General features: G+C 37.1%; 3 protein-coding genes across 3 annotated transcripts; 2 read left to right on the top strand and 1 right to left on the bottom strand.

Annotated features, from left to right (window-relative positions):
• Positions 1-12,661: 12,661 nt before the first annotated feature.
• Positions 12,662-34,373, top strand: Smp_168940 (putative nad dependent epimerase/dehydratase; the record flags this gene model as incomplete). Its single annotated transcript, XM_018794559.1, has 6 exons — positions 12,662-12,791; positions 18,792-19,221; positions 27,171-27,283; positions 27,318-27,470; positions 30,928-31,054; positions 34,241-34,373. 6 exons carry the CDS (start codon positions 12,662-12,664, stop codon positions 34,371-34,373), a joined length of 1,086 nt encoding a protein of 361 aa, XP_018648960.1.
• Smp_114430 (hypothetical protein) lies at positions 16,271-16,606 on the top strand (the record flags this gene model as incomplete). The annotated part of the gene is made up of 1 exon (XM_018794560.1): positions 16,271-16,606. The coding sequence occupies one exon, from the start codon at positions 16,271-16,273 to the stop codon at positions 16,604-16,606; it is 336 nt and encodes a 111-aa protein (XP_018648961.1).
• Positions 34,374-45,377: 11,004 nt separating the features above from the next.
• Smp_086060 (hypothetical protein) lies at positions 45,378-52,951 on the bottom strand (the record flags this gene model as incomplete). The annotated part of the gene is made up of 2 exons (XM_018794558.1): positions 45,378-45,430; positions 52,645-52,951. The coding sequence occupies 2 exons, from the start codon at positions 52,949-52,951 to the stop codon at positions 45,378-45,380; spliced, it is 360 nt and encodes a 119-aa protein (XP_018648959.1).
• Positions 52,952-69,810: the final 16,859 nt, after the last annotated feature.

Genomic DNA, 69,810 nt, shown 5'->3' with positions numbered 1-69,810 from the left:
TATAATGTCTATCGTGAATTGATTGTTTGAGTTAGTCATAAATGAGCAGTTCACACATCAAATTCGATTATTAGGTGTTCTCATTTCAATGATGTTGCTACTGTTGTTGATAATGATGAATTCTTTTTCGTCGTTTTATGAAAAATGAAGTTTTGGTCGAATTGTTATCAAGTAATCAAATCATCAAAGTGATATGTCTACCATTAATGGAACATTTATTATTTGACTTTCTTACCACTTCATATCACCTCAGACTTCTTGTATACTTCAACTTGAAAAAAAGGGGGGAAGTCGTGAAATGCATGAATTTCACTTTACAACTAATTATGTACTAGTAATCGAGTATATTTATAGAGTTCTGTGTGATAATGGCTTTTGTAGAGACTTGCTGTAACATACTAAATATAGCAACTGTATAAGTTATTATTCAATCAAAATGTGACAGATATTTCATCATCATTTTCTATGTATTTCTGAGAAGTATCTATTTGATGATGATTGGATTCACAATTTTCATTCGTCTTCAGTGTTTTACAAAATTTGACGAGGAATACTCTTGGAATCGTCGACATAAGATAGTGAATTGAATGGACATTCAGAATATCACGATGATGTTGTTGTGAGGTGACAAGTGATTAATTGACGGAAATTTTAGATGGGGTGATTTATCAACATCTTATGTCATCAAGAATGTAATTCATTGATTATTTTTATTGTACAGTGATGTGTAGGTTTTAAATTTCAAAATGTACTTTATTTAGTGTGTGTCTGATCACAATTCGCAACATCAGAAGATTAGAGTGATATAATTGACAAATGTAATTAATTTGCTGAATTGTGTAATCACTCGTCAAAATATTAGTTAGATTTCAGTGTTGTATGTGACTCGTACTGTAATAAGTTATTATCTTATTCGTTATTAATTTGTTGAAAACAGTTAGGGAAAATGAAGAATGTCAGAACGACGAGTGATCAGTCTATTGTCATAGCGTTTGTAATTTGCATATTTTGTTCTTTTATTACGTCCGCTTCTGGTTTATTTCATCCATGCTGCGTAGTATTCCTAAACATGGTCAATTTACTGAACTCTTCAGCAATAAATTGTGTCATCAATAGGTCTGGACTTGATCTAAGCTTACAGCTTATTATTCAGATTATTGATAAACACAGGTTTACTGTAGGTCATCATCAAAGTGATTCAAAGAAAGCAGTTTTTGGTGTGCTTTTTTAAAATTTCTGCAATCTTTGAATCCAATATTCCTTTTAATCGTCATTTTTTTGGTGGGGATGGATTTCAGTTACTCCTTGGGTAGTATTGAATATATTTTTCATTCTTTGATTGTCGTAGTTTTCTGGTTTTGCTCAGCATTGTTTTTATGGAACTTATTTGTTCTTCTGTAACAAAACATATCAACACTGAATATCATTCATTAATAGCTCATCTTACACATACATACATACATACACAATTCATCCAGTCTCCTTTAATTCACATCGTTGAACTTTTCACTTGATTCTCATTCACCTGACTCATATTATCCTGTTTACAAAAACTTCGACATCCAAATATGATTGGATTAAAAAGTAGTAGAGATTTTGATATGGTTGTTAAAGAAAAACACTATGTACATTTCTTTGATGATTTTGATTTTGATTATTTCCCTGAAGAAGTCCAGACAAGTTAGCTGGACGAAACGTTAGAATTATTTAAATTTCAATCACTGAGACTATTTCAAATATAATTTTTTCACATATAATGACTTCTCTATACTCGGCGCTCAATTATTGTCAAACTATTCGTTCTAGCCTTGACGAATATTCATATAAAACTACTTAGTGTTGGAAGTGTTTAGATGTAAGATTGTTCCGGCATACACACTAGTTATTAAGTTTGATTCCCAGTTAATGTGTGTGTTTCTACAATATTATTATCATAGGATTATTGTTATGATTAGGCTTATTGAATTGGTATTATTTATTTTACGATATCTTCATACTGTTTTACGTGACTAAATATTCCTTGATATCGATCACATACTGATTATTTGAAGATATACCTACTTTCACAGGGTCATTTAAATATCGCTGATGGTCGTCGTTATGTTATAGTTAGGCTGAATAATTATTATTCATATTATTATTATTATTATTATCGATTTGAAGCATAAGTTGAAAATGTAGAATACTGTTGTTCAATGGAGTAATTAAGTTCTACTATGAATTGATTAAAATCGACATTTTAGTAAGAACAGGAGAGATATAGTTTCCGAATTATTGAAATTATATGTAATTTAATAGTTGAGTTCATGAATCAATTGAAGGTAGACCACTATGGAAAACCTGGAAGTACTGAACGTCCGTTTCGTCCTAATATGGGACTCTTCATCAGTGTTCATCCATCTTTAGTTGTTGATATTTTCTAATTAACTGCTCACTGATGACTTAAAGATATTCCTCAAATCATAAATGTTGAAGTTCAGATTTATCAATAGCAAAACATTTATCACTAAAAGTATTAAATGATTGTCACACTGTAGCTCAAATCGAAGTTGTACTGCTGGACTCCAACCCGAAAGTTCTAATGCTTAAGTGTTTGTCAAGAGACCTGAAGGCCCTATTTTCGGTCGTCGGCAGAGTCATATATGTAGTGTCGTCCACTGTTAAAACGTAAGAGCTATTGAGTTGTCTCTGCGTTTTAATGGTGTCCAAACCATTATTGGTTCATAATTATCTAATAACCAATGTAATTTACATAAGTCTCCAACTAGATGTCTTTCATTATTTCTGTTGAGAACTATTCATCCTTTTATTGCCAATCTGGTCTTGTTAACTAACTTTGCCTACGTTTTTTTATGAAACTTTCTATAACTTTAACCTTTTTTATACGTTCACTTTGTTGAATCACGGCATCACATTAATCAGATCATTGCCCTTCACTCTATCAAATAACACAAAGATACAACATTACAACCGTAAATCACAAAATTCTATTGATCTACCACAAATTCTTCCATTCACAATAATCACATAGAAGAATAACATAACGCCGCCTCTACAATAATTTTATTAGTATGATTTATAAACCGTAAAATTATGTAGACTAATTTAATGATGACATCTTATTACAATTTCTGAAATTATAAATTGAACAAGCCTAAATAATAAGCGGTAAAGAAAACAAACAAACATCAACTCTGAGATGCAGGAATCCAGCCCTGAATGAGTCCGAACTCGGACGAATCGCGCGGCCTGAATTCCACTGCTAGTCACTATCCATCTCTGCTTACAACTGTCTGGTGTTTCTTGTATTGGCTGTGTTAACTATGATGAATACGTTCAAGATCTTGATCATGAAGCCATAGAATATAAGTTACCTGAATGATATATATAGATATGTCATCAAAAAAAAATATATATGATTATAAGTCAAATTTATTTACTCACCGTTTATTAAGCAAAAATGGATAATGGCTGGCAGTGGAATCCAGGACGCACGTTTCGTCCTATTTGGGACTCATCAGCTGGATGTATCTACATCTCAGAGTTGATATTCACTCTGGGACTTGAACTTAGTACCATTCGCTTCAAATGCCATCGTATTATTCACTTAGCTACTAAGTTCTGATAGCCATTCGCTTGTGGAAATTAGATAAAGTTTCAAGTAAACAATATCAAATGAATTCATCATTATGTAATAATTTTGAAAATTTCCATTTTTCACTAAATACTTCCTCCTATAATAATCAACATAATTATGTTGATATACTTTTTATTTTCATTATTTTTGTTACGTCCTTGAATCTGTCTACCCACTTTAGTGCCGAGTATGACTTGTCTAATGTAGATTAAGACCTTGATCCGATAGACTGACTGGCTTAACCTTGAGGCTAGTATGCGTGAGTTTGAAGTGGGGGTAGAGAGACGAAAACTACTATATCCCTGATTGACTGGCAAGCACGTGAGAGAGAAAGAGAGGAGACAAAGACAGCTGGAACACTAATCACTTTATTCCAACCCCGATCTAGCACTCGAATTCCCAATTCAGATTAGGGTGAAAAGTTACATGAATAACCTGACCACGACGTACAATAATTAGGAAAATACAATTATGTCTAAAACTGTGGGATTGTAGTAGAAAATAGAGTACAAAAGATTACGTCTAAATGACAATAGCTTTAGAACAGAAAATGCTATGGCAGTGAATTATACATCAAACGAAAGCTCATGATCTGTAGAATAGACTAGGGGCAAAAGTAAATGTTATCGTTTTACAAGCTTTGAATGAAATGAAATAACGTCCCGAAAAATAGCTTCCGTAATTTGTTAGGGCTTCTTGTTTCGCGGTTCACATCAATTTTACTTTGATATTGAATCATTATGAGTAAACTGTTGTAAATATTTATTCTTTTTTTCATTTTTTTTCTCGATAAGTCTTTTTTCAGAGGGGGTTTTGTGGAGAATTTAGTATTTTCACAGTTGAAATCATGAGTCAATTGAAGCTAGACCACCATCGAAAACCTGGAAGTACTGGACGGCCGTTTCGTCCTATAATGGGACTCCTCAGTGGCAGTACGCATCAACGATCCCGCACCGGCGAGATTCGAACCCAGAACCTACCAGTCTTGAGCCGAAGCCCTTAACCGATAGACCACTGAACTGGCCGGCATCCAATGGTGTTAATGTCTAACTTCAACCAATCCACGATTTTGAGCGTTCGTTCACCAATTGTCTTCAGTGAGTTGATATCTCTACAACAGACTTGGTTGAACTCCACTGGTCACTGCTTCCCACTAGAACTCAAGGAAATATCTTTTGAAGTCAGTCACTAGTGAGCATATGATTATAGATCAGAGGGGGTTTTGTGTAGAATTTAGTATTTTCACAGTTTCGTTTCGTAAATTAGATCAAACACATACACACACATACACACACACATACAGACACACACAACTGTATGTATCTTATATTCAGTTGTCATATGAATTAATAATTTGATTAAACACCATGACTTTTTTTGTTTGAATTACTTGTATACATGATTCGATGTGATGATGATGATGATTTAGTCCCCCGAAGAAAAAAATTAAAAATAAAGAAACATGCGATAAATGTCAGGTGCCAGTTTTTTTTTTATTGAATAAAATAAATTTTTATTCAAGAAATATGACACAGTTTTAGACCAATTTGGCTAGTTTCATTATGTCTTATATCTAGATTAGTTACTTAAATTGGAAATAATTTTAGTAACTAAGCGACTTCATCATTAATCTTCCTGATTTTTTTTTATTGTTCTGTTGTTTTTACGTTTAATAATCATTTTTATTCATCATTGATAATTGACATCATACATTATTCAGTGAGACAAAAGAACCGACTGAGTTTTACATTCAGTTGATTCGAGTCATTTAATTTTTTCTTAAAAAAATAGACTCATCTTTTTAAATTAAAAAAAAATGTATCATAGAAATGATGTGTAATTTGTTTATGAAGTAAATCTGATGATGATGATGATGATGATTTGGATGATGATGATTTGGATGATGATGATGATGATTTGGATGGTGATGATGATGATGATTTGGACGATGATGATGATTATGATGATTTTAAATTAAGGCGACAATCCATTCGGAATTCCCTTAGATTGTTTTGGTCTTTTTTATTTTACTATGTAATTTATTGAAATAAAATTTATTTGTTGTACGATTACCAAAGTGATCATTTCAGATCAACTGGATCATTTATTGAAATATTAAATCAAAAGAAGTGAATAATTGAGTATTAAGTATTTTGTATACATCTTGTCTTAATATTAGATAGTTGGATGCCATCGCTAGAATATTTTGAATATGAGTTTCATGTTAGTTGGCACTTATTAGTATGAAGTACCTAGGAGTTTTAAAGTTTATGTTATTTGTTAGATTCAAACTTTCATTAACTTAACTAAAATAATATCACTGAGCTATTTCAGTTGTGACTAACTTTCTGTAGAATAAAAATCTTCACAATTGTTGATTATTGAGCAGTGATCACAAAACTAGTTTCACATTGAAACCTGATCTGTAAAATTTGGTCAAAAATAAGAACTATTCAAATTTGATGTTGGTGATTACTCATTGATAAATTAATAATGATCTTTCCTTTAAGGAAAGAGTTTCTAATGACTGTTTAACAATGGGATGGAAACATAAACTAGAAGAACAATTAAATACATATGTCATCGGTTTTGGAGCAGTAACATGAAGAATATAAATTTTCAGGTTTTCATTCAATTCTATAGTCTACTGTAGCTTGAATGATGTGACAATATTTTGTATTATATTACATGTATGTTCTTTGAAAATCATGGAACATTCTGGAATTCAACGAAATCTATATTTCAATGAAGACTTCCACCAATTTCACTCAATACCACTATCAATCAAATTAATTTTAAACTAATTTTATTATAGTAAGCAGAGATGGATAGTGGCTAGCAGTGGAATACAAGATAAAGCGCGTTTCGTCCTATTCGGGACTCGTCAGCTGGATGTACCTGCATCTCAGAGTTGATGTTCAATACTGAATGAATTTAATTGGATTATAATTTAATTCTTATAGGATCGAAACGTTTACACAATGTTATGAATTTTCGTAAATACCAATATCATGTTATAATACATGAAAGTTATCTGACTAGTATTCATTTCATTCAAGTACCAAATAAAGTGACGTTAAATCTAGTTTGTTGGTTAATAATGTAGTATTGATATCATCTTTATCTAAAGTAGTATCTTGATGGGGGTATATTTATCGATTAAATTATGATATCAGTTACAAACATTGTTTGTTTAAATCAGTCAATCTAAAGTAGAAAATAACATTCACAATAACATGTACTTTATAAAACATCTTTCTTACATGGAAGTTATTGAACAATGGGCATAGTAAGTTTTTTTTATAAGAGCTATAATCGATTCTACACCAGTCTAACATTTTAATTATTTGTTTTGTATACTTCATTCAAGCGGATTAAAACATTTTTTACGTTCTAAACTTGTACCAATAGGTGATTTACATAAGGAATCTGATCTAATAAAGTTTTTCAGTTGAACGCCACCTTATTTATTGCCTACTGACCAACTTCCTAAATGATTCCTTAAGCTTTAGTGATAATCTGTAGTTACTAGGATATCGGAGAATTGAATAGTTAATCACTGGTTCATAGGTTCCAAGTTTATTCTTTTTCTCATAAGGTTTGAAAATCATGAATTTGATTTCTGTTGTGGTAGTGAGTGGACACTAATGAAACCTCCAGTATTGTGAAGTAACAATGATTCAATTTTCTCAGATTTTCAATGGTTTTCTAGGTAAACCCAACGATTGATTTATACTCCATTTGTTCCGGGTGTGGTCCCATAGGAAAACCACCTGCTTCAGTTTAGGTACCTGAGCAGTATCACAGCCCTCACACAAATCAAATGAGATTTATGCTGTGCATATGTATCTGATGCTTCTTTGTACCAATATTTATGTGTTCAAATAAATAAATAAAATAATCTTATCACCAACTAGTGTATTAACTAGAAAAGAAAAAAGAACGTGATTACGTATACTTGAACACGTTGAAGTTGTTTTTCTTTTATTAATTAAATATTTGAATGATACAATCATTTTTTTAATATTCAAAACATTTAAACATAACTGGTAGGTCCTGGGTTCGAATCTCGTGAGTGCGGGATCGTGGATGCGCACTGCTGAGGAGTCCCATAATAGGACGAAACGGTCATCCAGTGCTTCCAGGTTTTCGATGGTGGTCTAGTTTCAATTGACTCATGATTTCAACAGTGAAAATACTAAATTCTCCACAAAACCCCCTCTGATCCATAACAGTTTTGTTGATATCTTTATGATAAATGTGATCGGTCATTTATTGATTATAGCGACAAGTTCTAAACTCTTATAAAACGCCGATTTATCTAGATTGATAAGAAAGAAAGGAAGAAAGAAACAAAGATGTGATTAATTGTTATCAGACTTATACTTTTATAATGAATTGATGTCAGTAACGAAACATATTCACAATCGTAAGAAAAATGAAAAAAATAAATGGGCACCCAAACCCGAGTTACGTAGTGTCATATTGTAAGATATTAAACAGAATTATTATTTATTTATTTATTTAAACACATAAATATTGGTACAAAGAGGCACCAGATACATATGCACAGCACAAATCTCATTTGATTTGTGTGAGGGCTGTGATACTGCCCAGGTGCCCAAACTGAAACAGGTGGTTTTCTTAGGGGACCACACCCCGAGCCTTCGACCTGAAGGTCTAGTCCACAAGACAGTGGAGCATCGTGAGGAGATGCAGTCCCATAATAGCCGGTGACCAACAATTGGTTCATACGCCATTTGTTCCTTCAGGATATTGGAGCCCATGTGCACCATTGGTTTGGAATCAGGGTTTTCCAACTCCCTTAGGTGGACTCGCCGTGTTCACCAACCCGGTTAAAGCTCCTGCCGGACATTCGCTTTTCGTCCTCTGAATTTCGTAAACAACAGTAATGCCACGAGAAGGCAGTGAGTAGGACTTCCCTGGCAGAGGCTATATATTAGCGTGGCCATGTGAGAGTATTTCGAGAGGGATAGCGGAATCTTCCCACTCTCGGCCGTACCAGGGCATTTGGGGGCTGTAAACGATTAGACAACACATTTAATATTACTGTAATATTTAAATTTACAGGGAATACAATGAATTTCTCTCATACAAATAACCCATTTATGATAGAAAACTTATCCATGATCTTTTTTTCTCCTCAGGAAATCTAATTCCCTAGAATTAGATTTTCTTATTCATTCCCAACAGATAAAGTACTTGTACACTGAATACGACTAATCTTTTACAAAAAGATATAGTCTCAAATGTTATTATTGATTAATTGATTAATTAATTAATCAGCTGAGTGTCTGTGAATTCACTTTCTCATGACTCATATTTTCACCAGGATGGATATGATTGGCTTAAAATATTAACCAATCAAAATACAGAATTGAAGAATAATGTTTTCAAAATGTTTCAATAAAGTATTAAATAATTTCTGAATAAGTCAGTTATGTATCATTTTTATAACTACGTACCAAATAAGATCACTTCAAATTTGTTTAACTGTTTTAAAATATTTTCATAGTTGAAATCATGAGTCAATTGAAGCTAGACCACCATCGAAAACCTGAAAGCACTGGACGGTGGTCTAGCTTCAATTGGCTCATGATTTCAACTATAAAAATATTGAAATATCCACAAAACCTCTTCTGATCTATAATCATATGCTCACTAGTGACTGACTTCAAGAGATATTTCCTTGAGTTCTAGTGGAAAGCAGTGACCAGTGGAGTTCAACCAAGTCTGTTGTAGAGATATCAACTCACTGAAGACAATGGTGAAATGGTTGCTCAACTTCGTGGATTGGTTGAAGTTAGACATTAACACCATTGGATGCCGGCCAGTTCAGTGGTCTATCGGTTAAGGGCTCTGGCTCGAAACTGGTAGGTTCTGGGTTCGAATCTCACGGGTGCGGGATCGTTGATGCGCACTGCCACTGAGGAGTCCCATAATAGGACGAAACGGTCATCCAGTGCTTCCAGGTTTTCGATGGTGGTCTAGCTTCAATTGACTCATGATTTCAATCATAAAAATATTGAAATATCCACAAAACCCCTTCTGTTTTAAAATAGATTAATATTCTTTCTAAATCACAGATATAAGATAGTTATTTCGCATAGCTCTGGAGTAAATTAATTAAATATACTCACTAAAGATTAATCTTTTTAATGAAAGTTTCTCAAAGAAAGTTCTGTACACTAAAATCATACTCCATCTAGTTACCCTAAAAATGTTGACCTCTTCAAGACAGTATATACCCAAAACTGTACAATAGATTACAAAATTTTCTTAAAAATCAACTTGTTTGGAGGTATTTTCTCTGAGAACGAGATTTGAAAAGTCAATCACTAAGTAGTTCACCATTTTATTAAATCATTTGATCATTATTAGGAGAATATACAAATACAACTTCAATGTTATTTCGATATTACGTGAGAAGTTAACATTGTGAATCGATAAATTTATTAATCATTTAAGGTATTGTATTTTTTAACAATTGAAATCTCGCCTCAGTTTTAATTTTTATTGAGAAACTGCTTGTTGTATCCCGTGGAGAATTATGAATGGTAACTCTGAGGACTGTTTATGAACCAATATGATGCGTATATTTCCTATTGTATAATTGTTAAGTAACTAAACTAATCGTATTCGTGTTCTTCTGATTATTAGCTTTATTTTGACCCATAAACTATTATTATACGATTTACCATCCTTGAGTTATCCCTAGTCCATAAATTACTGTTCCCCCTATTCACAGTCACATTTGGCTAAATCTTGTACAAATGTTGTTTCTAAATTTATGGTACGATGTGGTCAGTTTGTTTGGTATATAAACCCAGTATGTTTGAGAATAATGATTCATATTGCAGAGGCTGTTCTGGTGTTCTGGGCTTAACTGGCTGGGCTAGGCAGAAAGCAGGAGTGATAAGTACTCAAGACTGCTTATACGGCTTTGGTATATTATTGATCCGATCGATAAATCACTACTCTTCAATTGGCGGTCTTAATACTGATATATAAAAGAGGGCACGTACTCAATCGATATAACACTGCTTTTAAACAGTAATTGAATCATTGTATTTATACGAAAACTTGTACTACGAGCTCACATGTTGATGATTTTAGAATTGATTATTAAAGATTATATTTTTTAGTTATCAAATGATTGAACCTAATTATTTCCTTCCTTAGTAAACTTACTGGATTATGTAATAGCATCTTAATGTCTATTCCATGTAATCAAATCATTATATAGTACATGGTACACACTAGTTGCATTTACTTCAATACTAGTCATCTATTGTACAGACATACTTTTTAAAAGAGTTTCGAACTTATCACAAAGAAAATTACGATTCGATTCATATTGCGGCATTGTGATGGTTAATATAATTTTCTTATTGTATGTCCTCAAGAAAAACAAACGGTGAATTCTTCAGGATTTATACAGTGAACATATGTGTAAGACGATGGAAAAAAGATATCATAATATTAGCAAACTTTTTGTCAATTGATGTTCCAGGATGAGGTTGAATAATACCTAAAAAATGATTAAAAACATTTTAAAAATTTATTTTGGAGACTGTCTTGTAAAATGGATAGTAAACTGGGATTCATTGCAACATTTTATATTGATGCTGGAAATATGTCATTATAATCAAACGCGTTCTATTAGTAAGACAATTCACAAGGCAAGCCCTCACTTGGGATCCCCAAGGTCAAAGGAGAAGAGGAAGACCAAAGAATACATTACACCGAGAAATGTAGACAGATATGAGGAGAATAAACAACAAATTAATAGAACTAGAAAGGAACGCTCAGGACAGAATGGGTTGGAAAACGCTGGTCGAAAGCTTATGATCTTTTGGGGGTTACAGGCGTAAAGTTGACATTAATCGGTCAATTACTAAAAGCCATAAACCTACAGATAGAATAACCATTCTAGTTTCAGTATCCAATAATCAATACTATTTCTGACTCCTAGGAGATACACATAAGATGTTCAATGAATATATCACCAATTACTGTTATTTCACAATGAGATTACTTCCAAATGATAGAAATTTATCAACATCATCATCTCAGAAACATAAGATTATTGTTGAATATTATAATTTTTTTAAAATATAAAATGAAATTATTTGTAAAGGTTTACATTTACGTGTACATTGAATAAGTTAGTATCCATTTGAATTTAGTCGCTTAATGGATAATCAAAATTAATATTATGAAATGATAGGTACTGGGGATTCGAGTCTTCATTTTTAATATCAACACTAGAATGTATATACATCCATCTAATGAGTAATGAATTGAAAGAAGTATATATCCTGTGAATTTCACTGTTATTGATGGAACCTTTTGAAGAATGAATGATTGCTAACAGCTATTGTTCAATTACAGTCATAGATATATGTGACTTGAAATACGATCATACAATATGAACATTTTTTGATTCTTATTTCATATATTCAGTGTATATATGTGATTGATCTCCAAATTATTCATTTACATAGAAACAATGAACAAACTGGTTATTATCTTCCACCACCACCACCACAACAACAACAACAAAAGAAAAAAATTATTCTTAGAATATGATTTGCTGATTCCTATTTGATTCACTTCATCTAATTGACCAATCAATCAGATTTCAAAATTACAAAAATAGAAAAAAAGAAAAAGACATAGCAACCAAAAAAAATAATCACAATTTTTCATTATGAAACTATGGATGATTCATTTTAGAATTATTTAAAAAAAAAAGGAAATTTCATTAGACTATCAATATGATGATACTACATTCAATCAGTATATAAATGAGATGAAAACAATAAATTGACAAAAAACATTTTATAATCAGTAGACTTAATCAGTAGTATATTACTGATATATCATTCTCAAATTTGTTTTAATCAACCTCGTTTCTCTTTTATTTTTCTTCTTTATTTTAACGGTGGGATATTCAAACAGTGAATCAAGTTGTATTTTTTTTCTTTTCTTCAATTTTCAATGAATGTTTTACAACCATTAATGAATGAAAAAGAAATTCAAACAGATGATGAAAATATACATAATCAATTAGTTAATTTAATTAATTCAATGTTATTTAATCAACGTTGGTTGAATAAGAATAGAAAAGGTAATTATTTTCATTGAATAAATGTTTTCTATTTCATGTCATTGAATATAACTGTATCAATCCATTTGATATTGTTTACTTGAATCTTTCCATTGATGTTTAGGACTGTGATGATCAGTGATTTATTAACATATGTCCATACTGTGTATATGAAGAAGGAGATTGATTATGAATCCCGACCGTTGATGCTACCTTGACGTGATGGTAAATCAGTTGATGAGGTCATGAATGTTCATCGACTGAGATGGTTGGGCCACGTGTTACGTATTCCTGAACATCAATTACCACGACGCGCTATGCTGACTAGTGTAAGGGATGGTTGGAAAAGAGTTAGGGGCGGCAAAACCAAAACATGGCATCAGTGCTTGAAGTTAATAACTGCTTGTCTGAGCCATGTTGGCAGATGCAGACTACCTGGTTGGGGTCCGCGTGACTATCGTAACCAATGGTTGGAGACTCTAGGTGACATGGCTCAGAATCAATCACAATGGCGTAGGTGTATACACTCTTTATCTTCCCTTAAACCTTGAGATCGAAATTGCTTCATAACGTTCTTCCTTTCTATACTATATCCTTATATACAATCTTTCTTTTATATACTATCACCACTAAATTAACTACTTGTATGAATTAGGTGTTCATCTTGTTTTGCTAACGGGGTATGACAACTTGGACCGATGCATATACGTGCCTGGTCCTACGTTGTAGTTGACTGACTGACTGTGTATATTGCCTTCAGTCACAAGTATTATCAGCAAAGATGGATATTGGCTAGCCATGGAATCCAAAATGCACTTTACATCGTATCTTGGGACTCGTCAGCTGGATGTACCTTCATTTCAAAGTTCGTGTTCACTCCGGGACTCGAACACATTATCGTTCACTTACATACGTCATCACGTTGTCCACTTAGCTACTGAGTCCTGAGTCCACTGGACAACCATGTGGCTATAAGGCGATAGCGTTTGAAGCGAACGGTACTGGATTCGAGTCTCAGTGTGAACATCAACCCTGAGATGAAGGTACATCCAGCTGACGAGTCCCAATATAGGATGAAACGCGCGTCAGACTGGATTCGGATTCTAGTGATTACCCATTTTTGCATATAATGACTATTCAATGTTTTTTCTCTATAAATAATACTCATTTGAACTCATTAGCTAAACAATTACATAGATTATGTAATCGTTATGAAATGAACAAGCGTACAATCATTACATGTTGTTTTTAAAATTATTGTTTCCCACTAAACGATGATCAGTTTCGTTGTAATAAACTAATTCACATTAGACATTTGAATGAATGTTATATATGTTTCTCAAAAAAACTTCTGTGCAGTATTTAACTACGGTTTTTAGTTCATAGTAGCAAAGGTTAAAATATACTTAAATACTAAGTAGATTTACCATTAATCATTCAATCACTTAATAAGATACAATTCAATAGAGAGTGTGTGTGTGTGAGAGAGAGTGAAAGAACAGAGAACACGTTTATGGAATATTTTGAACTGACAGCTCATTCAAACTGTTTTATATGCATATGCACAAATATTTTGTCCGAAACACCAACTTTTGAAGTCAACAAACTCGAGACTAATTAAGTCAATTATTTTTAACGATAGCAGTAAATGGGGAAAAGTGTAACTCTAGAGTTCTAACATAATAATTGCTAAGTATCAGTGTGGTGTGGTCTACTTATATCCATATAAGTAGTATATGGTGATGGTCAGACATAGAATGTATTTTGGCAGAAGACCGATAAGGAAAGAACCGAAACGAAGCGCAATCGGTAGGAAAATGCACAAACAATGGAATTAGAGAAGAAACAGTGAAGATCGAGACTATTGGTTGTTAATTTGCAAATTAACTGTTCATTGTATGGTTATCAGAATCAACTGAGATAGTCTGTAATCTTTGCTTAAATACATTCGATTGTCCCAGGATTAACATGACAACTAAAATTTTAATTTACTTTACTTTTTTTTCAGTTTTGTAACTGTTCATAACACTAACAGACTTCAACATTACTTTAAAAGATTTTATCTGTATACTTAAAAAATTAATCACTAATTAACAGTATGTCATAGCAACTACTAAATTCAATTTAAACATCCTAGTTTATTAAATTTGTTTTTTTTTTTAAGAAAATTCCTTCAATTGAACATCATTTACTAATCATTTGTTTTAAATGTTTTCTTTTGAAGAAAAGAAACATTTTACGTCACATGAAATGTACCGCAAAAATGTTCAATATTTCAATTTAAAGTAATATAGATCATAAGATGGAGTCATCCAGAAAGAAAAAAATTGTTTAAATGCTAATTGTATATAAAATAACGTTTACTGATAAAATAATTGCTAAGGTAAAAGTGGACAGCCAGTTAATCCTAGTTCGATAACCTATAGAAGTACATTCTTTAATACTCCGTAAACATATGTAATTGAATTTATAATTTTTATATTTGAAAAATGTTTAGTACATTTAAACCCCCCTAAAAAAATTGATCTAATGATTCACTCTTCCAACGGTTTTCAGTAAGGCACAGTGCTAAAACGGTAACTAGATGAACTGTGAACTATCTCGAGTACATGAGTTATTGAATTATACATTTTTTAACAGTAATAAAGTGTTAAACTATTATAGATTCTTGGATCTGACACTAAACCACAGGTTTTTCAGATAAAGATTTATAATATTGTGATGAGGTTGTCTAGACTGGAATGAGAAGAATGGCATTCAAAATCTTACTCTCAATGAATGGAAAATGATTATAATCAGAAAAGGATTTCTGGAGATTTCAATATTTTTCAAAGTTGAAATCATAAGTCAATTGAAGCTAGACCACCATCGAAAACCTGGAAGCACTTAACGGCCGTTTCGTCCTATTATGGAGTTCAACCACGTCTGTTGTGAGATAACAAGTCACTGAAGGCAATTGGTGAATGGTCGCTCATAATTCGTCGATCGGTTGAAGTTAGACATTAACACTCAGTGGTCTATCAGTTAAGGGCTTTGGCTCGAGACTGGGAGGTCCTGGGTTCGAATCTTGCGAGTCGGGATCGTGGATGCACACTGCTGAGGAGTCCCATAATGAGACGAAACGGCTGTTCAGTGCTTCCAGGTTTTCGATGGTGGTCTAGCTTCAATTGACTCACGCTTTAAACTTTGGAAAATGATTACTTTAATTACTAAAACACTGTCCTACTTTATAAATAGTATTTATTTTCTAATGTGTCTTTTTATGATATTTCTGTTTGTTTTTTTTTTGGAGTTCAAGTGAACACTTTACGTAATCTATTGAAAAATTGCTGCTATATATCAATGTTCAACAGACTATTATTGACAATGATAGAAAGACCAAGAACATTATTATTACAATCGTTTACCTTATTATCATCATCTTCATCAGCTTTATATCATCATCATCATCATCATCATCATCTATATCAAATGATCTATTTATTATTGGAGCTGGTCAAATGAGAACTGGTACAACTAGTTTAAAATTTGCTCTACAATTATTATATAATCAATCATGTTATCATATGTATGATATAATCTATCATTATCAAGAATCTCATATTCAAAAATGGATAAATCTATTTAATATGAATAAGAAATTTATTAATATTGAAAAAATTCATTGGAATGATATTTTTAATGAGTGCAGATTTGCTGTTGATTATCCAACATGTGTATTTTATAAAGAATTAATGAAGATTTATCCAAATGCCAAGGTAATTATACTCAATTTACCCTTTTATGATCTGAAGATCTTTAATTTTATACCTAATGTGGTTGTTGATGTGCAGTAGTATCCTAAAATCCCATACTATGGTGAAACAGTTGTTCTATGCTTCTTGGCTTTTAATAATAGTCTAACTTAAGTCAATATGTAATATAAACTGAGAAATTCAACAGTCTCCCCAAATCTATTACATTAATACTTACTTACTTACTTACGCCTGTTACCCCTTGTCGAGGAGCATAGGCTGCTCACCAGCATTCTCCATCCAACTCTGTCTTGAGCCTTCCTTTCCAGTTCTTTCCAGTTGCTATTGATCCTTTTCATATCTGCTTCTATTTCCCGGCGTAGTGTGTTCTTTGGCCTTCCTCTTTTCCACTTTCCTTTCGGATTCCAAGTTACGGGATTGAGTCGTGATGTATATTGGTGATTTCCTTAATGTATGTCCGATCCACTTCCAACGTCTTTTCCTAATTTTCTCTTCAGCTGGAAGCTGGTTTGTCCTCTCCCATAAAACGCTGTAAGTAAGTTATTATTATTATTTAAATACATAGACATTGGTACAAGGAGGCACCAAATAGATATGCGTAACGTAAATCATTCGATTTACGTGAGGGCTGGAATAGTTTCCAGGTGCCCAGACCGAAGCAGGTGGTTTTTTAGAGATCCGCTCCCCCAGCCTTTGACCTTAAGGTCTAATCCACAAGGTAGTGGAGCAATGTAAGGAGATGCAGTCCGATGGTAGGCGGTAAACAACAACAGGTTCATATGCCGTTTGTTTCTTTAGAATCCTGGAGTCCATATGCACCACTGGTTTGGAAAGAGGGTTTTCTAACTCACCTAGGCGGATCATCCATATTCACTAATCTGATGAAAGCGCTGGACATTCTGTTTTCGTCCTTTGAATTTCGTAAACAACAATAATGCCGCGAGAAGGCAGTGAGTAGGGCTTCCTTGACAGTGGTTGTATGTACGTGGACATTTGAGAGCATTTAGAGAGGGAGATCTGACTCTTATCACTTTTGCCCATGCCAAGACGAACAAATTATTAACTTTCCAAATGTCTGAATCAATCATTGAGTGAACTACATTTAGTTCATGATGCAACTAGACATGTTTGATAAAGTGCCTAAATACTAAAAGCCACTTTACACATGATTATGTTTCTAATAAACTGAGTTCAATTAGATTCATTCAGTATTGTTTGTTTGATTCTAAATTTGTATTACAATTTCAGTAGACTAAACTAAAATAAGTGGCTATCAGGACTCAGTGGCCGAGTAGATAATGCGATGGCGTTTGAAGCGAGGGTACTGGGTTCGAGTCCCAGAGTGAACATCAACTTTGAGATGCAGGTACATCCAGCTAACGAGTCCCAAATAGGATGAAACGTGCGTCCTGGATTCCACTGCTAGCCACTATCCATCTCTGCCTACCATGAGTTCAATTAGGTTGAAAATGAAACAGTTATCATTGGGATACATGATCAAATTAATTGTATTTAACAAATGTGCATAAATAAACTCCAGTGATCTGTTTAAATGTTTAATACTCATTGTAAGATATGAAAATCTTCTATTCAATCAACTACATTATTATAGATTGTTCACTAAATGAAAAATTCAACTGATATTAATTCAATTATATAAACCATTCTGTTTGCCAAATACTTTTAATGGAAAACAAAATTTATCACCTACTATATTGATTATTTGACCTTAATGAATAACAAGAACAGTTTGTTTAGTGGTGATGTATTGATTTAATATGACTAAAAAGCAAGTGGCTATCAGGACTCAGTGGCCAAGTGGATAACGCGATGGCATTTGAGGCGAGAGTACTGGGTTCGAGTCCCAGAGTGAACATCAACTTTGAGATGCGGGTATATCCAGTTGACGAGTCCCAAATAGGATGAAACGCGCGTCAAACTGGATTCCACTGCTAGCCACTATCCATCTCTGCTTACTAAAAATTATTGTTTATTTATTATTCTATCCAAATTTTACAAAATTTGAGATTAATAGAGATCAAGTTGTAACCCCCATACTTATGAATATCTGTTAAGAATCCTCCGGTTTTTGTTCGTTTAATTGGTCAATCATCCTGCATTATTTATTAATTTTGTTCAGTAGTTAGACAGATAGATTGTTATTTATAACAATAATTGTAAGCCATCCCTTATTGTGTTCAATCAGAAAGATATCTGTATATTGAAGGAATGTTTTGCTGATTTTTTTTGTAGGTAATTTTAACAGTTCGTGATGCCGATTCATGGGTTTCAAGTTGTCGAGCAACAACTGCTTCCGATATGGTTATGACTAAACATACCACATTTACTGAGAATATTATTTACCGATTACGTGGACTTAAAAGTTTACCAATATTACATGATAACATGTACACTAAGGCGTTTGGTCCAAATTATGATCAAATGACAGATGATGAATTAAGAGATGCCTTTATTAAATGGAACCAAGAGATTATTGATTATGTTCCAAAAGATCGTTTATTAATATTTGATCCCAAAGATGGATGGACCCCGCTATGTGAATTTTTAAATATCCCTATTCCTGAAAATGTTCCCTTTCCTCATCTAAATAAACGAGTAGATTTAAGAAATAGATTACTAAAATATCGATTTTTAGCACAATTTTTAAATTTTTCATTAATGATTTCATTTTTATGGTTTGTTCATTATATCATTACATCTTAATCTATGGGCTACAGAGTGAAAACAATCTGTCTACTTATTTTTAATTAAGTAGCTTCGTAAAACGTAGTCATTTTTAAATTTACATATGTGAAAGTCGTAATTCAATTTACTTATTATTTTGTAAACAAACTCAATGTTCATCCAGTAAAAGACCTCTTTAACACTTTCACTAATAAATATATCTAACTTTTTATGTATTAACATTTAGAAGTTGTTTAACTAAACATCTCCACTATTGTCCCAAGGACCAAACGCACATCTGTTACTGACCATGGAAACAGTTGAGAGTGATATTTTTTTTAGTTCTGGTAACGGTTCTTGACTAGTGAAGTTTAGATATTTTAAAAATGCAGTCACCATTGTTGAACCATTTTTGTGCCATATTACAAATAAGTTGAGTTTAGAAATGTGTACAACTGAATATGAAACACTTTATCTTGCGGTAAAGCCCTTTACTTGAGACCTGAAAGTCCTGGACTCAATTTCTAGTTAGAATGTGGGAAACCCTGTTGATTACTTCCAACCACCATCTTAGTATAAACCGTACAGAGTAGTACAGTGGGATTAGGTGAGCTGATATAATAGATTACCTGTAAAATTGAAAAGTCATTTGGAAATTGATACGAAAATGTCATTTTTGTAAGACTGGGTAACCGTTATGAGTGTTTATTGGAGTTAAAGCTGCTCCATTATTTCATTTTGTAAGCTAAAAAATTATAATCATTCTTGAAATCATTTATTTAATGTTGAGCAACGGGATTAATCGACGAGCTATTTGTGATATCTTGATTTGCAGACGTCACTTGTACAGTTTTCTGTCCGTAATCATACTGTTTATTCAATTTATGCTGATATAATAATCGTTAATCTCTAGTCAAATTACATGTACAAGACAAAAAGAAAATCTCCGTTATATCGTCAAACAAGAATTCACTTTGACCATTGACTAATAACAGCTGAATGCCTTTAGGAATATTTGAGGGACTGGAACAATTTTCATACAACCTCACCCTAAACATAAACACATAAGGACAAATAAATTTGAGGTTTCGATACATGGAAGATACAAATGTATCTAGTGTCATTTAGCTTCAGATAGTCTCCAGTTGTTATCAGATCTGACTTCAGATTTGATAGTCTTTAAGAAAACTCTTATTTAAAACATTTTTCATAGTCTATAATCTTTCAGTTAATGGACTTCGAATTCGGTCTCAGCAAATCTGAGAATAAGAAATATTTTGGATACAGCAGTTGCATTCTGAGAAAATCACTATAATATGAGCTTCAAATTAAAGTTGATTAATTAGTGGATTAATTAGTGAATTTAAATTTTCAATCCTATAGTGTTAGCTATTTTCAGTAATTAATTCTGTGTGAGTTTATGACATGATCAAATCGAAAGAGACTTCAACAATTGTTCAAATTATGAGCATAGATGAATAGAGGCTAGCAGTGGAATCCAGGACAAGGCGCGTTTCGTCCCATTTCGGACTCGTCGGCTGGATGTACCTGCATCTCAGATTTGATGTTCACTTTGAGACTCGAACGCAGTACCGTTCAACTCAAACGTCTTCGTGTTGTCCACTTAGCTACTAAGTCCTGATAGCCACTTGATTGTGCAATAGGGTGAAGTTTAAAATCACTTGGTATTGTTTGGTTGAATCTTCCTATTGATGTTTAGGACTGCAATTGGTTAGTCTCCTATTGGCGTATGTACATCCTGTGCGTATTGCCTCGATAAGGCCTTAATTCACAAGCATTATAAGCAAAGATGGTTCACATTATGTATTGAATTATATTTCATGATAAATTAAACCGAGATTATATAAACTTAGCAATGAAATAAGAAAATCTAGAATCGCAACAGCCGATTATGACATTATATATATAATCCCTCTTTGTTCAATCAAATGATTAATTTTGTTAGCACATCCAACTGAAGAGTCTCAAAGAAGACGAAACTTACATCCTGAATTCGACTGCTAGCCATCATTCAACTCTATTTATAATACTTATGATTTAATAGCAACACTCAGGCAATGCTCACAGAATGCACATACATCTAAATAGATTGATCGATTCCGGTCCCAAACATCAATGGAAAGATCTATACTACCGAACAAATAAAGTATTGGTTATTATTTTTTAAAGTGATAGAAAAATAAATGTCTTTCGGTTTTTACCTTCTCTCCAAACTCTGAACGTAAATAATTTATCCAGCACTGACTATGTGAACTGTCAATCCTATTTGATGGGCGTAAGTTGATCAGTTTCATAATATTGTTTCCTGAAGGGTCGCTTTAAGTACTCAATTATATGTACAACGCCAAAAGCTACTACAAAAACCCACGAATGAAGAAACCTGCTGACGTAGAATCTGAAGGTGCCCGAAGTCAGCTTATTCCAGAGATTTTAGCTTCATATATCAGTCTTACAGTTAGCTTTGAAACAACTGGATGACTTGGACTCGCAGGTGACATAGCTCTTCTATCCCATACTCACGAACAAATACAGACGAAGACAACTAATGTATAGACAGCTTCTGCAGCAGCAGACCTCAACATATACAAGGGAAAAAGCAAGATCCTCAAGCACAACACAGAGAACACCAACTCAATCGCACTTGATGGAAAAACTCTGGAATATGTGAAAAGTTTCACTTATCTGAGACGCATCATCGATGAACGTGGAGGATCTGATACAGACGTAATGTCGAGGATTCGCAAATCAAGGACCACATTTATACAATCGAAGAACATATGGAATTCAAAACAACTCTCAACTAATTTCAAAGTGAGAATCTTCAATACGAACGTCAAGACATTTCTACTGTGTAGAGCTGAAACTTGGAGAACTATTACAACCATTATCGACCATAGTCTTTAAATGACCTGTAGATGGCATCGAGTCGCGATTGACTATGATCACCACTACAATAAGATTACGCGCCAGATATCGACTTGGATCCCTCGGTAGGCCAAAAACCAGAAGGCTGTTATTGGTCCAGATAAAATATATTTATTGGCGATCTCGTGGTATCGAAAGAATACCGAGACGTGCCAAAGAGTATAGGCAAAATGTCAGAGCGTAAGAAAGTTCTCACGAACAAGATGGACAATGGAACGAAAAGTGATTTTGATACAGTTAAACAAAACGAGTACAGTAAAACAATCACCGGTACAATTGGTTAAAATAATAATTGTTTCGCGTTCTCGTCGAGAAAAGTAGGTCACTACAGACCTTCACCACATATCACATTTCACTAACAATTGTATTGAGCCTTTATTTTAACATAAGGCTATTTGACTCACTTCTGAATGGTTGGATGATATAGACAGGCTTTTTTTGATACAAGAATGGGAGTAGATCTCACCATACTACGACCTTTACATCGATTTAAGAATTTCAGAGTATAGTCATTTTCCATCAATGCTTTATTGAATAGTTTGACTTCGCCTTCAATAGTATCACCTTATTAATTTTATTATATTTTTCTATTATTCTTGCCATATTGTATACATGTGAGTCATTTATTAAAATCTGGTTTTTCAAAACAACTTTGGTAATTGAGATGACAGCTATCAGCTATCAATTTCAATTATTTCTGGTACTTTCTTGTAATTGAAGCGTCAATGATACTTGAGATACCTAACGATTTCAGGTTCGCATAACTTACTGTCTATATTCCTTTTTATTTAACCATACCAATTTTTTCAGACAGTAGATAATTGGAGTCTTTCTGTGGCACAAACTAATGACTAAACAACGGAAGGATGAATGTGTATTTTTAAAAAAGCTTGATTCTTTTGAGAAACAATCATTAGGAACTCTTGAATAATGATTATTCACTCTAATGTATTTCATTTGTGCTTAGTAAAAACAATTCAGGGTGGTCTAGAATAATTGCTAAGAGTTAATGAAAGTTAAACTAGATAGTTGAAACTGAACATCAGCTGATTTGGGGTGCAATCTCTTTGTACGGTTTTTAAAACAGGCCAAAACTTCCGCTGATGTGACATATGATCAAAGTTAGGTAATAGTGTCAATAATTTGCAAAGGTAAACGGTTACATATATAAGGGATTTTTTTGCGGATACTGCAGTAATTTTAATAGTTGAGATCATGTGTCAGTTGAAGCTAGACCACAATGGAAAATCTGGAAGCACTGGACCGCCGTTTCGTCTTATTTTGGGACTCCTCAGCAGTGCGCATCCACGATTCCGCCTCGCGAGATTCGAACGCAGGACTTATCAGTCTTGCACGCGAGCGCTTAACCTCTAGACCACTGAGCTGGCCGGCATCCAACGGTGTTAATGTCTAACTTCAACCGATCCATAAAATTGAGTTACATATCCAACATTTGTCTTCAGTGAGTAACTATCACAACAGATCTGGCTGAACTCCACTGGTCACTGCTTCTCACTAGAACTCCAGAAAATACCTCTTGAAGCCAGTGATTAGTGAACGTATGATGATTATTATTAGAAGGGGGGTTTTGTGGATATTTTAGTAATTTCATAGTTGAATTCATGAGTCAATTGAAGAGAGACTAAATATATTCGAAATTAAAAAAACACTGGTTTTACTCCATTTCGTAAGGAGAATCCCTTTCAAAGGTTTCCGACCTGGCCGATATATATACAGAAAGAAAGTGTGAATAGCCTTTCCCTGACATTGTGGCTGGACGCCTACTTTTATAAATTTTTATTAGGACTTTCGTTTAGATATAGTCTCCGAGTCAATGTAATACAATAGGGTAGAAAATTATAATAACTTCCAAGTTTTTCTCATCTCTGTCCCTAACGTTTTATTTTCTCTTTCTTTCATCGCCTAACAATTATCTCTTAAAAACACGAAGTTCAACGAAGGGATCTCTTTTCAGCGAAATTTTTTTATTAAAGTACTAATTCCGTGAGGAAATGTGAACACTAATAACCAAGATCACGTAATAGAGAGATTATAATACTAGATTACGTAACACGAATGATAACAATAGATTTAGTGAATATAATGAGGCGATTAAAATTGATTAAAATGGTTTTACTTACAATAATTAAAGGTCATTACAGGTCACAGAGATATAAAAGTAAGGTGATATGATAAGTACTTATGAATAAATTGAGACATAAGTAAAGCAATAGTGATAATAATAATAATATTAATTAAGGCCAAGGTAACGATAACGACAGGACGTACTTCTTTTGTATGCATAGTTCTGATTTGAGCTCATGGATGGTAAGAGCTTCGACTATTTTTAGAAGTTGTATACAGAGAAATCTAGGTAGATTTGAACGAATCATATAAACAACCTTAAAATCAAACTGTAGATCCGTAGGATGATTATAGTCGATTAGGTGTTCAAATATAGAACTCCTAACTGCTTTCCTTTCACCCTTGTAGAACCAAACTCGGACATGTTCACGTATCTGAGTTGAAAGCGAGTGCTGGTTACGGCCAGTGTACCTTGCTCCACAAGAGCAAGTGAACTGGTAGATGCACATGGAGGCGATCAGATGCGGAAGCTTATCTTTTATAGATACAGAAAATAAGTTCTTACTAGTGAAGGTTATTCTCAGTTTTGTTGCATTAAATGTTCTTTTAATCGATGTCGTTAAACGATTTTTGATTAAAGGAGTTAGTCCCTTTGATAAATTTCGATAGTGTAATAAGAAGACGAAGATTATCAGAACTATGTGATATATTAGGGCAATACATTTCGAACAATCTGACCACACATATACTTTGTTAAGAACATTTATATATAAAAATAAAATATAAAGATATTCTATCACCTTTAAATTTCAGACTTATATAGAGGTTTTTCTTTGGGATGGAACAACTGGATTTCTTGTTATACCTACTTTTATTTATATTCTTCTCTATGAAACGGTCTGTGTAGCCATTTTCCGTCAAGGTTTTCCTGAGGACTGCGAGTTCTTCATCAATTCATTCCGTATTGCATATCGATGATATAAAGAGTGGATGAGATTTCTTTTTCTACTTAACGGAACCCAGCTATAGAAGTTGGTCAGCTGACCATTCCATGTACGTTTTCTAAAGGTGGATCTTTTTTAGGAACCATTACTCCTCATCAGACGTACATCGAGAAAAGAGACTGATTGGTCTCGCTCACTTTCTAAAATGAAATGTATGGAAGGGTGGCATGAGTTGAAGGTATGTAAGATATCCTCTTATTCAATATTATTGTTACAAACGACAAATGTGTCGTCCATGTATCTTACGTTTAGGTGAAATCGATTAATCATTGAACTGAGTTTATCGTTTTCTAGTTTTGCCATGAAACAGTCTACTAAAATTGGACCCAACGGTGACCACATTGTGATCCCATCCCTTTGTGTATATATTTGATTGTTGAAACTGAACTGGACATTAAAGGTACAACGTAACAAAAGTTTTTCAAGTATTCAGTCGGAAAACCTAGATCTATGTTGTTAGAATCAATATACTCACATATATAGCATGTCGTCTTGGTTAAAGGTACATTATTGTAACTAAAAGCATTTTAATCAATTTTAATCGCCTCATTATATTCACTAAATCTATTGTTATCATTCGTGTTACGTAATCTAGTATTATAATCTCTCTATTACGTCATCTTGGTTTTAGAAAGATTGTTTTCTACGGGATGGGGCTGCTGACCCCACTCTCGATTCTCATTCTTTACCAGGGTTTGGGACCAACAGTAACCTTAGAAGAGCTATAGGCAGTCTATGTTCCTCCACAAGAGGTAGCAGGCGTAAGTAAGTAACCAATATAAATACATATAGATTTTAAGCATGTTTATTCATACAATTTGTATTCCTATTCCTCTTATTATAATCATTTCAGTTGTGTTTCGAACTTTTATCTAAACTTCTCAATCTAAAGTATGTTAAAAATTTGTTAATAACTATAGTTAATAACTGTAGATTTAGGTTGTATGCAGCTGATGAGAAACTGTGAAATAGACTAATGAATTCATTTTATTCTGCAAATCTTGTTGTTCTTGCACTACTTAGTTTTTCAAGGGGTCTGGTCGTATTTAATTTGTAGTGATCGATATTCGATATAATCCTTAAACTTCGTAATTTGTTCGTCCTGATAACCGTTACTTGATAACACTCCAACGGTGTATCAATCAGAAGGCGAATACGAAGTGTTGATTGCGTTTATTATTGGACCACACACAGATATCCAAAATTACAGGCACGTTAAGCAAGCATGAAAGATTAGTGCCGTAAAGCAAGCGAGTGACCGTGAGAGTTGAGTGAGTGATCGAGTCAGTGAGTAAACGAGTCAGTGAACAGGATTAAGATGTACATAGTGAAATGAATGAATCATCTAATCAATTAAGCGATTAATAGTAAGGCTAGCAGAATGAATACATGAGTAGGCAGTAAGTAATGCTCAAGCGTACATAATGAAGGTACAATAGTATAGATAGATTGTTATTGTACGAATGACAAGTTAACGAAAGTGCTTAACCAAATTAGATATGAACAAACTCAATTGTGCGTGAGCTGCTATCAATCATTCGACTATTTACTTTTTTTTGTTTTAATGGTTAAGCTTGCTATTGGTCAAGTTGCTATTGGATACGACCTAAATTATCTGGGTTTTTTTTAATATTTCAAATATTTAACTAACAATTTAGAGTGCCATCATATTTCATCCATGCCACCATGTAAATAATCTCATTTTAACAAACAACAGTAATTTATTTAGTCCCAGGGAAACGACACTTTCTTGATTCAAATAAATGTAGTACAGAAGAGATTAAATATTTCCCATACAAACGAATTATTCCACATGGTTACTGTATAAAAGATGATTTAAATTGGAGACCACATAATTTAGCATTAAATCCGATTTACACAGAGTATGATCATTTTCTCTAAGTCAATCATGATATTGACTATAGTTATGGATTAGACTGGTCATCAAAATTGCGTTATATTGAAGCATATAAAGATGAAGATAGAAGAGATGAAAATATCTGGCCAGAACATTCAAGTCATTTAAGAACATTTCCAAGTAATCAATCTAGGAATCAAATTATTATTTACAGAATTAAAATGTCATGGAATGAGTCCAGAATGGTCAATCTATACGAATGGATATGCTACTGGAAAGAAATGTTTATTCGATGGAATACATCAACGTAGTGTTTATTGTACATCAGAATATATTTTACGCGATGGATTCACGCATAAAAGGCGAAGTAAGATTTAATCTTATACGCATTTAAATTGTATGAATTCTTGCATATGTGTTTTTTAAATGAGGGAGAATATTTGTGTTTCTAGTGAGTAGGTTTTAGTAGTGCTTTGTCATATGAGTAAAAGTTATTTTGTCGTCCTGTGTAACATCGACAGTGTTTCCTTCAAGCAAAAACGAATTTTAAAGCAATGACTACCTTTTATAAATTTCGTAAGAACAATGAGAACATGGAGTTGATCTGAAAAATGTGATTTATTTGCTCTATATATTTCGAACAATCTAGTCACATATGTACACTTGTCAAGTCATTTTATGTGAAAATTACTTACTTACTTACACCTGTTACCCCTCGTGGATGAGCGCATGCCACACACTAGCATTCTCTATCCAACCCTTTGCTGGGCAATCCTTTCAAGTTGTTTTCAGTTATTATTCATTCTTTTCATTTCTGCTCCCAATTCCCGACACAATGTGTTCTTCGGTCTTCCTCTTTTCTGTCTCCATTCAAGATTCCAAGTTAGTGCTCGCCTTATGATGCAGTCTCATGATCTTCTAACGTCTCCTAAATTCTTCCTCAGCTGAAAATTGGTTTGTTCTCTCTCACAGTAGGTTGTTGCTGGTGCATCTGCCAGCTGTCCTCCATGCACCACTTTGTAGTGTAGTACGTCGTATGAATTCGCATGATGTTGACGATTTTCTTAGGTATTCTATAATGTCGAAAGTGATTCCATAAGGTCCTCTTATCCATAATGTCAGCTTCCCTTCTGGTTCTCACGTCTTCCATTGTCCTTCTGAATTCATTATTCATACAAATATGATCTATTTGGTTCTCCGAGGTGTAGTCCGGTGAGACCCATGTAGCTTTGTATATGCGTTTGTGTGGAAATATTGTACCGTCTATAACCAATTTGTTGAATGCACATATATTTACAAATTTCTACCCATTTTCGTTTCCCTGTACATGTCCATGACGTCCCGTGAAATCTTCACATCCGGCATTTATCATTCTGACTTTGGCGTTTAGGTATCCCATCAGGATGGTGAGATGGTTTCTCAGGCACTTCGCTATGATTGATTACAGACTCTCATCGAACTGATCTTTATTGTCGTCGTTCCTATCATTGGAAGGTGCATAACATTGGATAGTATTCACCGAAATTCCCTCCTTCTTTGTATTGAAGGATACTTTGATGATCCTGGATCCATGAGATCTCCATTCTATAAGTGCATTTTGTCCTTCTTTGGACAGCATTAGAACAATTATGTGAAAATTAATGAAAGTCATTTAAATGAAGGTTCAATTAAACAAATTAATAATTGTAAATAAAAGAGAAAGAAAAAACTAACATCGTATAGAATGAATACGAAATTGTGGCATTATCACCAGGCCATAAAATTACCTTAGGATTGCCAGGGTAAATTCACAGTTACAACAAATTGTTTTTACAAATATAAGACAGGTTTAAATTTATTAATAGTGAAGGCTTATTTAAATCTAAGAATTCCTCCTTCACAATTTCTAAACAACGTTTCGATGTCAGTCCTGTGCCCCATTTCAATTGTGTGCTTTGCTAAGGATGAACATGGTTTGCTAGTTCCCATGCTCGTCAGAACACTTGACATTAACTGATTTCGAAGCCATCTAGACACACGTTCCACAACTCTAGATTGCATTGTTCGATTACTCCTTCCAATGTATGTGTCTCCACAAAACATGTAAATTGATAAACTCAATGAGATGTGATTTAATCGTTGGTTCCTTGTCCAGGTCTATTTGGAATCATGGCTTTACTCCTTTCAATCACAACCAGTCTTGCAGCATAATAGGTTTCCGCTCTTAGTCTCCATCTTAAAACCATACCATTACATTCACCTCCAGATGGTAGATAAAAATAGACAGATTCTGAGATGGTGGAGAAGATTTGTAGCTCAGGTGGATGATTTTGATGGAGTTTTGTTCTCTGAGCTGGATGGTTTGGTCGTGGAGCTTTCATCGTCCAGATGTGCTGGTTCTGTATTACCTGATCGTCAATATATCTGTGGAAGGATAAATCCACATCTATAGTTGTCAAGTATATTTTGAAACTGTGATGCAAACTGGTCTTGAAAAATACCGCTTAGTTATCGACTTTTTATGTAGATTTAACAGAAAAACATTTGAAAAACTTCAGATCGTATCCTATTTAATGTAATTTACAGTTGACTATTAGTCACTGAATAACATACATTACGTATTATGTGCACTCGACATAGCGAGTGATTTGAGTTGTGATACATTTGTATGACTTCAGTAGCGATGACAGGCAAACCATCTGTTGTGATTCCTACTAGGCTTCCATTCCATGTTAATCGTCTGAAGAGTTACAGACACTGAGTTATCAATGCAAATGTTTACCGACGGATAACGACACGAAAATTGATACTGTCACTGAATTCGTACCAAGTAGAACAATTTGGCAAAAAATTGCGTTTTTGTTGTCAACTTTATAGGTTTCATCCAAACGAACAACATAAAGATAACGATTCATCAAGTTCTTTTGACCCGACGCTGCGAGAAATACTACTACAACTCATTATCTTCATCCAGTATATACTCACAATATCCATCTAGTAAAACTATATGACTTCTGAGCTTATCATAATTTCCTGCATTTAATTCATTTACATGAAGACATTATTTATCTGGGGTATTTGTCTGGGAAGAATGATCTATGCCTGAAATTGAACACATCATGTGAATGAAAACGCTTCCAAAATGAGGAGTATATATAATGGACCACTTTAAGTGCAGCGGTACCTGAAATTAATAGAAGCTGTACGAAGTCGAACTCTGATTCCTTAATATTAATGTCTTCAAGAAGATCAGTTATTCGAAATGCATGTTTTAAGGAAATACTGAATCCAAGTTTCGTTGTAAATATAGGTACATCTAGCCAACAGCTCTTATTTAAAATGAATTATATGTCCTGGTTCCACTGTTAACCACTAACGAAAATGTTATTTATTTATATAATCTTTATTAAACATGATATTGTGGTGTGTGCTACTTATATCGACATAAGTAGTATATATCGTGAGTCAGGAATAGAATATCTGGCAGCAGAAGATTGAGAAGATCGAAAAGGGAAGAACAGAAACAGAAAGCAGTTGGTATGGAGATAAAGGAACAGTGAAGTCTGAGACGACTGATTGATATTTTCCAAATTAAGTGTTTGCTGTGTGGTCCTCAGATTTTACTAAAATGTTCTGTAATTTTGTGTACAGTACATACGATTGTCCCCACTGGTGTTTGTGTTCATTACAGTATAAGTTGCTTATCAGATGAAGCATTACCGATTAGGGATGGGAATGATGGTCAGAAAATGAGTAACGAGATTGAATCGATGTTTGTAATATTACTCACTGCTTTCGAACACATATTGCTACTTGTTTCTTCTTAATTTTCAATGAATACTTAGGGGATACTATAGAACAACATAACAGCATTTTTAAATCAATGAAACCAGGAGATAAAAGTTATGGTTCTGTAGAATACTCACCAAATTTTTATAAAATTAATTCGTCCGTTCCAAAAGTTCGATTTGGGTAAGTTTGTGAATGAAATGGTGTGAATTTTATCATAAGAAAAAAAAGGGTGAACCTAATTTATATCAGATCGTTTAGTCAATTTCACTCATAATCTACATAAAAATGTTAATGGTTAAATTAAACCTTTTTGATATTCGCTTAGTTGACCTACAGCTTACATTTTCCACTCGGAAATCCTTGACTGTCATTGGTTGACGGATTTTTTAGTACGCTGTTTTTCGGTTCTCTCTAAAGCCTTTCTATCATTGTATAAATAGGCTTGATTTGTATGCTTAGTGACCTTGCATTTTATGGGTGTTTGGAGAATACATGCTTCACACCTCATCAAAACTTCTTGATCCAGTTAGCAGGGCCGGGGACAACGGATTAGAATAGCCTATCGTGTCACTGTGTCTTTGAAATTCGTTCCGTTCACCGAGTAAGGTGAACTCGTAATAGCATCGAGCATATCACAGGAAATGATTCAAAAAATGGAACTAGAGACTATTGGGTTCCAACTAGATGGTCTAGAAGTTGGGAGAACTCTGAATAACTAATAGTCCTAAGTAATATTGTGGTGTGGGCTACTTATATCGACATAAGTAGTATATATTGTGAGTAAGGAATAGAATATCTGACAGCAGAAGATTGAGAAGATCAAGAAGAGAAGAACAGAAATAAAAAGCGATTTGTGTGGAAATCCAGGAACAATGAGGCTGGAGACAATTAAAGAACATTTTGCAAATAGAGTATCATAGTATGGTTTTTGTATTTTACTAAGTAACGTTGTAATGTGTGCACACTTGTGATCTCATTCACTACATGATTTCTGAAGTTGTAAACCTACACTACAGAACGTTCCTATGCTACAACAAAACATAATCCATGCACTCTCTCGTTTTTAATTGCATCCCAACTAATATCACTTCAATTCGGAAACTACTATTCAAGTAAACTGACCACTATGTAACTTCTTAACCAGAATTATCTTAGTTTATAATTCCGACAAATGAGGAGTAACGAAATACTGTCTACGAAATTCAGTGTACTGATTATAAAAGTGAACATTTAGAGGCAAAACATCAAGATGGTGAAATCTAGGGGTGGGAAGATAACTAAAAGTTATTATCAAATTCTCAGAAGACCTTAGAAAACTGAAGAATAGATCAGTTATAGCACTGCATTCACTAAACACAGGAAACAAAACTCACTTCAATCGGAATAAAATTGCTCTAAAAAGTTGTGTTGTAAGAGGAAGGACTGATAGCCAAAGTCATATATAATATGAAACAAATCAAATAATCTAACTAGTTAGGACATACTCCAATTACCTGCAAATTCACAAATATTGATCACTGAATAAAGAAACGAATTTTCATAAACTGACCTAAGCATTATGGTCACCAACAGTTTATTTATTTAAACACATAAACATTGGTACAAGGAGGCACCAAATAGATATGCGTAACGTAAATCATTCGATTTACGTGAGGGCTGGAATAGTTTCCAGGTGCCCAGACCGAAGCAGGTGGTTTTTTAGAGATCCGCTCCCCCAGCCTTTGACCTTAAGGTCTAATCCACAAGGTAGTGGAGCAATGTAAGGAGATGCAGTCCGATGGTAGGCGGTAAACAACAACAGGTTCATATGCCGTTTGTTTCTTTAGAATCCTGGAGTCCATATGCACCACTGGTTTGGAAAGAGGGTTTTCTAACTCCCCTAGGTGGATCCTCCGTATTCACTAATCTGATGAAAGCGCTGGACATTCTGTTTTCGTCCTTTGAATTTCGTAAACAACAATAATGCCGCGAGAAGGCAGTGAGTAGGGCTTCCTTGACAGTGGTTGTATGCACGTGGACATTTGAGAGCATTTGGAGAGAGAGGGCAGGCCCTCTCCACTCTCGGCCATACCAGGGCATTCGGGGGCAGTTTCTAACTAATCTGTAGAGTCCTATAACAAAACGAAACATCTTTCCAATGATTCCTTGTTTACCATGTTTATTTAAATAAAGTCAATTCATGATATAAATTGTCTTCAAATTGAAAACATCTCCAGAAATCTAATGTTTAAAACAATTTACTGGATATATATATATATATATATATATATATATATATATATATATATATATATATATATTTATATATTCCCTTTCAAGTTAATAACACACATCCCCAAACAAATTGAAGTCCCGAGATTTCCAGTTAGTTCAATGTAAGTCTGATGTACTTGAATATACTCTACCTTTTTTATTTATTTCTATCCTATAAAAATAATGTTAGCTTAATTATGTGCTGCAAGAGCAGCATATCTACAACTGAGGAACATCTGGAGCTCAAAACAATTATCAACCAACACCAAGGTTAGAATTTTCAATACAAATGTCAAGACAGTTCTACTGTATGGGGCAGAGACATGGAGAACTACGAAAGCCATTATCCAGAAAATACAAGTGTTTATTAACAGCTGTCTACGCAAAATACTTCGGATCCGATGGCCAGACACTATCAGCAACAAGTTACTGTGGGAGGCAACAAACCAGATTCCAGCGGAGGAAGAAATTAGGATAAAGCGGTGGAAGTGGATTGGGCACACATTGAGGAAATCACCTAATTGTGTCACAAGACAAGCCCTCACATGGAATCCTGAAGGTCAAAGGAGAAGAGGAAGACCGAAGAACACATTACGCCGAGAAATAGAGACAGACATGAGAAGAATGAACAAAAACTGGATAGAACTAGAAAAGAAAGCCCAGGACAGAGTGGGTTGGAGAACGCTGGTCGGCGGCCTATGCTCTATTGGGAGTAACAGGAGAAAGGTCAAGATCAAGATCATAATTATGTGACATTGATGATTTAGGAAAACTAGTATTTTAGTAAGTGAGAGCTCATCTGGGGGAAAATTCAGTACACTACAGAATGTGAAATCACATAGTAGCTTAGTAAAATATAAAATTCATACATTAAATACATTATTCACACATCTACTGCTAGGCATTACATTACCAATTAGTACTATATACTACTTATATCTATTGGCATAAGTAGCATACACCATAGTATGCTCATCAATTTCTTTATTTTTGTGTAAAATAGTAGCATGACGTTCCATGTACCATTTAGAATTATGTAACTAAGTTTATATAATTGTATGATTATGATGAATGAATTCTCATATGAATTCTCTTTTTTTTTTAACTATAAAGCATACAATCAACTGAGCATGAATATAATCAAGATTTAAAATTATTACTTAAAGAATTACGTGAATTAGATGGATGGAAACCGGCACCAACTTTAACTGAAACTATATCGTCTGTGAAGTTTTCAAGGAAGTAGTTTTTTTTCTTTCAGAAAACATATTTATATACAATTATATGATATAAATTAATAGTAATGATTTTTAAAATATTTATATATTCATCTGAATTATACTTGAAGGATGGGAAAAATACTGGTTAGCTGAAAAACAAATCGAAATTTCATAGTTTTAAAGCGTGAGTCAATTGAAGCTAGACCACCATGGAAAACCTGGAAATACTGGAAGGCCGTTTCGTGACTTCGAGAAGTATATCCAGGAGCTCTAGTGAGAAGTAGTGACCAGTGGAGTTCATAACCACGTCTGTTGTGAGATAGGAACTCACTGAAGATAATTGGTGAATGGTTGCTCAACTTCGTGGATCAGTTAAAGTTAGACATTAACAGCGTTGGATGCCAGCTCAGTGGTCTATCGGTTAAGGGCTTCGGCTCGAGAATGGTAAGTCCTGGGTTCGAATCTCGCGAGTGCGGGTTCGTGGATGCGCACTGCTGAGGAATCCCATAATAGGACGAAACGGCCGTCCAGTGTTTCCAGGTTTTCCATGGTGGTCTAGCTTCAATTGACTCACGCTTTAAAACTCTATGAATTACTAAATCTCCACAAAAACCCCTCTGATAATTATAAAATCGAAATTTGAATAAATGCTAAGGCTTATAAGCTGATCGGTGTATTAGGTAAACAGTCTGCATGTAGGTGTTTCAATTAAAATACAACAAAGATTTATTGGTAGAATTAAATCTACATATTTTCTCTGAGTAATTCATAGGTAAAAATTGATTTTCGCTTGTTTGACGCTATTCTAGGTAGTAACTATAGGTAGGATCCAAGACTCATTTTTCTGCCTATATAGAACTCATCATTTGGATATACTTGGATTCCAGATGTACTATTTAAAATCAGTACTCATCTATCCATAAGGCAGTGGGCAACGCATGTGAAGATAAAAATCGAGTGTTCGTGGTTTGAATCGAGACGGATTTCCTAAGAAAATCTAAGTCGTGAAAGATTATGGTGTACAGCTCATCTTTGAACTAAATACATTTTTTACTGTTCAACGTTTCTCACTTTCAGAAACAATTGAAGCTTATTAGTTGATGCTTTCTTAAGTGATAATGCTCAAATAATATGCTGCACTTACTCGCCGCAGAACGTTAGGTATAATGCGAAATCTACACGAAGTATGGGGGTACCTAGAAAGTTTCCAAACAGAGCATTGCTTATAGCAGGGCTATCATCCCTAGTGAAGCCTCTTATTGGTATACCGGAAAAAACATCAAGAATCCTTCTGATTACATCTGTCTATCAATCTATAAATATAAAGGCTGTTGGTATACCATTTATAAACGCATTTAATGCAACTAACCGGTATAGGTGGACTTCTTTTTAAGATTTATAGATCCCATCAAGTCTTAAAGTATTCATAAAACGATATGCTATGTTCTTCTGAGCTCGAATGAAGAAAAAACAGCACTGTATATATATATATATATATATATATATATATATATACATTTATCTACCATTGCACTGATAGGCAGCATTTTTGCGACAAACAAAATGGCATTATTTTACATTGATCTATAAATCTTACATTGATCTATAAATCTTACATTACTACACTTCACTTTCAATATTAAAGCCATTAAGTGGATTTGAATACCATCCCAACTACACACAATTAGAGTTTGATGTTAATAAGCAGCATATATTATCACAAAATACACTGAATAGGGAGGGGATTAAAGAATTCATCTTTTTCCAATGAGGTTCATAGATGTTTAGAATTGATTCCATTCAAAATACTTCAAAAACAATACAACATCTACTATAAAGTTTAGACAAGAAGTTATGTTGTCAAATTATTAATCAGAATAACAATAACTATTATGGTAAGCAGAGATGGATAGTAGCTAGCAGTGGAATCCAGGACGCGCGTTTCGTCCTATTTGGGACTCGTCAGCTGGATGTACCTGCATTCAAACAAACAACACTAAATGAATTTAATAACTATTATGGTCGCTAACAAATCCATCAAACTTCCTATGCATTTGTGCATTCATTACAATAACCCTCTACCTGACCAGAAATATCTCCCAATGAGCTATACAATTTTATTATATGTATTCGCTAATGTATACATTTACTGTGAACTAACTAGCTACAACCGTTTATAAATACGGGTCGATTAATTAGATAACTTTACTAACATACCAATCAAAAAAGTAAATTATAGCTACTTTTGTAATTAGTGATTTGTTAACTCAAAACTAGTTACATAAACCTTCAAGTGACTTATTAATATTCGTCAATAACTACTTCACAATATTCAGATATCACGAATAATATGTCAACGTGAAGTTTACACAAACTTGTTTAAATATTTTCTGGTCCTGGATTCCACTGCTAGCCACTATCCATCTTTGCTTACCATGCTTGTGAATTAAGGCTATATCGAGGCAGCGATACGCACAGTATGCACATATGCCAATTAGAGACTGACCAGTTGCAGTCCTAACACATCGATGGGAGGATTCAAACAAACAATACTATGTGAATTTAAACTTCACCCTATTGCACAAGCAAGGGGCTATCAGGACTCAATGGCCGAGTGGATAACGCGATGGCGTTTGAAGCGAGGGTACTGGGTTCGAGTCCCAGAGTGAACATCAACTCTGAGATGCAAGTACATCCAGCTGACCAGTCCCAAATAGGACGAAACGCGCGCAAAACTGGATTCCACTTCTAGCCACTATCCATCTTTGCTTACCATGCTTGTAAATTAAGGCTATATCGAGGCAGCGATACGCACAGTATGCACATATGCCAATTAGAGACTAACCAGTTGCAGTCCTAACACATCGATGGGAAGATTCAAACAAACAATACTAAGTGAATTTTCTGGTTATGTTTCATGCACTTAAATGAATGAAAACTATTATGTCATTCAATTCATTTCAAGCTAACATCTAACATCAAGTTTTTATGCACAAACGGGTTTATCTTGTCATTATGATGTTGTTCTGCTTAAAATAGAATGATTCATTTATTAATTCATGTATGGATTATCCACAGATAACTGATAAATCTTCTAATTGAACACTTGATTCGGTTTCCTAAGCTCTTCTAGTAGCCCGCACGCTAAATCTACACGACAATTTGAACACGAGAGAAAAGGTGCGAAATATGGAAAGAACGCTTTATTCCAAGATTAGTTTATGTACAGAAAATTTGGGATATTTATAGCATTTTAGATGGCCTTATGCTTTTGGAAAGCTCTGGAACCCTTCTAAATATAGTAGCAGAATAGGTAATCATTCAATCAGAAATATGACTTCTCACTTTCTACATGTTTCTGGTAAACTTTTATTGAATGCTGACTGGATAAGTTTCCTAGTGTTTTCAAGGCCCCTTTGGGCATTTTTTGAGGGATTCTCTGGGTCTCTCCAATAACAACAAATAGCCATCATTGAATAAAAATCAATGGACAATGTAGATTTTTACTTTATTCTATTTGGTTGCATCCCCCGTCAAATTTTTAATTCTCCAGACTAGTTGCTTCGATATCACCTTATTGAGATTATTGTGAACGTTCTATTGGATATGGCAAAAAATTATCTTGAATAATGACAATAACAGTAATATTAATGTTTCATAGTTGAAAGCATGAGCCAATTGAAGCTAGACCACCATGGAAAACCTGGAAGCACCGGACGGCCAACTCGTCCTATTATGGGATTCCTCAGCAGTGCCCATCCACGAACCCGCACTCGCGAGATTCGAACCCAGGACCTACCAGTCTCGAGCCGAAGCCCGTAACCGATAGACCACTATTATTATTAAGAATTATTAATTTATTGGTCAACATCGAATAATTTACTGAATGTTTCGTATGTAATACCGAATAATTAAAATACTCCAAAATATATTCTAACTTTGATTAGTATGGATTTATCACACTGGCAATGTAATTTTAATTCACTGAGTATTGATGTGAATTAAGATTAAGGAATTTTCTTATCAGAAACTAACGTAACAGTTATCAGCAAAGATGGGTGGTGGCCAGCAGGGGAATCCAGGACGAGCACCATTTCATCCAACTTGGGACTCGTTAGCTGGATGTACCTACATCCCAAAGTTGATGTTTACTCCGAGACTTGGACCCAGTACCATTCGCTTCAGCCGCCATCACGTTATCCACTTAGCTACCGATTTCAGATAGCTTGGAGTGAACATCAGGTCTGAGATACAAGTACATCCAAATGACGAATCCCAGATAGAACGAAGTGGGGTGCATCCTGGATTTCACCGCTAGCCACCATCCACCTTTCCTTATAATACTTGTGATTTAGGGCAATCCACATAGGATGTGAATATGCCAATAAGAGACTGATCAATCGCAGTACTAAACATTAACGGGAAAATCCAAACAAACAATGCGAAAATGAGTTATAACATAATAGTTTCCAAAACACTTTTTTATGAGATGATTTTTAGATCATAAAAAGACATCTCCAATCAGAGATTATTATTCCCCATGGGATTCAACTGATCAGATTGAACATATAGATTATTGACAACCAATTAAATAATAGTTCGAGTGAAAGTGTGCATCTGGACATATTGAGCATATACTTCGATAACAATTAATCCAATCAACATTTATTTTGTATTTATAGTCATAACCTCAAAATTTATATTTTATTTATTTGTTTAATCACATACATATTGGTACAAAGGGCACCGGATACATATGCGCCACACAAAATAATGAGAATAGGAGGAGAAAGGGGGAAGATGAGTATATATAAAAGAAGGAAAAAAGAGAAGAGTAATGATGGGGGGAACTGAAATGTACAACCAGAAGGACTCTCTCAGTTAAGAAAGTTATAACCACCCTTTATGAAGAAAGTAAAAGAAGGTTACAGTAGGCTCGCCACTGGCCTCCATTCTGAGCCATATCTGATAACGTCTCTAGCCACTGTGTTGCACCATCTCGGATTGCATGCCTTGGGCATTATCGCACAGTAAGACAATATCACCCGCATACTCAAGGTCGAGAAGTCGTTCTCCAGGCAACATATCCACACCGCCATTACTTACATCCATCAGAGCTGTTTCCAGGATGCCATCGATGGCAAAGTTGAAGAGGAATGGTGAGATTGGGTAACCCTGCCTAACCCCACTGCTCGAATGGAACAAGGGAGAAAGGTGGTTGTATGCCCTCACTCTGCCTGAGGTGTTCGTATACAGGGCCTTTAAGATGTTAATGAACTTCTCAGGCACACCCTTCTTCAATAGACAATCCCAGAGAACAGTCCTGTCCAACGAATCGAAGGCAGCCCTGATATCAAGAAACACTACGATTGTTGGCCTGTGATAAGTATGACAGTGTTCTAACATTTGGCGGAGGGTGAAGATGTGATCAATGCATCCTCGACCAGAACGAAAACCAGCCTGCTCCTCACGAGTCAATCGTTCTCGGGTTTTAAGCAACCTACGAAGAATGACAGAAGCCAATAGTTTGGACGCAATCGGAAGTAGACTTATCCCCCGATAGTTGTTACGGGAACAACGTGAACCCTTTTTAAGGATAGGGACGACTATCGACTCATTCCATGATGTTGGAACACTTTCTAGCTTCCAAAATGTTTAATGTCAACTGTGTGGTTGTTTGGGTATCCCAAAACATCCTTAATTAAACTCTCTTGAAGCCCAGAAGCGCCAAGAAACGTTTTATGCGACCAACGTTGAATAAAAGATTTACAGAAATACAGAATGACGTGTCATGGTTATGACTGGATGTTTACCTATGCTGTTCTATATTTCGAACAGCTTCCGAAATTCCTAGTTCGGGTCGGGCATAACTCTAGAAACACCCCCGTTTATCTGCACATGAAATAACCTAGGTCTACAGCTTTTACGCACCTTCTTGCCATTCTTTTAGTTGACGCGTAGAAGTAGTTGAGATTATAAGAACCGGCTACGAAGACAGTATTAAGCGTTTCGATAGTGTTATAACGGTCCGTTTCCCTTTTTACACGAATGGGACGTTAATTTACCTTAGATGAATATCTACACCAGATTACCACCCAGTGTTTACTCTACAGGACTTCAACACAACTCAGATCACGAACACGTGATTAGCCTGACTACAACGTAAATTTATTCCCACACCAAAACCTACACAATCCAACGACAAATAGACAATCAATCAATAAGTATTAAGGAAAGGGGAATATATAACTCATCTGACACCTGTCAGACTATCACATGTCTGACTAAGGAGACAACCAATCATTATCATTCTCACTCACACATCAGAAAGCAAGGTACTCCTTACTGACGAGCGCTCGATAGTACGTAACTTAGGTCCTGACCAATCACCTAGCTTCTCGAAATAGTGGATGCAATGTCAAATCACTAGCACTAGTGACCACGTTATAACTTGATCAATAGAATTCGATCAACAATAGAGGACTAGACAAACATGACACTGGTCACTTCTCAGCGACCAGCCAACTATAACCATGTCAATCAAGTACAGTACGGTTCTTAAGACTAAGAATCCGGAAAAAAACTGACCGCAACCTAGTTAGTATACATTGTTTTGTCCTGTACTACGATATGTTCAGTAGTATGTGAGTAATTTTTTAATTTACAGTAAACAATTTGGAAACTATCTATCAAACTACTACCACTGTAGTGTGCTACTGATGTCGACAGATATAAGTAGTATGTATTACCAATTGAAATGCATGGCGGCAGAAGATCAAAGAAAAGAGAACGAGAACAGAGAAAGATTGGTGTGGAAACGAAAGAACAATGAAGTCTGATTGGCATTTCACTAATGAATTATTTACTGTATGGTTCTCAGATTTTACTAAGCATGTTCTGTAATTTCGAATTCAGATATGTTCTATTGTCCCCACATGTGTTCTCGTTCACTACACTACCACTAAACTACATTATAGTTTATTTTTACAGAGAAGAATATCAATCAACTTGTTAACGATCAATTTTCTCAGTGTACTCCCCTTACCTAATTAAATGATTTTTCCTTATTTATAAACTGGGGTTTTCGTTGTTTTATACAGGATGGGTGCGGTGACCCCATGCCTAACCCTTCTTCTTTACCCGTGCTTAAGACCGGCAGTAACTCAAAAAGAGGCACAGGCTATGTGTCTATAATATGTCTAGACAATCTAAAATGCGATTGACTGGCAAGAGACCTTTTATATCACATATAATTTGTAAATAACTTTATCCTAATCTATAATTTTGTCAATGGGACTTTTAGTTACCCATATCTGATACTTGATAAAACTATCAGAAGGTTGTCTAAAGTCACATCATTTAGCCTAACCGAATCGCAACAAAGAATACAAAAAAGCAGAGACTAGCTCAACGAAGACACACTTGGTGTCGAATTACCCAGAGTTATTAGTCTATGAAACTGATGAATATAAATACATACTTGTCAGACTCCCTGGGTAGCATTTCGAAATAAGTTAATATATAATAAATTAAATGCAACTTAGTAATCATGTAACCGCCAAGGTATTTGATTTTAAGCCTGACTATATGAGATCTAAAGGTACTACTATAAATTGACCGTTAAAACAGAAAAAGTGAAGTGGGATCGGGGTCTGTAACGCACATTTAGACATAATGTATAAGTTTTACACAATGGTGCTTCGATGCAAGTATTAGATACTCTTTTTAAACTCAACAAAAGCCAGAAAATTAACGACCATCTTGACATACTTTCAGACTCCTCAGTAGTGAAAATTGACTGGATTATAAGTGTTGTTAGTTAATGACAATCAATTTGATCTACTACACATTGAGTATCCAATTAGATGTCCCACATAAACCATTAAATACAAAACTCAATAATAACCTACACAAAAACTGCAATGGTTTAATAATAATACGCTATGAAATAATCGTCTGTAAATTTTGAAAAGTCTGTCTTGTCGTGAGTTGTTTCCTTAGTAGTATAAATAATATCTTTTCGAATATTGGTAGGTGAAAGGGGTTTGCGTTTCTTCAGGGAATATCAGGATAAAGGAAATAGGAAGTAGGTCTAAAATTGGGCGACCTAATGAAAACTTGTTTGAATGTCGGATTATCAGATTCAAGTTTCAGCTAAAATAGCACCCCTAGAAGAGGTATTTTAGTAAAGTTGACAGTACTAAAAACCATAGCGAAAAAATATATCAGACCTCTTGTTGGTCAACGATTTCATCATGGATAAGCACAGACTCTATTTGCTAAATGCTAACGGATCTGTTGAACACTTTAAGGACCACATACTAAAGCTCATTGTACTACTCTATGAACAAATCTACATCCATAGTGAAGCTTCCTTGGATGTTACTATAGTAAAAGTTATATACTCTTTAAAAGGTACGAGGTAACAGGCATTGTTATTACCATACCCGATATGCATTTATTAGTAAGTTTCAGCCACCACATTAGTTAAGTAAACTCAGTACTAAAATTGGACAGTGTCTCACTTGAAGCCACCTAAGACTCGAGAGATTTTGGCCTCAGTAAGATACTACCTAAGGGTAAATCTTCGGTTCACAATTCGCCGTTAGTCAATAAAAATAATTTGACATCCAGTCACGTTTTTTGTATAAGGTTTGGTGACACTACTCGATTGCTAGTTACTTCGATGGAAGTAATATATAAAAGAAAGATTGCATCTAAGGATATGGTACAGGAAGAAAGAATTAGTTCGTAGAAAGAAAGGTATAAAGTAATTTTAATCTCAAGGTTTAAGGGAAGATAAAGAGTGTATACACCTACGCCATTGTGATCGATTCTCAGCCATGTCACCCACAGTCTCCAACCATTGGTTACGATAGTCTCGCGGAACCCAACCGAGTAGTCTGCATCCACCGACATGGCTCAGACCAGCAGCTATTAACTTCAAACACTGATGCCACGTTTTGGTTTGGCCACCCTAACCTTCTTCCAACCATTCCCAACATTAGTCAGCATTGCGTATCGTCGTAATCGGTGTTCAGGCATATGCAACACGTGGCCCAACCATCTCAGTCGATGTAGATTCACAACCTCATCAACGGATTTATCATCATTCCCTAATACCCTGCGTCTAACCTCATTATTACTTACCCGGTGATCCTAGCAGATGCGAGGAATATTTCTAAGAAATCTGTGATCAAATATTAGTAGCTTACAAGTATCTTCTACTCTTAATGGCCACGTTGGGCACCCGCAAAGTAGGAGAGAACGAACTGTCGCGCAGTATACTCGTTCCTTAACTAATGGACGGATATCTCGCCTTCGCCATAGGTGACGTGAGTCTTCGAAAGTCAAACGAGCCTCCTGAATCCGTGCAGAGATTTCGTCAGACACCAACCTATTAGGGCTGATGAGACTTCCAAGATATGTGAAGTTTTCAACGCGTTCGACTACTTTACTCCCTATTCTTAGTTCAGGTGTTGATGCTGGTCAGTCCTGGAGCAGCAACTCCAAAGAATCTAAAATCAAAACAGAATTAAAGCAAACCACGAGACATCTGATAAATTTTGAAATGCTTTAGTTCGTTTAATGAATAAGATCCTGTTTATATGAAAACAAAATTGTTTCTACAGATTAGGGTGTGTCGATTGTAATGTCTTCTTTGTTAAAGAGTCATCTTAGTAATGAAAGTTGAGTTATTCATCAACTTCATCTAGTGCATCACAATGGTTTATTGATTATATTCAACTTTGTTAGTTAAAAAACTTCTACGATGCATAAGACTTAAAATAATGAAAATGATTAGTATTAAGTGACTACTGTAATTCTATTTCCGTTAAAAGTCAGTTGTAATCAACATGGAGCCTAGGGCAAATGTGTTTTAGGTCAGTATATTATACTGCAACGTTAGCACAGCAAGATGAATAGGAAAAGAGTCGAAACAATTGTATGCTAGTCAAGATCAACAAAATTAGATCGATCAATGATATTTAAGTTAAACAACTACCACTTAGGACTGTTTACGGATTGGTTATTTTTGTTAATCTACTAATCACAAAACTGTACTCCTTCTACAAACATGACCATCTTCCCATTGATTTGTTTGTTATACCCTTTAATTACTGTTTAGTGTGTACAATTCCATCGCTACCCTTTTTTCAATAGACTGCATCGATATATGTTCTTGAAACAATTGTGCTAATTTATATTTTAGAAACAAATTGGAGTTTCAACGACATAGTTTACCTGTTATGACTTTAGCTGAGTCACCACTCCTTGCTCGACACAGTTAAGGAACCTATTCAGAGAATCTTGTTGTAGGATAACCGAATCCTACATTGTAGTAACTATGATAATGAGAAAAACTAAGCGTCCAGAATATGGTTCGAAAAGATAGGTTGAAAAACTATTTATGTATGTGTATGAAGAAATACCTAGCAACCGATGGTTAGAGACCTTGAATGACATGGCTCAAAATCGTTTGCGATGGCGAAGGTGCATCCATTCTTTGTGTTCTACCAAATTCTAACCTTTTGAATTCTTCATGTCCCTATCCTTTTTCTCTTTCCAAATTTATTTCACTGGATTATACTCCTTCAATAATATCTTCAAACCCTAAGCTTTCACATAATGCTTATACTCTTACTACTTCTACCACTATAGGATTTGAATCGACAACTTCATCTCTGTGCTAATTTGGTATGGCAACTCGAACTGATGTACGTACGAAGTTCTACGTTGTGACTGACTGACTGATGAAGAAATACCAGAACGTACGATACAGGGCATGATAAATGAAATTAATCTGAAACAATCATCCTAAAAATATGTAATTATGCAATCATATTACATGAAGTATAAAAGAAAAATAACCTTTTTATAACAACAGATCATATTTCTAGGAATATACATATGTACAAGACTAATATATATATATATATATATATATATATATATTAAAAGAAGAAAAACAAAAATGCACGATACAGTTTAATTACATTGAATATATTTATAGTTTGACAAGCAAAAAATTATGATACAGATACAGTTTGTTCATTTCCTCCACCTCCTCGACCAAGCATACCTAAAAGGAAGTAAACAAATATGAATATAAGACAACCATACGATTGCATTTTCCCCAGCTATAACTTACAAACATGAGTAATTAAAATGACCACTTACTGGTGAAATAAAGTAGTTCTTTTCAATCCACTTGGTAAGTATACAAATTTATGTAAATGGTGGAGTTACACTTTAGTTGTACGAGGGTCAATGATACTAGCCAACTACTACTTAAATCAAAGCAAATGGAGTGGGATTCGAATTTGAGAACTAGCGGTCGCAAGTCGAAAGCCTTAACTATTTTAGAAAACTTAATTAATTTACGAGTAAATTTGTTTAAGAATAATAATATCACTTGACGATCCTATGTAAGCTCGTGAGAGTTAGGTGGAAGTTTCAATTATTTATATAAAGATTCTTGATAACACGATGTTAGGCTGAATGAGTGGGTCTAGACAGATTACTTTAGTCAGTCAGCTTCAACGTAGGATCAGGTACATATATGCGTCGGTGCAAGTTGTCACATCTCATTAGCACAACAATATGAAAATTAAACTCACAGTAGTTATTGATGATACATCAGTCAATATCTAGATACTGATAGACAACAGTGAAACCAACACTTGCCCAGTTACCGGAAATCTACTCATTTCTTTAGATACAAGCGACCCGTTCTACATGAAGTAATACCAACAGTTAATGCAGAAGACTGTAACACTTGGAAAATGTGAAAGTTTTGAAATCCAATCCACTGTCTTTGCCGGCTGAATCTATTTTGTTGTCAGTAGGAAATCAAGTTTAAAGTATTAACTGACCAGGACGAAATTTTGGATATGTATCATTGATTTTATGAGGAAATTTTTTACCAAGACAAACAGTGAGATAAGTGTATTATCATGAGACTGGAATTTATTAGCGACTCCTTTGAAAAGTTGAAGAATTTAAGAAATTTTCTAACTTAAAACACATACCGTGATCTTTTAACATAACAAATTATCCTACTGTGAAAAGATAGCATCATGTATCTTACTTTAAATTATGGACATTGAGTTGGGATATATGGTGTCATATTAAATTATACATCCTATAAGTAATCTTCCTATACAATCTGAATGCTCATAATGAAGAGAAAAGTTTACTATATCCATACTAAAAAATATTGAAACAAGTAATACGTACCTTTGTAATTTATAAAGCTAGAGACAAAAATAATATGGGAGAAAGTCATGTTTTTTTGCCTTCATATATTTTACTCAAATGTATACGTATACACAACCATAGCCCCCAAATGCCCTGGTACGGCCGAGAGTGAGGAGAGTCCGCTCTCCCTCTCCAAATGCTCTCTCATGGCCACGCGAATATATAGCCTCTAACAGGGAAGTTCTACTCACTGCCTTCTCGTGGCACTATTGTTGTTTACGAAATTGAGAGGGCGAAAAGCGAATGTCCGGCGCTCTAACCGGGTTGGTGGACATGGAGGGTCCACCTAGGGGAGTTGGAAAACCCTGATTCCAAACCAATGGCGCACATGGGCTCCAGTATCTTGATGGAACGAATAACGTATGAACCTATTGCTGGTCACCGGCTACCATGGGACTGCATCTCCTCACGATGCTCCACTGCCTTGTGGATCAGACCTTTAGGTGAAAGGCTCGGGGTGTGGCCCCCTAAGAAAACCACCTGCTTTAGTCTGGGCACCTGGGTAGTATCACAGATCTCACACAAATCAAATGAGATTTGTGAGGCGCATATTTATCTGGTGCTTTTTTGTACCAAAATTTATGTGTTTAAATAAATAATAAATAAACCATAGATTAAGTAGTATATATTTTAATAATCCAGCACATATTCGAATAAATATGTTTAATTCATTTAAATAATAAATTAGTCCCAACAAATTCAACCTATTATACAATAATAAGAGACTGAACTAACCAACTTTATGATACTTTGTGTGACTTTAAACGACCTACTCACACTACAACTACGTAATTCTTGAAACATGTTATAAAGGAACTATTTGACATTTGAAAAGAAACATGCCTATCAAGTAATCTACATTAGCCATTCAAAAAACCCTGACCTATACTTTGTCTAAGGTATTATTGATAAGCTACACTATGGATTTGGCTTGAAAGACAATAAAAATTAAGAGTCTCAGATTATTTTCAAGTGAAAATTTTTGTGTTCATCCAGTTATTGATCAGTCTACTAGTTAACAGAATCATGAAAATTACCTCATCAAGTGTAACGGATCAATAGGTTTGGTTGACTAGGTCTATCTGAATATTTTCTCGCGAATACCTTTCAATTTTCCTGGGTCTATAACGAAAGGTGAATTTAATCAAACTGCTATTTGTATATGTGATCAAAAAATAGGGTATTCACTAATAATATTATTCACTAAACATATTTCAATTTTTGTATCCCTCCCTTATAAGTGTGTGCTCTGAATTCGTTCAGATTGAAATGTGTAAATATGAACTTATATTTCAGATCCATTCATGATTTTCCATTGTGAATTTATGAACTAGGTTAGTTGACAAATAATGGTATGCAAGGAGAATTTACATCAATTTTCAATAACCAATAATTTTTTCGTAAATGTAGATATTCGGTATCAGTGCCTGAAGATAGTAAAAACTGGCAACGATGACTGGGTGCAACATGCCAGCATAGTAAATCGTGAATGTGAAGATTTTAAACTATCAGCAATGACAGGAGATCAATTCAAATGTCTTGTTTTTGTATGCAGCTTACAGTCTCCAGAAGATGCTGACATCAGAACATCAGAACTGAACAGTGTCCAAATATCACTGAATGTCAGCGTCTGGTGAACTTGAAACATGACACCTCAATGGTAAGAAAGATACTGATATGCAAAAGCAAAACACAACCAATAAGAAGCCTTCATCCGCATGTTGGTTTTGCGGAGAGTTGCATTACAAAAGGTTCTGCCCATACAGAAACTACCGGTGCACTAAATGCCAGCTCAAATGACATAAAGAAACATGTTGTAAGAAGAAGATGCGCCGTCGCGCACCACGTGTTCATTACCGGAGACGTAAACAATACTCATTAACTAATAGAATAGTGGTGGAACGTACTAGAACAGAAACCTGAGAAATATGGTCCTCCAGAACCATAGTCAAGTGTACACAGAAGAACTGGGGGAATGCAGGAAGGTGAAACATTACTAACCGTAAAGCTGGGAGCCAGACCAGTGTTCAGACCTAAACGTCCTGTAACCTACTCAGCTCTACCAATTGTTGAGCAAGAATTAGAGAGACTACAAAAAAAGCGGAACCATGGAACTAGTAATTTTTTTCTGATTGGGCAGCACCAATAGTGATCGTTAAGAAACCTAACAGAAGCATCCGGCTATGTGCAGATTATTCGACAGGACTAAACGATGCACTTGAGGCACATCAGTCTCCATTACCAGTCTCGGAAGACTTATTTGCGAAACTGAATGGGGGAAAGTATTTTGCAAAATTGGATTTATTAGAAGCTTATTTACAGATTCCAGTTGCTGAAGAGTGCAAGCATTATTTAACGATAAACACGCATAAAGGTTTGTTCCGATATAACAGACTTCCCTTTGGAGTAAAGACAGCACTTTCAGTCTTCCAACAAGTTATGGACACCATGTTACAGGCGATTCCTGGTACTGCTGCTTATTTGGATGATATACTTATTACGGGTACAGATTACGCGGACGTAGACAAAAAGCTGGATATGGTCCTGAAAAGGATAGCAGATTATGGGTTCAGATCGCGTGCTGAAAAATGCAATTTCTACATGGAGCAGGTACATTATTTGGGATTTATAATTGACAAGAACGGAAGGAAACCTGACCCAGAAAACGTTAACGCGATTAAGACAACACCTTCACCAACTGATGTAACAACCCTGCGTTCCTTCTTGGGAATGATTAGTCACTATGGTGTTTTTCTCCCGGATCTGCATTGTTGGCGGGCACCGTTGAATAATTTACGAAAGAAGGATGCCAAATGGGTTTGGTCAATAGAATGTCAGGATGCATGTTCGAAATTGAAAAAGCTGCTCTCATCAAACCTACTGCTTGCACACTATGATCCAACACTCCTTATTGTGCATGCAGCAGACGCATCAAACTATGGAATAGGAGCTGTGATCTCACACATCTACCCTGATCTGTCTGAGAAAGCCATTTCCCACGCGACCAGATCACTGACAATGACAGAAAGGAATTACAGTCAGATAGAGAAAGAGGCACTAGCCATTATCTTTGCGGTTAGAAAGTTCCACAAGATGCTGTTTGGCGAGCAGTTTACGTTATTATCAGACCACAAACCGTTACTGACAGTCTTTGGGTCCAAGAAATGTATTCCTGTCTATACAGCAAACCGCTTACAGAGATGGGCAACAACGCTTCTGGGGTATGATTTCAAGACTAAGTACCACCCTACGACGGATTTCGGACAATCTGATGCCCTCTCAAGGTTGATTGAATCCCATACAAAACAAGAAGACGTACTTGTTGCCGCCGTAGAAGCTGAAGTTGACGCTGTGTTAGCAGACACGATCGCTGGCCTGCCGATTACATTTGAAAATATTAAAGAAGCAAGCAAAGAAGATATTATCTCGAAGACTATCCGCCGTTTTCTACTCAATAAGTGGCCTTCAGGATGACTCCAAGGAGCGATTTTACAATACTTCCGTCGACGAGAATCTATCACAATTATCAATACCTGTATCATGTTTGGCTACTGCATTGTTATCTACAGCACTCTCCGACGATGAGTACTCAAACAGTCCCATACCGGGCACCCTGGGATGAGCAAAATGAAATCACTGGCACGAAGTTATACGTACTGGCCTTCGATGGGCCAAGATATAGAACAATTGTGCCACAGCTGCGAATCATGCCTAGAAGTGGCAAGGAACCCAGCGAAGATAAAACCACAAGGATGGCCGAAACCAGATGGGCCCTGGCAAAGATTACACGCTGATTTCGCCGGCTCGATACAAGGCAGGAACTTTCTAGTTATTGTGGACGCCTACACAAAGTGGCCGGAAGTATACGAAATGAAAAATACAACGTCGGAGAACACGATTTTCAAATTATCAAGTCTATTCTCTTGTTTCGGCGTCCCAGAAATGGCACCCAATTTCTGTCGTCAACTTCTCAAACGTTTTTGCAGTGAAAATGGTATACGACACCTTCAGTCTTCTCCATTCTATCCCCAATCAAACGGACAAGCTGATAGGTTTGTGGATACGATTAGAAGAGCTTTGGTTAAGGGAGAGAGGGTAACCCGGTACAGGTGTTCAGGAGATTCCTAATGACCTAGAGTCACGCCTAACCCGGTGGTGCCAGAAGGAATTCACCGGTAGAATGTATGTTTGGGAGGAAAATCCGGACAATATTTGACAGAATATTACCACCCGAGAAAACCTGTACACGAGTATCGAACGGGCACCCGCAGCTTGAAGGTAGGTGAGAAAGTGTTTATAAAGTGGTGTCAAGGTGGTTGAAAATGGGAACCAGGGGTCATAGAACGGCGTATTAGGAAGGTACTTGATTTAGTCCGGAGAAGTGACGGAACGTGTGTCAGACATATTAATCAGATTAGAAAGGATCACAGGACAGCGACAGTAGATGCACGACCACCGTTCCACATGCCGGTGGATTCAGCGTAGAAAAGCCCGAAAGAAGGCCACAACCAACGGTTTGAAAGACGTAAAAGTGAAATCGCACAGCCGATAAGAGTGCTGAACAGAAAAAGGAGAGCAGCAACAATGTTTCAAGTAGATCCAGAAAGAAAGTCATATGTAACGGACTTCAAAGAGGGAAGGTGTAAGGATGGCTCGTTAGTAAACTTAAGGAAGCCTCAAGAAGCCCAGAAAGAGCCGAAGACATTCCATCTAATCACCGCTAGAGAAACATCCTAAATGTCGACGTGCATCTTCCCTATTGGATGAATAACAAGGGTCCCCTACGTGCCTATTGGCTGTCCGAAATGATGATTTACTTTCAGCCAATAACTATGAATACATGAGATTTTTGTACTATATTTGATACTGTGTTGGGAATAACATTCCTACCTAATAGTCTTCTGTCTTCTCTCTTGCGACGTTGCGGGTCGATCGTTCAAGTAGTCCAGTAGTACGCGGCATAGCAAGAATCTAAGCTCTAGATACAACAATTTCATTAAAACAAATGGTTAAGAATCATTTCCCGTTATATGACAACTCAGTGGAGTTACGGTTGAACCAGACATCCGGTTATTTAAATCTAAGTCCTGACTGAAATCCATCGACCATAATTTGTTAATTTTATACGATACTAAATAAAGTGAAACTACTATGAAATTTATTTCGATATCTGTAAACACACTCGTCCGAAAATGTTATTCTTATGTAAAAATCCTCAACCCCTTCTTCAGGTTAGATAGGATTAGTGTGATGTTGATAGATAACTATTGTAATACGACAATGCACCTGCACATTCATAAGTGGTTGTTCATGAGTTTCTGCCCAATAATTGATTCAATTAACCATGTTAGATAACTTTGACTACTATATGGACTGAGTTCCATGTGATTTCTTTTGATCCACGAAATTCAAAATGGTCATGTGAGAGCCACGATGGGACGATACGGACAATAAGATTTGAAAGGCAAAGTAACAGAAATGTATAGTTTTTAAGTAGCTCCAGAGATATTTCCAACAATTCCAACGAATATGAGATAAGTATACTGTCACAAATGGGGAGTATTCTGAATGGTATACGATCAGTATAACCCAAACTTTTGTGACCTTAGTTCGGTTTTTTACTAAGTATACTATGTAAATTAAAGAACAGTTACATTACTTATACACTAATTCCAATTCATATGAACGATGTTCAGTTACCGTTAACTAAAGTTTGTGGAAAATGAAAATTATAATTCAGAACATGTTTTCAAATGAGTTCGGCTGAAATATATAACTGTTGGATTTCTTTTATTCGCGATTCAAATCGGTAGTAAAAAGGGAGTATGAGAGTTAGCTCATGAGACTCAGTAGGTCTAATGAATAGTAAACTGAGAGACAATACATAAAGGGACGGAAACAATAGCCTGACTACCTGATAATATAATTGATGTTAAACATTTAATAATGAGAATACCAGTAACGATTTGGAACGGAATCATGAAAAATAATCTATTCCATACATTTTGTAATGTGAAAAATTAAGATCAGTGATACCTCGAAAATCGATAGGAATAGTCCCAGTACGTTCCATTTCTAAAATATGCTGATGAATTTCACGTAAACGTTTCTCATAATCCATATTTGTCCATACAGATACCAAAAGAACAGCTCTTCCAGCTATATGAGTGACCACTGTCATTAAATCACCTTTTGAAGATAATCGGAATTGATATCGTCGACCATCAATCAAAATTTCTTCGAAATGATAAATATTATAATGATCTAGATTGATATACTGGAACTTGTCTGAAAAGACTTCTTGGAGAGTATCAGCTTTAGCTTCAGGTAACTCAACTGACATGATCAGTCTTAAACAAAAATTTACACAAAAGTTTGCAATTTTTAAAGGGATTCACTATTCACTAGTAGCAAAAGCAACTACCATACGACAGTAATAATTTAATAAATTGGATGAACTGAGCTATTTTAGAGTGTTACGACAGTGTTATCGATTTCTCAAACATCTAGTCAACTTTTTTGAAGAGTTGAAATAATAAGTTATTATTCGATCTAGAGGTTTTCAATTTGGTCAAATTAGTTGCTCTTAACTTTCCATGGAGTTCACAACATTTGTAAAAATTTTATATAAGCAAGCACAGTGATACGTTTGTGTACTGTGCTAATAATTCGCGACTCTAACTCCAATACTGTGAGAACAATATCATATGGAATAATTCTATCCAGTTAGTATGTTGCCAAACTGTGCAATTGTTGAAATACGAATTTGAACCAGTATATATCAAGAAAAAATGAATAGAATATTTGAAGAGGGTATTCGTCATTAACACAAATCATTGTAAAGGTATTGAAATTTCATATATGGTGTTCACACTGGACACTTCCAATCTATTTGATTTACTTCTCATAGGTTGTGGCTTGAAATTGTACATCACCAACACATATACGACATAAGACCATTTTGAGTTGGGAATTCAAATCAGCCGGAAACAACTGTTATTGTCCATAAGTCTTAAAACTATGAACTGAATGAAATCTATATAGGTATTGTTCTTCAATGAACACCCCACCGAAGTCACTACATTGACGTTGTAGTGAGGCTTGCTTATCATAGTGACCCGATCGAGCTATATTGTGTGGAACGGTTATTCCTTTAGGTCCTACCACGTCAAGCAGGTTGGTTGAGGAACAGTAAATCTACAAGCAGCAAAGTTATGGTTCGAAGAGGTCGTACTGATGACTGCGCTGAGGTGTGATGACAATAAGTTGTTTCCTCCAGACAGTCAGCGCCTAGAGTAACGCTGCCTCTGTTGGGGCGTTCCTGAAAATTTCTCGTAATAGACAAGAAAGGCTCAGGAAACATTAAGAAGCATTTTATCCAATCAGCGTTTGATTAGAAACATCACGAAAATGAAAAGTCACATGTCGAGCTTCTGATTGGCTGATTACTACACTGCTACTATGTTTAGTAGCATTCCAGAATTTCCAGGAAAACCCAAGGACTTCTAAAATACCATAAAAACCCTATATTTTCTGTAAATAAATGAATCTTTGGAGTAAAGTGCTTCTCACCTATTTTGCGCCTTCTCTTTTGGGTTCAAGTTGATGTTTAGATTTAGCTTGGGGGTTTCGAGAATAGCGTTCAGTTAGCAAAACTCACAACGAAAGGAAGGGTTTAGAAAAGGTCGGTCCTAAAAAGAACAAGCAGTTGTCCTTCGGGTTTTGTCGTCACACTACCAGATTGCTACAATTACTAATAACCTAGCTTCCTTTTCACGTTCCTCAAAAAGAAATATCCTTCCATGGTGTGTGCAGCTGGTAAGTGAAGACCACCCTCATACACCTAACAGCACTGCAGATCCCCTTGTTTGGTATCAAATCCTTCCATTACTTTGTAATATTTCATCTGTGCTCACACCACCAACCCTCCTCTCTTATGACTCCATTCTCATGCGCTACTAATGCTAACTATGAGAGTACAAGAAATGTTATTTCCGGTCTCTTGAAAAAGTACTCTAACTGACATGCGGTTTTGATTTGTTTGAATTCACTTTTATTGCATCCATAACAATCTCTACTAGTCTCGTAACTTAAACCTAAAAGTTAGGAAAAATCAGTGGATGTTGGCGGGATCTACTGAACCGATAGACGCTCGACAACTCACCTCGTCTGGCTCCAAACACGATGAGAAGCGGAGGCGGCTTAGAATTAGGCTGACAAAAAGCCTACTCAATAATGATGAGGAGCGGTGAGTTGCGAAGGCAGAAGAGATGGAAAAGGCAGCGGTGATAGGTATCAGTAGTCAACCGTTAAGGCTTATCAAGCAAACGGGTATGAAGAAATTGGCTGTCTGTTATGTCCCGATAAGAATAGTGAATGGTAATTTTGGGGTCCATTTATGGATCAATATTATGCATATATTTTTATCATATAATTGCTAAATAACTAAACTATTCATATTCATATCCCCCTTATTATAGGCTTTATTTTGACCCATAGACTATTACTATACGATTTACCATTCCTGAGTTATACCCAGTCTATTCATTACTGTTCCTTATATTCACAGCCACATTTAGCTAAATTTAGCATCAGAGCCTGATAGATTAAGCCCTCAGACCTTTATGGATGTTGGTCCAGTTTTAGCGAGTAGATTGACTGAAATCTTAGCTAAAATCTGGAAACTGGTTCCGATCGCTGACCGTCCCAGTTTATAAGAAAGGACAAAAATCCTCTTGTGATAACCACAAAAGAATCTGCTTAACCAATGCGAGGAGCAAACCCGAGAAAACCAAGCTGGTTTCAGACCTAAACGAGTATGTACAGACCGAGTATCCACCCTTCGCCAGGTTCTGGAACATAGACATACTTTTCGACGTCCGACTGTAGTTATATTTCTTGACCTTAAGGCGGAGTTTGACTACGATGATCGTGAGGTTCTGTGGCGGTGTCTATCATTGAAGGACATCCCAAAGAAGTACATTAACTTTGTGCAGAATCTCTTCCCGAACATTTCTAGTCGAGTCAGCGCTTGTGAAGAACTATCATCGGAATTGATAACTTCAAAGTGTTGATCAGGGTCGTCTGCTTCTCCCATTTTTATCCAACTTTGTCGTTGACATGCTTTTAGAAGTAACACTCTCATTGTTTACCTTTTCAGGAGTCGTCCTACCGGGAGATTCACTTATTGACTCGGAATACCCCAATAATATAGTTCTGTTTGAAGATGCTGACAAAGTGCAATCTTCTAACCACATTAAGTAATAACGCAAGCATGTTTCGGATGCGGTTCTAACCCTCCAAATCCAAAATGTTACCTCAGGATTAACCTGCGTTCGAGTCTGAGTTAGTCATAGGGAGTGAATTATTCGGACGTATCGACCGCCTCACTTATCTTGGAAGTGTCATCAGCAGTGGTGTTTGAAGAAATCTCAGCACGGATTCAAAGGGTTTTATTGGTATTTGCCAACTTGCTGTGTGGGGAAGATATCGTTTATACTTGCTTGATGAGTACATTTATCAAGTGATCATAATTTTTTCTGCTTTGACAATCCTAATTTTCCGAGAGTTTATTATTATGTAAATTAATCCTTACACACTATGTTGCATTATCGTATGTCAGTCATAAATGTACGGGTCAAACCATAATTTTTATTACATGTAATAAAGGATTAGACATCAAATTCTAAGTGACATAATATTCTGTGAGATCTACCATGACAATTTCATCTTGTTGTACTAATGGGGTATGACAACTATTTGGTTATGTTCACTGTTCGCTAGCTCCGCTTTTTTCACGGCAGTCTCGATATCATGTCTATTCATATAGGATTGAAAACCATTTTGACGATTGATTAATTATTTCACTGATTATTACTGAGATATATTGACTATATGGTCATAAGGTTGATCCCGGAGGGTTGTCTAGCGAAGGATTACTGACGTACAGTTAGACATAAATAAATACGTGCCAGCAATATAGTATGATATGAGTCTTAACCAGATTGATGGGATCTGAAGGCACAGCTAGATGAGTTGGAAAAGCCTGATTTCAAACCAATGGTGTAGATAAGTTCCAGGATCTTTAGAGAAAAAATGACGTATGAACCTTTTATTGGTCTCTAGCTACCATGGGACTGAATCTAATGTTGTTTTATTACCTTGTGAATTAGACCTCTAGGCCAAAGGCTCGGGGAGTGGCCCCCTAAGAAAATCACCTGTTTCGGTTTGGGCACCCAGGAAGTAGACCAACCCACACACAAACTAAAGTCAAGTCACTGACCGGTCGAAAGTTGAATGCTACCACTAAATATGAATTCTGAATCAGCATTTTCTGAAACCATGTATACTATTCAAATTGCCCCCCCTCAACTTTCCCACACAAATGGATATCGGACAACAGATAGGGTTGGCCATGTCTTTAGAAAGTCTTAATACCGACGTTTGTTGTCTATCCGAGACCCGTATTCAAGACTCTGATGAAGTACTACAAATTCGCTCTCCAATTTTCGCTTCAAAAGGCTTTTTTACGTGTGTTTATCTGGGGACCCTTTGGGAACTTCGTCTCTTCTTGCTGGCGTTGGAGTCGCTGTTATATCGATTGATTGCGTGCCCAGTTAATATGTGAACGTGCTGATTCCCGCCAATGAGAGAAGAGTGAATTATCGATCGGAGCAATGATATACAAAAGCTGTATGAACAGTCTTGAGTATTCGTCAGTCCTGATTTCCGCCTAACTCAGCCAGTTAAGTCCAGAACACTAATAACAGATCTGGAGTTGATATCCGGATTTTTAATTTCCCGAATTTATCTTCCCCCAAGAAAGAGCGTCGGATCTTCATATTCGCAAGTTACGTTCAACGTGATTTTGTTTATATCATTTTTCCTGCATTCAATAGAGAATCTGCGAGGACTGATTGGATGGTGAGGATCGACATTTGACATGAGGTCAGAGTTTGGTTCTTCTGAAATATTGTCATCACATTTATAGGGAATACCACTAATAAATAGTGAGTCACTATGATAATCAGCGTCCAACAAAACTGCACTAGATTCTTGATTATCATTTGATGCATGTGACACATTTTTTGGTAAAACATGGGAATCTCCAGAAATTACAGTTGTAGAACGATGAGCTCCAAACAGTACAGCTGCATTCAGTGCACTGCTCGATTTGTTTTCTGTTTCTTCATGGGCGGTTGCTGCAGCAATCTTATAGGCGTTTAACAAGATATTTTCTTTCTGTGAACTGGACAATTTATTGTTGTTACGTTCTGTTTCGGGTATAATAGAATTTGAACCAAGTATAGGGCACGTCTCTGAAACAGACAGTACTGGACTACTGGGCTGATCATGTGTGATTGCTACTTCTTCGTTTAAATTACTGTTGGTCACGGATTCATTGAGGCTTTCACCGGCATATTCATTCATTCTGCAATCAATTTCCAGCTCTGTGCGCAATTTAGGAATTAATGCGTCAACTTCCATCGCACGCCCAAAGCATGGGTGATTCAGCAGCTTTGAGTGTAATTTGTCAATGAATTCCAACTGACTCTTTTTGAAACGCTGCTCTTGTCGCTGGAATAGCAACTGTAATTGATCGGAAGTTAGAGCCATTTTTTGCCGTATGACTAATGACCAATGTCGTTCAAGGACAGCAACGACAATTTCAGATGCTGATTGCAGGAAATAATAACCTGACTTCCGACCAATTACAGGCTGACTTAGGTTCGAATTTTTTTTGTACCCCGTCGCCAGTTATATCGTTTGCGAGCGTACGTGCGCCCTGTTTCATATATGAACGTGATAATGCCCGCCAATCAGAGAGGAGTGAATTATCGATCGGAGCAATGATATACAAAAGCTGTATGAACAGTCTTGAGTACTTATCACTCCTGCTTTCTGCCTAGCCCAGCCAGTTAAGCCCAGAACACCAGAACAGCCTCTGCAATATGAATCATTATTCTCAAACATACTGGGTTTATATACCAAACAAAACTGACCATATCGTACCATAAAATAGAAAATAACATTTGTACAAGATTTGGCCAAATGTGGCTGTGAATAGTGGGGACAGTAACTTATGGAAAAGGGATAACTCAAGAATGGTAAATCGTATAATAATAGTTCATAGGTCAAAATAAAGCTTATAATAAGAACACGAATACGATTAGTTTAGTTACTTAACAATTATACAATAGGAAATATACATATCACATTGGTCCATAAATAGTCCTCAGAGTTACCATTCATAATTCTCCACGGGATATATCACTCGCACTAAGCGCTAGAGCTGAGGTAGCACTAATCGATTGAATCCCCATTAACAGTCGGTTATGTGCTTTTAGATTAGAAAGCTCCATCAAAATGAGAAGAAATCGGCGTGAGAAACGGTGTCTTTTCGTTATCTCCGCCTATGCCCCGACAGATTGCAGCCCGGATGCAATCAAGAATGAATTCTACCACCAGTTAACTGTTCTTCTCCAGAAAGTGCGTTCGACAGATATTGTAGTACTAGCCGGAGACTTAAATGCTAGGGTCGGGCGTCTAGGTACAGAAGAGAGTCGTTTAGGTAGCCGATGGGGACTTGTTGGTCGAGGGACAGATAACGGGGACCGTCTACTGAAACAGTGCACAGACTATAACCTGTTTCTGGCTGGCACCAACTTCCGGCACAGTCATCGCCGGTGTGCCACTTGGTGTCCTCCCTCTGCATCCCAAGCCTGGACTCAGATTGATCACATCGTGATCAGCTACCGCTGGCGTGGTTGTGTACAAGACTGCCGCTCCTTTTGGAGTACCTATCTGGAGTCTGATCATGCCCTGGTCTGCTCCAATCTTACCTTACTTTTCAGTGGCCAACGAATTGATCGTCATCTTTGGATTGCTGTCAGTAAATTGGTTGCAACATCTGTTGCAAGTAAGTATCGAGCGGAGCTAGCCTCTAGGCTAGCTACCATCCCACCGGAAAGTATAGATGAGCGATAGTTGCAACTGAATGACGCCATGAAAATGGCAAGTAAAGTCGCATGCGTCTTCGCGAAACATCCCGCTTATAAGCACTGGGTTTCTTCTGGCTCCTTACAACTGATGAAAGCCCGTTGGTCTACTCCGGGTGACCGTGAGTTTGACCACAAACGAAGGCTGTTACTCAATAAAATTTGGCAAAGTTTGTTTGAAGATCGAGAAGGCTGGTGGTCGGAGGGGATTCAATCGACTAGTGCTACCTCAGCTCTAGTGCTTAGTGCGACACCAACGCCAGCAAGAAGAGACGAAGTTCCCAAAGGGTCCCCAGATAAACACACGTAAAAAAAGCCTTTTGAAGCGAAAATTGGAGAGCGAATTTGTAGTACTTCATCAGAGTCTTGAATACGGGTCTCGGATAGACAACAAACGTCGGTATTAAGACTTTCTAAAGACATGGCCAACCCTATCTGTTGTCCGATATCCATTTGTGTGGGAAAGTTGAGGGGGGGCAATTTGAATAGTATACATGGTTTCAGAAAATGCTGATTCAGAATTCATATTTAGTGGTAGCATTCAACTTTCGACCGGTCAGTGACTTGACTTTAGTTTGTGTGTGGGTTGGTCTACTTCCTGGGTGCCCAAACCGAAACAGGTGATTTTCTTAGGGGGCCACTCCCCGAGCCTTTGGCCTAGAGGTCTAATTCACAAGGCAATAAAACAACATTAGATTCAGTCCCATGGTAGCTAGTGACCAATAATAGGTTCGAAATCAGGCCTTTTCAACTTCCACCTTTATTTATTATTTTATTTTATTTAAACACATATATTGGTACAAAAGGGCACCAGATACATATGCGCCACACAAAATAATGAAAGTAGGAAGAGAAAGGATGAAAAGATAAGGCGGACTAAAATGTACAACCAGAAAACTCTTTCAGTTAAGAAAGTTAGAACCACTCTTTATGTAGAAAGTAAAAGAAGGTTGCAGCAGGATCGCCACTGGCTTCTATTCTGAGCCATATCTGATAACGTCTCTAGCCACTGTGTTGCACCATCTCTCGGACTCCAGCCAGGGAGTCGTGAAGGACCAACAGAAGCTAGCCCTTTGCAGCTTTCTTTCATGCCACGACACCATGTCATACACTGACCTCCTCTCCGCTTTTTCCAACCAGTCCCAGGGTCGGCAAATAATGCACGACGTGGAAGTCTCTGGGACGACATTCGTAAAACATGTCCAAGCCACCGAATTCGGTGTTTCAAGATGGTGACACCAATTGAATTATCGTCTCTGCGCTCGAACACACGATGCCGAACCTCTGCATTACTAACATGGTGTTGCCACTGGATGTCAGCAATCCTTCGGAGACAACGATGATCGAACACAGAGAGTCGTCTAACATCCTCAACTCGGAGAGGCCAGGTTTCACAAGCATAGAGCAAAACTGCTCTCACCGACGCGTTGTAGATCCGACCTTTTACAGCCAGACTAACATCACGAAGGCGCCAAAGATGGCCCAGATTGGCATAAGCCGCTCTGGCTTTCCTTATACGTGCATCAATCTCATCACTCACGCCACCACCAGCACTTATATAGCTACCTAGATACACGAACTTCTCAACTACTTCGATCTCCTCACCATCCAGGGTGAGTACAGGATGAGAATCCTGCCAGTCTTGTAGGAGTACTTTGCACTTGGAGGGTGCAAAGCACATGCCGTACCTGCGGACACTGATTGCCAACTGATTAAGTGCGGATTGCATGGTTTGAGCATTATCGCACAGTAAGACAATATCACCCGCATACTCAAGGTCGAGAAGTCGTTCTCCAGGCAACATATCCACACCGCCATTACTTACATCCATCAGAGCTGTTTCCAGGATGTCGTCGATAGCAAAGTTGAAGAGGAATGGTGAGATCGGGCAACCCTGCCTAACCCCACTGCTCGAATGGAACAAGGGAAAGAGATGGTTGTATGCCCTCACTCTGCCTGAGGTGTTCGTATACAGGGCCTTTAAGATGTTAATGAACTTCTCAGGCACACCCTTCTTCAATAGACAATCCCAGAGAACAGTCCTGTCCAACGAATCGAAGGCAGCCCTGATATCAAGAAACACTATGATTGTTGGCCTGCGATAAGTATGACGGTGTTCTAACATTTGGCGGAGGGTGAAGATGTGATCAATGCATCCTCAACCAAAACGAAAACCTGCCTGCTCCTCGCGAGTCAATTGTTCTCGGGTTTTAAACAACCTACGAAGAATGATAGAAGCCAATAGTTTGGACGCAATCGAAAGTAGACTTATCCCCCGATAGTTGTTACGGGAACAACGTGAACCCTTTTTAAGGATAGGGACGACTATTGACTCATTCCATGATGTTGGAACACTTTCTTCTTCCCAAACCTTTCCAAACAACACAGTCAATTCCTTAGTCAGAAGGTCACCACCATCTTTAAAAAGAGCCGGAGGTAAGTCATCTGGGCCAGGTGATTTGTAACGTTTCAAGAGTTGGAGTTCCTTGCGGACTTCCGCCTCGTTTGGTGGATCAGTCGTCACCGGCCATGGGGGGCAGGACAAGCTGGTTGATGTTGCCGGAGCAGCAGGCCAGTTGAACTGCCCTTCGAAGAATTCCGCCCATCGTCCAAGACGTCGAGAGATATTAGTGATTGGCATCCCATCATCCTCGTAGATTGTTTCACTCACACCAGACTTCTTGCTGCCAGTGGCTCGGATGAGTTGGAAGAGCTTCCGGCAGTTACCAGATGCAGCTGCTGCTTCCATCTCATTAGCACGCTCCGACCACCAGGCTTCTCGGTCCTTACGCAAGCTTTGCCCGATTTCATTACGTAACAGCCTTCGTTTGTGGTCATACTCACGGTCACCCGGAGTAGACCGACGGGCTTCCATCAGTTGTAAGGAGCCAGAAGAAACCCAGTGCTTGTAAGCGGGACGTTTCGCGAAGCCGCAAGCGGCTTTACTCGATATTTTCATGGCGTCGTGAAGAAGCAACCAATGTTCATCTATACTTTTCGGTGGGGTGGTAGCTAGCCTAGAGGCTAGCTCCGCTCGATACTTACTTGCAACAGAAGTTGCAGCCAGTTTACTAACATCAATCCGTTGGTGGTGGTCAATCCTTCGGCCACTGAAAAGTAAGGTGAGATTGGCGCAGACCAGGGCATGATCAGACTCCAGATAGGTACTCCAAAAGGAGTGGCAGTCTTGTACACAACCACGCCAGCGGTAGCTGATCACGATGTGATCAATCTGAGTCCAGGCTTGGGATGCAGAGGGAGGACACCAAGTGGCACACCGGCGATGACTGTGCCGGAAGTTGGTGCCAGCCAGAAACAGGTTATAGTCTGTGCACTGTTTCAGTAGACGGTCCCCGTTATCTGTCCCTCGACCAACAAGTCCCCATCGGCTACCTAAACAACTCTCTTCTGTACCTAGACGCCCGACCCTAGCATTTAAGTCTCCGGCTAGTACTACAATATCTGTCGAACGCGCTTTCTGGAGAAGAACAGTTAACTGGTGGTAGAATTCATTCTTGATTGCATCCGGGCTGCAATCTGTCGGGGCATAGGCGGAGATAACGAAAAGACACCGTTTCTCACGCCGGTTTCTTCTCACTTTGATGGAACTTTCTAATCTAACAGCATATAAACGACTGTTAATGGGGATCCAATCGATTAGTGCTGCCTCAGCCCTAGCGCTTAGTGCGACACCAACGCCAGCAAGACCAGACGAAGATGCCACAGGGTCCCCGGATAAGCGCACGTGGAACAAGCTTTTCGAGGCGACAGATGGAGAGCGGATTTGTAGTACTTCACTAGTCTTGAATACGGGTCTCGGAGAGACAACAAACATCAACATTAAGACCTTCCAAAGACATAGCCAGCCCTATCTGTTGTCTGATCTGCATTAGTGTGCGAACGTTGAAGGAAGCCAGCTTGAACGGCGTACGTGGTTTCAGAAAGACTGCTTCAGTATTCATAATCGGTGGAAGCATTCACTTTCAACCAGATAGTGACTGGAGATCGTTTAGATAGGACAGATTTTCCACTATGGGCGAGCTGCTGCATAAGTTGAAAAGTAAGGTTACACAAATTGGGGATAAAAGGGGGTGAGTTAGCGATATGGTAAATAATAATAATAATAATAATAATAAAGGTAATAATAATAATAATGTAAATTGTCTTGCTTCTAGTATGAGCAGGAATAGTATCGTCAATAAAATTCATCATTTCATTTATTTGTGTGTGGGCTGTGATACTGCCCGGGTGCCCAAACCGAAGCAGGTGGTTTTCTTAGGGGGCCACACCCCGAGCCTTTGACCAAAAGGTCTGATCCACAAGGCAGTGGAGCATCGTGAGGAGATGCAGTCCTATGGTAGCCGTTGACCAATGACAGGTTCGTCCGCCATTCGTTCCATCAGGATACTGGAGCCCATGTGCACCATTGGTTTGGAATCAGGGTTTTCCAACTCCCCTAGGTGGACCCTCTGTGTCCACCAACCCGGTTAAAGCGCCGGACATTCGCTTTTCGTCCTCTCACTTTCGTAAACAACACCCCCGCCACGAGAAGGCAGTGAGTAGGACTTCCCTGGCAGAGGCTATATATTCGCTGGCCATGTGAATATATAGCCTACTGGGTTACAAAGCCGGACATTCGGTTTTCGTTCTCTTAATTTCGTAAACAACGCGCTTATCGCAAGAAGACAGCGAGTAGGACTTCCCTGGCACTGGCTATATAAGCATGGTTACATGTGAGCACCTCGAGAGAGTGGACTCTTCTCATCCTCTCCGTTGTACCAGGGCATTCGGGAGCGATGCCCTTTTGTAGCTGTTAATGTTTCCCACATTGTGCTGAAACTAAATAAAATAATAGTAGAAAGTCATTGATGTGGGCGACTATTTCGTCTTCTTCCTACCAAGGATGGTAAATGAAAGTTATCTACACTAGAAGGACTAGTGACAGCCAAAGTAACAAAACGTGTGGAATTGTCTCGGAAATCCGGCAATCCCTGAAAGCGTTACTTGTGAATTTGGTCCTAAGCTTCCAATACGATAAACACACTGTGACCAACTTATCATTTTGGCGACCTAATCTAAACCAATTAACGTATTGGCACTTACGTCTTGGTTTTCAGTTGCTGCTACCTTGACGTGGTGGTCGGGCTTGCCTATCGTGATGATCCAATCGAGCTATGCTGGCTGGAACAATCGTTCCTCAAGGTCCTACCATGCCAGACAGGTCGGTTGAAGAGCGGTGAGACTAAAAGCAGCAATCCCAAGGTCCGAAGGCGAAGTCGTACTGCTGACTGTACAGAGGTGTGAAAGCAGTAAGGTGTTTCCTTCAGACAACCAGCATGACAGCGATGCTGCCTTCCCACAAGGAGGGGTGGGGTTAGAAAAAGGTCGACCCTAAAAATGCACACCTCGCCTTATCCCACGGATTTCCGTCTCCGGCGGTAAGGACTTTTGAAGAACGGAGCTAACACGTCAAAAATCCCCCACAAAAAGGCCGTGCGTGACCGGCCTCAAGCAGATGTCCCTTGGGCACTGCGGTCACGCTCCCAGGTCGTTAAGACCAACACTAATCCAACTTCTTTTTCAGGTCCCTCAAGAAATACCCTTCCACGGTGTGGGCAGCCGGGAAGTGATACTAGCCCTCATACCCTTAACTGCACACAAGACCAAGTTGGTCGCTTTCAAATCCTTCCTACACCTAATAACTCTGTTATCTCCTCGACTAACCCTTCCCACGTCCTTTTATCGCGTCGCACCGCTAGGGCAAACGATTCGAGTACACAGAACGTTATTCCTGGTCTCTTGAAACCACGCTCTAAACTACATATAGGAACTTTTAATGTCCGAACATTGTGCCAAATAGGACAACAGGCTTCCTTAGCTAGAACTCTAGAATCTTACACCATCGATGTGTGCTGCGTCTCCGAAACGCGCATACAAGATCCGAGTAGTGTCATTCATTTGACCGCACCTAATCAAAATAAAGTTTCATCTCGATACACGCTCCGTGTATCGGAAGCCCTGACGCTGCTTCCCGTGGCCTCGCTGGAGTAGGTATAGCATTAAGTCCTAGGGCAGAACTAGCTCTTTTAGACTGGATCCCAGTAGACAGTCGTCTATGCGCTGTTCGACTAAACGGATCAGTAAGGACTCGGAAAGATAGGGAAATTCGTCGTTGCCTCTTCGTCGTCTCTGCCTGCTCTCCCACTGACTGCAGCTCAGACGATATAAAAGATGAGTTCTACAGGAAACTTTCTGACCTTCTCCGAGAAGCTAGGCGTTCTGATGTAGTAATAGTAGCAGGTGACTTTAATGCTCAAGTAGGTAAACTAAGTGAAAGGGAAGGACACCTGGGTGGATCTTATGGTGTCATGGCGAAAAGAACAGATAATGGCGACCGTCTGTTGCAGCTATGCTCAGATAACCGCCTATTTCTTGCAAATACTAACTTTAAGCATAAGGAAAAACATCTTTTGACCTGGCGACCCCCGAATTCGTCCCAACGTTGGACCCAATTAGATCACATCGCTATCAGCCACCGATGGAGGGGCTCGATAGAAGACTGTCGCTCATTCTGGGGCACATGCTTAGATTCAGATCATGCTCTAGTGCGAGCACGTATTTGTCTGCGTCTTACTGGACGTAGGAAAGACACTGCAGGGAAGCCTCTAAGGGTTCTACTTAATGGTAGGCAAGCTAAGAATATATTTCAGGAACAACTAGAAAAACAGTTAGGCAGCCATGTAAGTTGTGTCCACCCCGAGGCAGCGTGGAATGACATCCGAAAAGCTGTGGAATCAGCAGTGATATCCGCTAATAAGGTAAACCATAACGTTAGGGAGAAACAATGGATCTCGGCAGCATCTACCGCACTGATAGATGCTCGTAAACTCATCCCACCTGGCTCTGAGCATAACGAAGAGCGGAGTCAACTTAAGCGCAGGCTTATAAGAAGTCTACGTAATGATCGTGAACAGTGGTGGGTAGCGAAAGCAAGAGAGATGGAAAAGGCAGCGGCAATAGGTAACAGTAGGCAGCTATTCAGACTCGTTAAAGAAACCGGTATTAGGAACCCGAATATCAGTGAAACCATCTCAGATAAAGATGGGCATATAATTCATTCTCAATCCAGGAGGTTGGATCGATGGGCAGAACACTTTAGGGATCAGTTCAACTGGCCTTCAGCCACACTTCAATTACCCACGATCCCCAGTCGTCCTGAATGGCAAATTGATGTAAGTCCTCCAACCCTCTGTGAGGTTGAAAAAGCTATAGGAAATCTGAAGCGAGGGAGAGCAGCAGGCCCTGACAGGTTGACCCCTGAGATTTTTAAGGATGGTGGTCCAGTACTAGCAGTGAGATTGACTGAGGTCTTAGGTAGAATCTGGGAACTGGACGTAATTCCATCTGACTGGTCCCAATCACTGATTGTGCCAGTTTATAAGAAAGGACAAAAGTCCTCTTGTGACAATCACAGAGGGATCAGTTTGACTAATATAGTATCTAAAATATTAGCTTCAATAATACTAGGTCGCCTAACCAAAGCTCGTGAAGAGCAGACTAGAGAAAACCAAGCTGGTTTTCGACCTGGACGTGGTTGCATAGACCAGATATTCACCCTACGTCAGGTCCTAGAACATAGACACAAATTCAGACGTCCCACAATAGTAGTATTTCTTGACCTTAAGGCGGCATTTGACTCTGTTGATCGTGAGGTTCTATGGCAATGTTTGTCACTGAAAGGAGTACCAAAGAAGTACATTAACCTCATAAAGGCTCTCTACTCGAGCACAACTGGTCGAGTTAGAGCCTATGGCGAACTGTCATCAGAACTGATTACCACAAGTGGCGTTCGTCAGGGCTGTCCACTCTCCCCATTCTTGTTTAACTTTGTCATTGACTTACTTTTAGAGATAGCACTTTCATCAGCTAAACCTCCAGGAGTTGAACTTTTACCAGGAGACTCACTTGTCGACTTAGAATACGCCGACGACATAGTTTTACTCGGTGAAGACGCTGACAACATGCAGAGTCTTCTGACCACTATAAGCAACTATGCAGGCATGCTCGGAATGCGATTCTCTCCCTCGAAGTGCAAAATGTTACTTCAGGATTGGGTTGCATCGACACCTGAACTAATGATAGGGAGTGAAGTAGTTGAGCGTGTAGACCACTTCACTTATCTTGGAAGTCTCATCAGCCCTTGTGGTCTGGTATGTGACGAAATCTCAGCACGGATACAGAAGGCTCGTCTAGCTTTCGCCAACTTGCGTCATTTATGGCGTAGGCGAGATATCCGTCTAGCAACCAAAGGACGGGTTTACTGTGCAGCAGTTCGCTCCGTCCTACTCTATGGCAGTGAAACATGGCCAATAAGAGTAGAGGATATTCGTAGGCTACTAGTGTTCGATCATAGGTGTCTTCGAAGCATTGCTCGTATATCCTGGGACCACCGGGTAAGTAATGTAGTTGTTAGGAAACGAGTACTAGGTAGGGATGGCAAATCGATTGATGAAGTAGTGAAACTTCATCAGTTGAGATGGCTGGGACATGTGTTACGTATGCCCGACCACCGACTGCCCCGACGTGCAATGTTTCATGGTGTAGGAGTAGGTTGGAAGAAAGCTAGGGGTGGCCAGACCAAAACGTGGCACAAATCAATGAAGTCACTGACAAGTGGACTGGGCCATGTTGGTAGGTGTAGACTACCTGGTTGGGATTCGCGAGATGACAGCAACCGATGGTTAGAGACCTTGAATGACATGGCTCAAAATCGTTTGCAATGGCGAAGATGCATCCACTCTTTGTGTTCTACCAAATTCTAATCTTCTGAATTCCTCATGTCTTTATCTTTTTCTCTTTCCAAATTTATTTCACTGTACTATACTCCTTCAATAATTTCTTGAAACCCCTAATCTTTTGGATTTCTGATTATACTCCTACTACTTCTACCACTATGGGATTTGAATCGACAACTGCATCTCTGTGCTAATGTGGTATGGCAACTCGAACTGATGTACGTACGTACGAAGTTCTACGTTGTGACTGACTGACTGACTTGGTTTTCAGTTATCAGTCAGTCAGTCAGCGACAACGTAGTTATAGTTCCATGTCGTTCCTTGTTCGGTGTGGATAGTTTTAGGACTTCACTGCACTGGTCCTGGTGAATCGACTTATTTACGGGTCGGTATATCTTGAGTATCAATGAAAGGCTTTGTTCTAGATGAGTGGAGTCGCTGAAACGAGTGAATAACAAGTTAGGCAACAGTGGACTATACCGATGATCTTGAACGACTTACCAGCCACTCAGGAAATGCCGCTGGGTTATAAGTCGAATAACGACAAAACGCAATAGAATAACAGTGGTTTTGATACGATAGATAACTCCTCACATGTTAAGTTATTCACTATGGTAGAAGAAAAAGGTTGAATTTATACACTAGGAGTCTGGGTAATGTATTGAATCATGGTTATGTTCTCACCACCATTTGACATCAACTATGATGTATGAGGGTTTGGGTTGGATGTTAGGGTTTTGTGTTAAGATTACGGATTAGGATAAAGGTTCTCATCCAGAACTGACATCAGCTATAATGCAATGATGAATCGCAACCCATTTGTTCGCAAACTTATTTTTAAAAAAATTGGGTTGAAATTTACTGTTGGGCATTAAGGTGAGGAAAATGCTATATATGTGCTGTTCGACTAAATGGTTCCGTAAGAACTCAGAAAGATTGGGACACACGTCGTTGTCTTTTCGTCGTTTCTGCCTACGCTCCCGCTGACTGCAGTCCGGATGAAGTGAAAAATGGATTTTACAGAAAGCTTTCTGAACTTCTTCAAAAAGCCAAACACTCAGACATAGTGCTCGTAGCGGGTGACTTTAATGAACAATTAGGCAGCTTAAATCAAACAGAAAGACATTTAGGTGGGTATTTTAGTATTCCGGCTAAACGAACCGATAATGGTGATCGTCTGTTGCAACTATGCTCAGACAATCGTTTATTTTTAGCAAGCACTAACTTTAAGCATAAGGAGAGACATCGTCTAACATGGCGACCCCCCTAAATCGAGCCAACGATGAACTGAAATAGACCATATTGTCGTCAGTCATCGTTGGAGAGACTCGATAGAAGATTGTCGTTCGTACTGGAATGCATGTTTAGACTCTGATCACTTTTTAATACAAGCACGCATTTGTTTGCGT

The sequence above is a fragment of the Schistosoma mansoni genome, chromosome 1 (assembly GCF_000237925.1).
Source record: "Schistosoma mansoni strain Puerto Rico chromosome 1, complete genome".
Lineage (NCBI taxonomy): Eukaryota > Metazoa > Platyhelminthes > Trematoda > Strigeidida > Schistosomatidae > Schistosoma > Schistosoma mansoni.
The sequence above is the reverse complement of the archived record's forward strand: the minus strand, read 5'-3'. Positions and strand labels throughout refer to the sequence as shown.